The 72,089-nt window shown below is 37.7% G+C and overlaps 6 pseudogenes; 5 read left to right on the top strand and 1 right to left on the bottom strand.

Annotated features, from left to right (window-relative positions):
- Window positions 1-3,911: 3,911 nt before the first annotated feature.
- LOC148776729 (olfactory receptor 4K3-like) lies at window positions 3,912-4,934 on the bottom strand (annotated as a pseudogene).
- A 12,496-nt stretch (window positions 4,935-17,430) lies between these two features.
- LOC148776728 (olfactory receptor 4K2-like) lies at window positions 17,431-18,383 on the top strand (annotated as a pseudogene).
- Window positions 18,384-31,552: 13,169 nt separating this feature from the next.
- LOC148776727 (olfactory receptor 4K15-like) lies at window positions 31,553-32,546 on the top strand (annotated as a pseudogene).
- Window positions 32,547-43,164: 10,618 nt separating this feature from the next.
- On the top strand, window positions 43,165-44,129 carry LOC148776726 (olfactory receptor 4K5-like; annotated as a pseudogene).
- Window positions 44,130-53,031: 8,902 nt separating this feature from the next.
- Window positions 53,032-53,964, top strand: LOC148776725 (olfactory receptor 4K1-like; annotated as a pseudogene).
- Window positions 53,965-60,875: 6,911 nt separating this feature from the next.
- On the top strand, window positions 60,876-61,800 carry LOC148776724 (olfactory receptor 4K1-like; annotated as a pseudogene).
- The last annotated feature ends 10,289 nt before the right edge of the window (window positions 61,801-72,089 follow it).

Genomic DNA, 72,089 nt, shown 5'->3' with positions numbered 1-72,089 from the left:
CTTGTCTCTTTCCAATCTCTCCTGTATCTTTGAATCTTCTTATTTGACATGTATACTGAACTTTATGTTGTGTGGTAAGTTGACTTGCTAATGACTAGTAAGTTGGCCCAGCAATTTCTGGAAAGAAGGTTCCTTTTTCCTTCTTATTCTCTTCTTTTCTCATCACCTTGCACCTTGAAGCTATTTCCCAGAATCTCTTTAGCTCCCATACCCTGAAAAGACCTGCCTCTCTGAATGGCAAGTTGGTGCATATTCATTGAGGGGATGACACAGAAGTTGGTGAAATCTTTACATTAAGGTCTGATAATACCTGGAGGGGAGCAAGAAGGATTACAGAAGAAACCTGGACATCCCTGGTGAGGCATATACCACTTAGCTCTTATCTCCCCAGTGGTGATGTTGATTTTGACATTGTTATTCCACTGTTTATGAAGATTAAATATATGAATTTATTCTCAAATATTTATTCCCCAAAGCTTATAATATAACAGGCTTCATTAAATGGGTTACAGAAGAAAAACCAATATGGTTGGGGAATATACAACAATTACAGCGTATAGTAGGATATGAATCATCTGGATCCTGATTATGTCTTCAGTTCCATTTTGCATTCCTGTCCATCTTGAACACTAACTTTTCTTTTTCTCCAGTGTGCCAGACTCTATTCTGTTGGATTGTTTTCACATGCTATTTTATCTGCTTAAATTCTGACAGTAATACTAGAAAGTGTGGCTTTTGAATAGGAGCAGTGTCTTTTCTGCTGGGAGAAAAACACATCTAAAGGGATTTTGAGACCAAGAAACTAGTTTGGTGCCGATGGCTCATTGCTCGACACTCATCCAATCTAACACAAATCTCAATTTTATTTTATGTACACGTTTAACTTTTCTGAAAAATATTAAGTATTTTGACATTTCAAAATACATTTACTTCTGATTTTATTTATTAGACTATAATTGGAATGAACATGTGAAGTAGTTTAAACTCAATAGATGTAAATAGACTCCAATTAAAATAGAGAAACAATTAAATAAGAGAAACAAAAAGTGACATTCCATGACTCTGTAGAACAGCACCATAGACAGTTTTTATCAGCCTAATGACTCTTGGAGGTGAAGATGGAATCATACGTTAGGTTCAATATTTCTGGAAATCATTTGCTAGGTTGATCTTTTACAGTGAACTATTGGGACTAAGTGTTAGGTTTCTTCTCTATGGTCATGAGACTGAAAGATTGAAGAGCACCTCAGAAAGCTATTTGGTGATAGAAAATATGAGACAAGGAGGGAGAAGCCACCATCAGTGGAGAGCTTAGAATGGGAACCGTGATCATTCTTTACTCTTACTTCTTAGGTTGGTGCTTATGCCAACTATCTAGATTTTGTCTTTGGGGCTAATATTCCATGTAGCATTCCTAATGCTTGGGATCTTATTCTAGAGCACATGCAAAGTTTCATGTGATGGAACCTATGACATTTATTTGGCTATAATTCTAGCAGTGTGCATGTTAGGATGTTAAAGTGGAAAACAAAATTCATAGCCTGGGCATAGAAAACAACTAATGGAGCATTCCTTACTGTGGTTAGCCAACCATATGTTATTGATCAGAATTAAATATGAATATTCATCCAACTTGTAGATTTGGTATAACAGAGTTGAGAAGGTGGGAAGACAGATTTATAATGTTCATAGAGAATATTTACAGGGTTTTAAAAATATTTTTTCACTAACATCATTCATTAGTCCATCTCCCCAGTGACATTAAGCCTTTTCATAAATTGTTTCTACTTCATCATAAGAAACATATCTAAGAATATATCTTTTGAATTCTATTAGGTCCAATAACTTTTCAAATAAATTAAAAAAAAATAACACAATTGCAATTTATAGTTGTATACATTCAACATACAGACACAGAAACTTGAGTCAATATATTAAGCTGTATATTCATTTCTTCATTATTGTAAGTATCCATCTATATCTTGCTATACATCTACCCACCCAAACACACATATCCATCTATTTGCCCATCCATTCACCTAATAATTTATTTATCTTTATATTCGACTCTTTACAATCTATTTATCTATCAATATATACATCTGTCCTTATCTAAACCCAAGCTATATAATATTACATACAATATTAGGCAAATTTTCACAATGCCAGCCAACTGGATAATTGGAAAACAAACTATAAATGGTTGCAAGTATTTACTTTTAAGCATTAACATTTTTCCTATGTATAACTCTCAGAATGACAATAGTCAAATTGCTCTTAAAGGCAATTTAGCTGTTGTCCAATTGATAGAGGAGAAGAAAGACAGAAAGAGAAGAGGCACTTTCTTAGTAGGACTATATCATCTTGCTGCTGCTGCTGCTGAGTCACTTCAGTCGTGTCCGACTCTGTGCGACCCCATAGACGGTAGCCCACCAGGCTCCGCCGTCTCTGGGATTCTCCAGGCAAGAACACTGGAGTGGGCTGCCATTTCCTTCTCCAATGCATGAAAGTGAAAAGTGAAAGTGAAGTTGCTCAGTCGTATCTGACTCTTTGCGACCCCATGCACTATCATCTTAAAGGTATACAAACTTGGGAAAGTTACCTTATTTCCTGATTCTTAGTTTCATCATCAGTAAAATGAATAGATATTACTAGGTTTTTTCTATGTTCTGAAGTCTCTAGTTATTAGGTATATCAACTAAGTTGAAGGAGCATGGTTTCATAGATTTCTTAAGTCAAATACTATTTTGTTTTTTTTTTTTACTTTACAATATTGTATTGGTTTTGCCGTACATTGACATTAATCCCCCCCTGGGTGTATATGTGTTCCCCCAATACTGTGTTTAAGCATAAGGATCTTTTAGGAACTTAATGTTTACAATATGGCATTTGATTACAAAATGATACGGTAAATATCATGGTACCAAAATAGCGTACTGGTTAGAAAACGAACAGTTTGTAGGTGAATGATCTAAAGAAAGAAAGTGAAAGTGTTAGTGGCTCAGTCGTGTCAGACTTTTCGTGACACTATGGACTGTAGCCTGCCAGGTTCCTCTGTCCATGGGTTTTCCCCAGCAAGAATACTGGAATGAGTTGTCATTTCCTTCTCCAGGGGATCTTCCTGACCCAGTGATCGAACCCAGGTCTCTTGCAGTTCAGGCAGATTGTTCACCTTCTGAACCACCAGAGAAACCTGAGTGATCTAATTCTGCCTTAAAAAACATGACCTTGAAAAGTTACCATGTCCTTGGATCTTAGTTTCGTCTTCTGGAGATCAAGAATGTGGATGGGATTTGGTACATATTACTCCAGAGTCTTTCTATATGAATATGACTATAAGAATTTTCTTAGTGTTTACTGTACAGTTTTAAAATTGTTTCATCCACACAAGAGGGCATAGGGACTGAAATAAAGAACATTATTATTCTTATTGATGATAGGTTACAAAATATTAAATAGTAAACATCCTCACTTACCAAGAAACTGCAGTATTTTTTCTGACCTTTGAACTAAAATGTTATTCATCAACAATAAAAAATTCCACTATTATTTCAGTGTACAAGTGTTGGTACTTTCACATTTGCTCCTTTTCTTAATCATAAGAGCCTGTAAGGAAATCCACTCTTTCCTGAAACATGTGAATGTCTTAATATTCAAATAAATACCTATATCTGACAATGGTTGAATATTCTAAAAAGTGAGTCCTTGTGAGGTAAAATTTTGGATATTGGTTTGATAATGTTCCATCGTAAATATTATGCTGTGTGAGGAACTCTTAATATGACCAAAACTCAGTAACTGATAAGACTGATGATGAAAACAGTTCTGCCATGAAATATATGATTTCTTGCACTAGCATGACAATGTTGACCAACAAAGTAAATGCTCATTTTTGTACGCACAAAAGCAAATCAAGGGCTATGATCAGTCTGGCTAGACTTCAAGACACAGTTGCTAAGTTTTCTCATGGAATCCTTGACATCCTTATTTCTAAGGGTGTAGATGACTGGATTTAAGAGGGGAGTGAAAATGGTATAAAATACTGAGAGAACTTTGTCTATTGGGAAATTTGTGAAAGGCCACACGTAAATGAAAATGCATGGGCCAAAGAAAAGAGTCACCACAGTGAAGTGGGCACTGCAGGTGGAGAGAGCTTTGGAGGACCCACCAGAAGAACGTTGCCTAATAGTGACCAAGATGACAGAGTAGGAAATCACCAAGAGAACGAAGCACACTAGGGCAATCAGGCCGCTGGTTGAGATCATGAGCACTCCTAGAATGTATGTGTCTACGCAGGCAAGTTTAATCACTAAGGGAAGATCACAGAAGAAACTGTCCACTAATTGGGCCCACAGAAGGGCAGATTCACAGTAAATGCGAGCTGACTCATAGCGTGGAATATGCCGACAATCCAGGAAAGTGTCACAAGCCCAAGGCACGTTCTCCGGTTCATGATGGTTAAATAGCGTAAAGGCTTACAAATAGCTACATACCTATCAAAAGACATGGATATCAGCAGCACAATCTCAACACCCCCTAAGAGATGCAGGAAGAATATCTGGGTGATGCAGCCTTCAAAAGAGATGACTTTGGGTTCCCTGAAGAACTCTGCAATCATTTTGGGAGTGGCAAATGAGGCCAGAGACATGTCAACGAAGGAGAGGTTGCCCAGCAGAAAGTACATGGGGGAGTGCAGGCGTGGCTCTGACACAATGGTGAACACAATGAGGAGGTTCCCCAGCACAGTGGCTGCATAGACTACAGAGAAAAACAGGAAATAGACGATCTGGCGTTCCCAAGAACTGGAAAGACCCTGTAGTATGAATTCAGTTATGACCGACTGATTATTCCAGGCCATTCAGTTTGATTTCAGGAAGGACTCTGGCTTCCTGATGGAGGAGAATGAGGAAAAATACAGTGATTAAATACAAAGTGAGATTTTTCTGCATGAAATAATATAGGGGTTTCCCTCCAGCAGATAATAGTTTTCTGTTGTATCATTCTTCTGTTCACATTGCTCAAATATTTCCTCCGTGACCTTTCCAGATATTTTAACTAACTAATTAAAATATCAGTTCAGGTTAATTCTTATGATTTTGCAATTTGCTTAAAGTATGATGCCAGTCTTTATAAAATAAATAAAAATTCAGTTATTTGAATATTACTCCTTAGTTTGTGAAACACTTAAAAAAATCTCATAGGTAGCTGCCAAGTTTTGAATGGGAAAGGAATGGCAACATTTTTCAAAACATCATGATGCCAGAGAAAGACTGGAGTGAACAATGTTTGAGAATCATGATTGATTATTAGTGGGAACACAATGATGCAAAGGAGGGTAGGCACTGGGTTGTTTTGCAATGAGTGGGGTAAGGGAATACAACCTGAAAAAAATGGATACAGAGAAACAGTCTGTTTCAATTTTCTATTAGCCATGGTTCAGAATAAAATTGAAATAGCCTCTTATTCTTAGTTCTCCATTTTAGTTATGCAGGCATGTATGATCCTGTTCTATGCCACCAATGCCATACACCTCAAAGGCTCATGAACATGATATGGTTAAAGCCTGAAGCCTTCATATAGTTCCAAGTATATGGTAAATACAAAATCTCTGTTTAACACTTGGCTGCCTGAAGTCAGCTATTTTTTAACTGCTGGATTTTATAGATTTTCACCAAAGCAGTTTGCAGCAGGAAACTTCCTATTTCTAGAGTTCACTTAGGAAAAAAAGGAAACAGATTCATGTAGAGACAGAGAAAGATAATGGAGAACCTAGAAAAAGTTACGTAAAGCAATATGCTGTAAACATTAAAACTAGACTGCTTAGGGAAATCCTCACTGAGATCTAAGAAGACTTTACAAAATACACTGAAAGTCAACTGAAATGATGTATACCTAGAATTCACATCAAAGTCCTTTCATCTTGTCATCAAACCAAGTTTTTCTCGTCTCATTTCTTTCTCAAAACTCTGCTGTAAGTATGTATTCTAAATAAATTGTTCCAATACTAAGCAAATCTACACTTAGTATTGGAACAATTACTCATACTCTTGACTTTCTATTTTGATGTTTGGTGCCCTTTCTCTAACTCCTCACTCTTCTGACTTTACCCATTTCAGAAACTAGGTTTGCTTCTGCACTCACATACCTGATATTGAAGAGGATGCCTCCAGTACAGCTTACACTTAAACTGGTGTAGCAGAAAGAGCAGTGACTTGGGATTGAGACAGTGTGGATTCAAATCTTGTCCTAGATATGCAAGATTAGATAATCCACTGCATGAACGGGTACCTCTGATTCTTCATATGATAATGATGAAGTGGGTTGATCTAGATGGTTTTAGGATCCTTTCCACAGACATATTAACCTTCCGATACTCAACTAGTCCCTGAAAGCAGTGGCAACCACTCCAGAGTGACCTCAGATCAATCTGCTGCCTAATTACTGGATAAAAGAGACTCAAATCTTTGAGACCTTTGTATTTATAACATCTGTACTGATATGAGTGGATTCAATAAATTTCATGGCATGAAAAGAACCAGTTACTCCCTGGAGGAACTAACACATGTTCAAGTTCCAATGGGAATTATTAGAACATTCAACACGTTTTGTCCAGAGTTAAAGATAGATCATAAAGTGTCATTATTCTTAAATGCTCTCTGTACATGGAGTGAATATGATGGGAAAGATATAAGGGAGAATCCTTATCTTGGGCCACAGCAAAGATAAGACAAATAGGATCTATTATTTGGCTTGGGGGATACAAATGTAATCTCTCAGTTCATTGAAAAATAAATGAGAATGTGTTTCCCTGTTTGAGACCAGAAAAATTCATACTCTTAAAAGAAGTGTTCAGAACCTACGTGAGGAAAAGTTTAAAGCCCTCCTACAAGACTAAAATATAGACTTGAACAAATGGAAACATAAACCATGACCTTGAATTAGAATGTACATCATAAAGATGTCAGTTCGCCTTAAATGAATTTATAGAGTTAATGCAATTTAAATATAAATTACATCAGGCCTCTTTGATCTAGATAAACTAACTACAAAATTCATTTGGAAAAATAAAATGCAAACATGCAAGAGGAGCCAGGGAAACATTTTAAAAAATAGAGCAATGGGAAAGGATGAGTTCTAGGGTGCACGAAACCATGCTATAAAATGCCATAAATAAAACAAATGATATTGATGAATTAATACAAAAACAATTAAAAAAACAAAATTAAAAACCAAGGAATAGGCTAATTGCACATGGAAATAAAGTATATAAAAAGTGAAGTTTCTAAAATGAGTAGGGGGCAATTTGTGCTTTTTCACAAGGGATTTTGAGATAGTTGGATAGCCACCTGGAAAAGAACTGCATTAATTCATCATAACTTACCTGCCACTATTCAAAATTGGACACGTATTTATTTGTAAAACCTGATTTTCTTTTTATATCTAGGGGAGGAAATCATTCCCAACTGTAACTCAAAATTCATTAATAATAAGGGAAAATTGAATATTTTGATTACAAACGTTTTCATGGCAGAGACGCAAAAGCATAGCTGACACAAATGAATACTTAGAAAAAATCTAACCTTTAAGGACGAGTCAATGATACATAAAGAGCTAGTGAGCGAGTAAAAAGACCACCAACCACGCAGAGAAACGGAGAAAGATGTGCAAACGTGTTGTTGTTGTTCTGTCGCTAAGTTGTGTCCGACTCTTTGCAACCCTTTGGACTGCAGTGTGCCAGGCTTCCCTGTGCTTCCCTATCGCCCAGAGTTTGTTCAGAGTCATGTCCATTGAGTCAGTAATGCCATCTGACCATCTCATCCTCTGTTGCCCCCTTCTCCTCCTGCCTTCAATCTTTCCCAGCATCAGGGTTTTTCCAATGAGTTGGCTCTTTGAATCAGGTGGCTTAAGTATTGGAGCTTCAGCATCAGTACTTCCAATGAATATTCAGGGTTGATTTTCTTTAGGATTGACTGTTTGATCTCCTTGCTGTCTAAGGGACTTTCAAGAGTCTTCTCCAACACTACAGTCGAAAAGCATCAGTTCTTCGGCTCTCAGCCTTCTTTATGGTCCAACACTCACATCCATACATTACTGCTGGAAAAACCATAACTTTGACTATATGGACCTTTGTCAGCCAAGTGATGTCTTTGTTTTTTAAAACACTGCTTAGGTTTGTCATAGCTTTTCTTCCAAGGAGCAAGCATTTTTTAATTTCATGGCTGCAGTCACCGTCTGCACTAATTTTAGAGCCAAAGAAAATAAAGTCTGTCACTATTTTCAATGTTTCCCCAACTATTTGCCATTAAGTGATAGGACTGGATGCCATGATCTTAGTTTTTTGATGTTGAGTTTTAAGCCAGCTTTTTACTCTCCTCTTTCACCTTCATCAAGAGGTTCTCTAGTTCCTCTTCACTTTCTGTCATAAGGGTGGTGTCATCTGCATATCTGAGGTTACTATATTTCTCCTGGACATCTTGATTCCAGCTTGGCATTTTGCATGATGCAAATAAGTACAAGCTATATAAAAGATGTTCAAACTTTAATAAGAAAATGTATTAGGGAATTCCGTGGTGGGTCAGTGGTTAGGACTTGTGCTTTCACTGTAGTGGGCCCAGAATTTGATCCCTGGTTGGGGAACTAAGATCACATAAGCTACATGGTGCAGCCAAAAAAAAAAAAAAAAGGCTGTTAAATTGCACTGAGACACTGTTTATCAACTATCATATCATATGCAAAATAATTTATATCAGATAAAAATCTAACAGCTTGGAAACCTACTATAGTTTGAACTTCTTTACACAGGAACTGTATCCCAGTACAGTGGAATGAAAACTGGAACGCTGCTAACTCACACAGGTCTCTGGAGCTCACACAACTCTGTAACCAAATTTTATTGCTCAAAGCAATTTTCAAGGACAGCCAAGATCCATGGGGTTGGGAAAATGTCCAGTTTTTATTTGAAGAAGATGTAATATATTCTGGTTGTGATTTCCAATCTATCTCTATTCACTCTCTGGATACAATTAGTTACAGTCTTCTGTATGAAAAATATGCCCAGTAAATTTCAAGACTCCCAAATTCTCAACCATTTGGCTAGAAGTCCAGGGTCTTTTCTTCTGCACCAGCTCCACATATATGTGTATGTGTGTGTAGGTGGTTCCTTGGGTGCAGATCTTCTTCATATGAATCAAAAGACATCTCTGTTCTACTCTCCACACACCCAACCTACAATGATGAGACTCTGATCAGTTAATTGTGACAGACACACCAATTAAAAAAGAAGAGAAACAAAAGCACATAGTGGGACTTGGCCCATGGCTATTCTAAAATACTTCTGGGGCAGTTTCCCTGGGGCTGGGAATGCGCTTTGACTATGGTTAGGCTCATTATTGTTTCAGATGTTTCTTCTGTTACTTTCTCTCTTTCTTCTCTTGAAATTCTCACCACATGTATGTTATACCTTTTGTAGCAGTCCCACAGACTTTGGATATTCTCTCTCTTTTCTTTTTACAGACTTTGTTCTCTTTACTTTTCAAGGTTTCTATTAATATTTGAGGCATCCTCAAGCTAGCATATTTCCTCAGCCACATCCAGGGTACCAACAAGCCCATCAGAGGCATTCTTCATTTCTGTTTCAGTGTTTTGGATCTATTGCATTACTCTTTTGGTGCTTTCTTAGGATTTCCATCTCTTTGCTTACATTGTCCATCTGTTCTTGCATATTGTCTATCTTATCCATTAGCATGTCCATAACATTTGTTTTAAATTCCCAGTCTGGTAATTCCAATATTCCCAATGTATCTGGTTCTGATGCTTATTCTACCTCTTCAAACTATGGGTTTTTCTTAAAGTTGTTGTTTTCATTTTGGAATGCCTTGTAATTTTTTTTTTTGGGGGGGATGGTCAAACCTGGGTAAAAGGAGCTACCATAAACAGGCCTTAAATAATGTGGTAGTGAAATGCAGGGGTGAGAGGAAGTTTTCTATAGACCCATCATTAGGTCTCAGAGTTTCAGTAAGCCTGTACTTCTGGGTGAACTTCATAAGTGTTTCTCTCTTTTTTTTTTCCTACCAACTTGGGTGGGATAGAAAGTCTAGAGTGAGCTAGAGTTGGGATTTTCCTTTCTCCCATATGGAAGGCCAAAGCTGGCTAGAGATGGGGTATTCCTCATCCTCTAGGTCAGCTGGGCTCTGATAATATCCTATCAGGTTAGGCTCTGGCTAAATGGTTTCTCCTGGGGCAGACATTGTTAACATGTGTATGTGTGCTCTGACATATTTCAAAATGGTTCTTTTCCCTCTCCCCCTCTGCTGGAAGCTGGAGGGGATTTTTCTCTGATATTCTGTGAGAATCTAGTCTAACTCTTGGAAATAAATAATATAAAATTTTGCTGCTATGATCAGGTCCTCTAGTTTTTAACACTCAAAGTTGTCCATACTGAGCCTCCACAATTAGTCAATTACAGATCAAAGTTTCCCACCCTGTCCTGGTTACCTGGCCATTTCTATCTAAGAGTCTTTGCCCTTATAACTGGTGACTCCTGTATTGCCTGCATTTCTCTCCAATATTGGAGGCAGAGATTTGCCTGCGTCCCATCTCTCTTAATATCCTAGAAGAGTTGTTTTTTGTCTGTTCACCTCCAATATACATTTCTTTATACACACACACTCACATAGTTACATAGTTGAGCCTTGAACAACACAGGTTTGAACTGTCAAAGTCCATTTTTATGTGAATGTTTTTCAGTAGTAAATATGAGAACACTACACGATTCGAGGTTGGTTGAATCCATGGATGTTGAATGGTGGACACAGAGGGCTTACTATCAAGTTACACACAAATTTTTGACTTCTTACTCCTAACCCCCATGTTGTTCAAGGGTCAACTGTAGTTTCAAGAGTAAGACATGTGACTTCTTGCAATGTTTTCAAGGTTCATTCAGTTTGTAGCATGTATCACTATTTTATACCTCATTCCATTTCATGGCCAAATAATATTCCATTGTATGGCTATCCAACATATAGGTTATTCATTTATCAGTTTATAGATGTTTCCATATTTTGGCTGTTGTGAATAGTGCTACTACAAACATTTATGTACAAGTTTTTGACACAAAAGGCTGCATATTATATTATTCCATTTGTATGAAATGTCAGGAATAGACAAATGCATTCAGAAAACAGATTACTGATGGTAAGGGCTTGGGGAAAGGAGGTTTGGGAGTGTTTGCTCAATAAATACAGGCTTTCCTTTTGGATAAAATGTTCTGGAACATGCAAGGGGGTAGTGCCAGTCATTGACAAAAAATGTTCTGGAACTAGATGGTGGTGATAATTGCACAGTACTCAGAATATACTAAATATCACTAAAGATAAATTTTATATTATGTGTATTTTACTGCAAACAAAATTAGTAAGAAGTGAAAAATACCCAAACACATATAAAGATGGAAACGCATCAACTTCTTTGTTCTCAGTCCCTGACGTGGCCAGTGTCAGTCTGCTCTGTACAGTCTGATTTTCACAAAATTAAGATCCTATCATGCACGTGACCAACCAGTGTGCTTTTCACTTGATGGTTTATTGTAGACAATGCAGTGTATTCAAATTCAAGTATTTCTTTTCATGACAGCTGTATTTTTTAATGTAAGGGTATTCTGGAACTTAAATAATTCCTCTACTAATAGGTAATCAGATTTTTTTCCCTTATTTTTCCCACTGCTTACTATGTTAAAATAAATATTTTGTCATAGTTTAAAGGGTCACTGCTTTTATTTCCATGAATTGATTCTCAAAAGAAAGACTTATGAGTCAAATGACGTTGAAGAAATGTATATTTTAATTTTAGAAGTTATTGCCAGGATATTGGGTTTGTTTGCTTTTAACACTGCAGTTTATACATTCATCAATGATATACGTGTGTGCTAAGTCGCTTCAGTCATATCTGACTCTGTGATACTGCGGACTATAGCCTGCCAGGATCCTCTGTCCATGGGGATTCTCCAGGCAAGAATACTGAAGTGGGTTGCCAGGCTCTCCTTCAGGGAATCTTCCCCATCCAGAGATCAAACCCCCTCTCTTATGTCTTCTGCATTGGCAGGTAGGTTCTTTACTACTAGTACCACCTGGGAAGCTCTGTCCATGATACAAAATATCCTTAAATATTCTTCTAAATTTTGATCAATTTGATGAGAAAAAATGGCATTGATTTTTATTTTAATATGCAGTTCCCTGGCCATTAATGAGGTTAAATATTTTTCATAGGTTTGTTTGTTATTAGGTATAATTTATTCTAGGAATTACTTATTTAGTTTTTTTTGGGGGGGTTTTGGCCAATTTTTTTCCCTATTGAATTTTTTTCTTATTAATTTACTGGAGATATTTCAAAATACTTTTTGCATAAAGTTACAGACAAGGATTGAAGTTATTTATTCATTTTTCATATAGATGTGTATGCGTGCTTAGTTTCTCCAGTCGTGTCTGACTCTTTGCAACCCTGTAGCCCACCAGGCTCCTCTGTCCATGGGATTATCTAGGCAACAATGCTGGAGTGGGTTGCCATGCCCTCATCCAGGGGATTTTCCTGACCCAGGGATCCAACCCGCATCTCCTGTGTCTCTTGCATTGCAGGCAGGTCCTTTACCACTGAGCCACTGGGGAAGCCCCTTTCCATACAGATATCCAATAACAAAAAACAATTGTTATACAGTCCTTTGCTAAAAGGGCTCTTCTTTCCTATTGAATTATTTTGGTACCTTTTTTGAAAATCAGTTATCACATATGTGAAATTCTTCTGGACTTTCCTTTCTGTTCCATGCATCTATTTTTTAGGCAAACACAATAATGATTACTATGGCTTTATAATAAGTGCTGAAAACAGATTTTGTGAGCCTAGCAAATTTGTTCTGTTCACATTGTTTCTGTGATCTTAAGTTCTTTGAAATTTCATATTAGTTTTATAATAAATTAAGCCTGCTGGTATAATGATTAGCATGATGCTAAATGTATACAACAATTAGGAGATAATGAACTTGTTTACAGTATTGTGTCTTTTTATCTATGAGCACAGTCTGGTCCCCATCATCTTTTCATCCTTGGACCCAGGAAGATGGATAAAGAGCAAGAGGGGAATTATGCATTGAATCTTAAAGCTTCTGCTCAAATGTGGCACATCTGGCACAAAACTTCTGCCCATATTATTTTGAATAAATAAGTCATGTTTCCAAGGCTTTAGTTAAAAAAAAAAGTGGGAATTATACTCCTTTTACAGCAATGGAGGGTCTCTGAAGAGATGAACTAAGTAGAATAAGATAGCCTATTGTTCAATTAATAAATAACATAATGATAGTTACTTGGAATTCTTATTTTTTAAGGATTTATACAGATGATTTGAGAAGAGAGAATTTGAAGGCAGGAAATTATTGAATTAAATAGGTATAGAGAGATCCCTTTGATTAAAGTAGTAGCAACGTGTATGTTATTGGGATAAATAAAATAAGAATTCCAAGTAACTATCACCATAACTCTGCCTATAGTCTTACAATGAGCCTTTGTTGTCTTTAACATCAAGTTCTATTTTAGAGTGGCATTCTTATTCTTCTAAACTGCTAACTGAATATCTTGTTCCTGCAAATAACTTCCACTATTTTATTTCCCACATACTTTTTTCCCTTACCAAACAAAATTTAAGTTTTCATTATAGGTCAACTTCATGATATTTCTTTTGTAAGAACATTTTCTTGATTGATTAAGCACACACACCACAATTTTTCCCTTATCTAAAATCCAGTTTACTCTTTATCTCTAAGAATAGGTTGAAAACTTGATATATTTGACTACGTTGTTTCACAAATTGTTTTATTTATGAGTGTTCAGTAACTCCAAAAAATTATGCATTACTTAAAGCAGAAGCAAATGTTCCTGGATTTTATTCTCCCATGACCTCTAGAACAAGGTTAGATAATCAAGAGTGCTAATTAAAATTTGTTGACATCTCCTTCTACCTTCTAAATGTTGGCTTTCCCAACTTCCATCCCCTGAATCTCTCAGGTGCAGGTAAAAACAATCATTGTAAATTCCCATGAGAAAATTAATATATCTTCCTGTTGTGAACTAAATCATACCACTTTTGTTGTTCAAAATATCCCATTGAAATATGATTTCTTGGTCAATTCCCAAGTCCCTACAACTTCCATTTTATCTACAGCTGCTACACAGCTAATGATTCTCCTCGGTCATTTATTTATATTTAAAACTAACTCCTCCACATTCAATCGCTCAGTCACTTGACACTGTGTATACTATAAAGCCCTGATTCCGCTATAGATCTGGTAAGCAAAGATGCTCTTTTCTTTTTTTTTCCCTGTGTCTTTCCTACTTCCACCTTCTAACTCTGGAGGGTTAGATCATTAAAACAGTTTGCATATGTTGGCATATACGAAGGGAGAATTCAAATACAAGTGGGACTAAGCCTTAAGAGACGTATCCTTTAGAAGACAAGGTAAAATTTTAAGTCATTTAATCATGTGATTACAAATATTTGTAGGAGGAACATACTCCTATTTAAGGAAAAAAAGAAATAAAGAAGCAGTTGAATGCCTTTCTTTGGGATAATGGCTATGCTGCAATATACTTGATACTCAGTCTTCTTCAGCTCAGTTCAGTTCAGTCGCTCTTTGTGACACCATAGACTGTTCATCACCACCCTGAAGCTTGCTCAAACTCATGTACATCGAGTTGGTGATGCCATCCAACCATCTTATCCTCTGTTGTCCCTTTCTCCTCCTGCCTTCAATCTTTCTCAGCATCAGAGTCTTTTCAAATGAGTCAGTTCATCACATAAGGTGGCCAAAGTTTTCAGCTAAATCAGTCCTTCCAATGAATATTCAGGCCTGATTTCCTTTAGGATGGACTGGTTGGATTTCCTTGCAGTCCAAGGGACTCTCAAGAGTCTTCTCTAACACCACAGTTCAAAAGCACTAGTTCTTTGGTGCTCAGCTTTCTTTATAGATCAGCTCTCACATTCACACATGACTACTGGAAAAACCATAGCTTTGACTAGACGGACCTTTGTTGGCAAAGTAATGTCTCTGCTTTTTAATATGCTATCTAGGTTGGTCATAACTTTCTTTCCAAGGAGTAAGCATCTTTTAATTTCATGAATGCAGTCACCGTCTGCAGTGATTTTGGAGCCCAGAAAAATGAAGTCTGTCACTGTTTCCACTGTTTCCCCATCTATTTGCCATGAAGTGATGGGACCAGATGCCATGATCTTAGTTTTCTGAATGTTGAGTTTTAAGCCAACTTTTCACTCTCTTCTTTCACCTTCATCAAGAGGCTCTTTAGTTCTTTTCCCCTCTCTGCCATAAGGGTGGTGTCATCTGCATATCTGAGGTTATTGATGTTTCTTCCAGCAATCTTGATTCCAGCTTGTGCTTAATCCAGTCCAGCATTTCTCATGATGTACTCTGCCTATAAGTTAAATTAGTAGGGTGACAATGCACAGCCTTGATGTACTTCTTTCCCTATTTGGAACCAGTCTGTTGTTCCATGTCCAGTTCTAACTGATGCTTCCTGACCTGCATACAGGTTTCTCAAGAGGCAGGTCAGGTGGTCTAGTATTCCCGTCTCATTAAGAATTTTCCACAGTTTGTTGTGATCCACACAGTCGAAGACTTTGGCATAGTCAATAAAACAGAAGCAAATGTTTTTCTGGAACTCTCTTGCTTTTTTGATGATCCAGTGGACTTCTGCTTCCTCTGCCTTTTGTAAATCCAGCTTGAACGTCTGGAAGTTCACGGTTCATGTGCTATTGAATCCTGGCTTGGAGAATTTTGATCATTACTCTGCTAGCATGAAAGATTAGTGCAATTGTGCAGTAGTTTGAGCATTCTTTGGCATTGCTTTTCTTTGTGGTTGGAATGAAAACTGACCTTCCAGTCCTGTGGCCACTGCTGAGTTTTCCAAATTTCCTGGCATATTGAGTGCAGCACTTTCACAGCATCATCTTTCAGGATTTGAAATAGCCCAACTGGAATTCCATCGCCTCTGCTAGCTTTGTTCATAGAATGCTTCCTAAGGAAAACTTGACTTTGCATTCCAGGATGTCTGGCTCTAGGTGAGTGATCATACCATCATGATTATCTGTGTCATGAAGATCTTTTTTTTGTAATGTTCATCTGTGTATTCTTGCCACGTCTTCTTAATAACTTCTGCTTCTCTTAGGTCCATACAATTTCTGTTCTTTACTGTGCCCGTCTTTGCATGGAATGTTCCCTCAGTATCTCTAATTTTCTTGAAGAGATCTCTAGCCTTTCCCATTCTATTGTTTTCCTCTATTTCTTTGCATTGATCTTTGAGGAAGGTTTTCTTATCTCTCTTTGCTATTCTTTGGAACTCTGCATTCAAATGGGTATATCCTTCCTTTTCTCCTCTGCCTTTTGCTTCTCTGCTTTTCGTAGCTATTTGTAATGCCTCCTCAGACAACCATTTTGCCTTTTGCATTTCTTTTTCTTGGGGTTGGTTTTGATCACTGCCTCCTGTACAATGTCATGAACCTCCATCCATAGTTCTTCAGGCACTCTGTTTATCAGATCTTACCCCTTGAATCTATTTCTCACTTCTACCTATAATCATAAGGGATTTGATTTAGGTCATACCTGAGTGGTCTAGTGGTTTTCCCTACTTTCTTCAATTTAAGTCTGAATTTGGCAATAAGGAGTTCATGATCTGAGTGACAGTCAGCTCCCAGTCTTGTTTTTGCTGACTTATAAGGCTTCTTAGTTTGGGTAAATATCAACAAAACTAACTTTCTTAGTGTTTCTGGTAGGTCTCAATCAGATGAATTTTACCCATAAATATGTTAATGATTGTTTATAAATTTATAAGAGTTTTGCAACTGTCAACTTAAGTCTGTCCATAATGTTGCTTAAGAGCCCATGTCACTTATATGTGATATAATTTTTAATGTTGTTTCACTATGGATAATTTTATTTATGGAAATCCATACTTTCAGTATGGATAAGTTTCTAAATGACTAAACCTGTGTGTGTGTGTGTGTGTGTGTGTGTGTGTGTGTGCATGCATTTAACACACAATCAGCCCAGAGTAAGTGCTTCCTTAATGTGAGTTCTTATCTTTAAAATTACACAGGCTAATCTCATTTGGATTGTCCATTAGCACTAGGAAGGAAAGTGCTGTTTTCAACATCTATGACTTAAGTGGTATTTCACCATGATCCCTAATATCCTACCTTTCAAATCAATATAGCCAATGAAGGTGGAAAGAATACTAAAGATAAGTTTTCCTAGAGGAAACAAAGTCTATGAAAATGAATCTGGGAAATAGAGCCTTTGCTTCAATAGAATCATATTTTATCTTGAATTTGTTTTTCTTTTCCTTTGATGCAGATTTCCAACTATCAGTCAGGACGATGGATGTGGCTAACGAGTCTACAGTTTCTGATTTTGTTTTGCTAGGACTCTCTAAATCCTGGAAGCTACAGACATTTTTCTTCGTGGTGTTTTCGCTGTTTTATGTGGCGACAATGGTGGGTAATAGCCTCATAGTCATCACAGTGATAGCCGACTCTCATCTGCCCTCCCCCATGTACTTCCTGCTCACCAACCTTTCCTTCATTGATATGTCTCTTGCTTCCTTTGCAACCCCTAAGATGATTACAGACTACCTCAGTGGACACAAAACCATCTCCTTTGATGGCTGCATCACCCAGATATTTTTTCTACACCTTTTTACGGCACTGAGATTATTTTACTAATGGCTATGTCTTTTGATAGGTATATTGCAATATGCAAGCCTCTCCACTATGCTTCAATCATAAGTCCCCAGATGAGTGTGGCCCTTGTGGTGGCTTCCTGGGTTGTAGGAGTCATGCATTCACTGAGCCAGGCCATATTCGCTCTCACATTGCCACTCTGTGGTCCCAATCAGGTAGATAGCTTTTTCTGTGACCTTCCTGTGGTGATCCAACTAGCATGTGTAAATACTTATGTCCTGGGCCTCTTTATGATCTCAACAAGTGGCATCATTGCCTTGTCCTGCTTTATTCTTCTATTCAGTTCTTATGTTATTGTCTTGGTTACTATCAGAAATCATTCTTCAAAAGGAACGTCTAAAGTTCTTTCTACCTGCACAGCTCATTTCATTGTTGTCTTCATGTTCTTTGGGCCCTGCGTCTTCATCTATATGTGGCCACTAAGCAGTTTTCTGATAGACAAGATTCTATCTGTGTTTTATACCATCTTTACTCCCATTCTGAACCCAGTAATCTATACTTTGAGAAATCAGGAAGTGAAAACAGCCATGAGGAAACTGAAGAATAAGCTTCTAAATTCTAACAAGGCAACTCCATTGCAATATTTTTAGTTTTAACATCTAGTTTTATTCCTGGGTATTAATTGCCACATTTTTTTGTGCACACAGTACACGTTAGGCTTTTATTTCTCAAGTTATTATCAACTTGAAACTGCCAAAATTTGTGAAATCACAAGTTCACGTTAAAACTATCCTCATACATGTATTTATATTAAATACATTTTAAATTTCAGAAAAGCAAGCTGGCAGAAGCAAATTTTTCCAGATGCAAAGAATATCTATAAAAATGTCAAGAGTGATTGCTTCAGTTAGGAAATTCAATATTAGCATTCTATTCATTGGAAAAGAGGAATAGAAAATGAGAAGAGGAAGTATTGATCAAAAGATAACTAGAAGATAATGACATTTACATACAACTAACAACTGAGTTACTCAGAGAACTCTAAAGTATGACAATTAGTAAGTTTCTGTACGCCTTACAGATTCAGTACTGCTGTAGGAGTCGCCTCTGATCAATCAACAGTGATTATCTGTGCACATTCCTGACATGACTCCTTAACATTTAAACAGATTTGTGAGTTCTATCAGAGAAAGTCTGAGTGTATTTCATCATAAATGTTGATGAAGTCCAAAGTGAGTGCTGTAAGCAGACACTCACTTTTAGCTAATAAGAAACACATTCATGATAACTCCTTCTCATAATACAGACTGAAAAAAGAGGCCAGAAAATTCTGCCAGTAGAAGATATTATGAAATGAGTTTCAAAAGAGTACACTTTGCTTCATACAGACCCTAATGTCAGTTTAATGCCTGGAAAGTCGAACCTGGAATGAAATGAAAGATACAGTATATGATAGGGAATTAATGGAAAGCTTATGCTTTTCTTTAAAGTATTATAGTGTTTTACACTTTTGTCAAATTGCTTCTTCCTCTTAATATTTGGATGCAAAAATAAGAAATCTGTGATTTAGTAATACATTGTCAATATAATAAATATATTTCTGTCAGGAAAGTTTTTTGTTTTGTTTTTTCTAATACTCTTAAGTAAGTGCTAGGTTCTAAGAGTCGGACACGACTGAGCGACTTCACTTTTACTTTTCACTTTCATGCATTGGAGAAGGAAATGGCAGCCCACTCCAGTTTTCTTGCCTGGGGAATCCCAGGGACGGCGGAGCCTGCTGGGCTGCCGTCTGTGGGGTCGCACAGAGTCGGACACGACTGAAGCGACTTAGCAGCAGCAGCAGCAGGTTCAAAATTAGACTGACAGTACACAAGGTATCATTACCACCTGCTGGCAGATACTGGAAATGCATGCATTGAAAGTCATGGTATCTCCTGGATGCTTTACTTTGCAAATCATTGGCTTAGTTGATGGCAAATCTTAAAGAATTAACTGTTATTTGGAATTTACTGAGTTATACATATAAAATATGGTGTTCAATATATTATCCAATTTGTATTTACAAGAGGAAAGATCAGTTACCACCATAGTGTTTGATAAATATCAAGTTGTTATTCTTTCCTGCCATTATTGAACAAACAGAGAAAACCAAGAATTATATATGCATTAAATACCACTAACAAGACAGAATTTAAGAAAATGAAATTCTTAACTTTTCATTTTAAGCCAAATGATGAGAAATATGTTTTTCTTCCTTAGTGTGTGTTTTTAATTTTATTAATTAAAGTATTAAACTAAGGGATGCTTACAGTTTAAAAGTGTGATATTGTGTTTAAACTAGGCATTTTTGAAATTGTTGAATAAAATCATCTGCATTATTAACACAAGAATAAAGTGTGTCTATAGCTGCAAAGTCATAGCTTAATTCTATTTGAAATAAGGATACAGATGGACAAATTTTGGTTGTATGCATAAATTTTCTCTGTTTCAGTTACATGTGCAAATATGTTCAGGATTAAAGAACTCATTTATATAGAATTTTTCTATCTGTTGTTTTAGAAATGCTCCAAGTAATGCTTTCAAATAATATCTTTATTTGAACAGGAATTATGTTTTTAAATGAACTGCTTTTTGCAAGATAAAACTATGGAGTCTTTTTAAAGGGATGCCATCAATCTTCAGTGCTTATGTGGATAATTCTAAAACCCAAGGACATTTGCCAAACTCTCAACAGTATAACTCATCAGCAGGTAACTCTGTAAGGCAAGTCAATAATGAGATTGAGTACTTGGATTGATAGTAAGTTTTTCTAGCTGAGAATGAAAACGACCATAGATAGCCTCTGGACAACTTCCATATATAAAGAGAACTACCACTTTCTCTGATTGCTCAGCATGAGGAGTCATCATACAGGATACTTCTACACATTACATAAACACTAAAAACTTAACTAGGAGCCACTGGTGGATTATTTTATTGCCGTGTCTCCTCAACATGCTGCTGACACTCTTGAACCAAGGGTAAATACAGTCTAATGGCCACAGGCTCCTAAAACAGGTAAGATGGTGCCATTTGCCACTAGGGTATCTAAAGGCAGAAATAATGTTTTATAAAGCAGGCTAGATGAAGAGAAACCAGTATAAACATAACAGGTTGAGGATAGCTTTAAATGATCTGAATTTCCAATAACACATTTAAGGGAACATAGGGACATGGAGAATTTACAAGAAGAGTATGTTGACAAACAACTTCATATTCCCTTAGGTGTTTGGGAAGCTTGGCAATACCAAACCTATGAGTTCTTAAAAACTGTAAAAGCTGTTTAGTACAATTAAGCAATATTATCAAATGCAGGTGAAAAAAAAAAAACTGTAAAAGTCATGTCTAGATGAAATGACAAAATGTAAATTGTAAAACACTAAGGAATTGGACATAAAGGAAAGTTATGACCAACCTAGATAGCATATTAAAAAAGCAGAGACATTACTTTGCCAACCAAGGTCCATCTAGTCAAGGCTATGGTTTTTCCTGTGGTCATGTATGGATGTGAGAGTTGGACTGTGAAGAAAGCTGATCGCCGAAGAATTGATGCTTTTAAACTGTGGTGCTGGAGAAGACTCTTGAGAGTCCCTTGGACTGCAAGGAGATCCAACCAGTCCATTCTAAAGGAGATCAACCCTGGGTATTCATTGGAAGGACTGATGCTAATGCTGAAACTCCAATACTTTGGCCACCTCATGCGACGAGTTGACTCACTGGAAAAGACTGATGCTGGGAGGCATTGGGGGCAGGAGGAGGTGGGGACAACAGAGAATGAGATGGCTGGATGGCATCACCGACTCGATGGATATGTGTTTGAGTGAACTCCGGGAGTTGGTGATGGACAGGGAGGCCTGGCGTGCTGTGATTCATGGGGTCGCAAAGAGTTGGACACAACTGAGATACTGAACTGAACTGAACTAATGACAATAAAATCCAAAAATCATATACACTTTATATACTTCTAAAAATATTTGAGGAACATTTCAAAATATTATACAGTGTGATGATGGTGGATTTGCATTGAAGGTTAAGGTTTAGACCCCTCCTCTGCATGCCTTTCTTCAAAAGCTCTGGAATGGATCCCAGCAACAACTTGTTCACTAATTTTGACTCTTTTTTTCTTATAGAAGTCACCTTATATTACCTAAACTTTAGGCTCTGCAGAACCTGGATCTACCCTGGGTGTAGAGGTTCGACTTCTACAAAAATGTTAGACTCGGGCATGTTTCTACCAGGGTTAAATGCCTGTTTTACAGTTTGTTGGTGCTGTAAACTTGGGCAAGATACATAACGTACCTTTGCCTCAGTTTCTGCATCTGTAAAATGGTAATGGTACCTACATCACAGCGTTTTTTAAGGAATAAAGGAAGTTATTCATATAAAGCAAATAATATGCATTCAATAAATGTTATTAAAATATAATTCTAAACAACTCTGGGTATTTTTAAGGAACTTGGTACTTTCCTAAGCTAACAATTGACATGTTTAATTTGACAGGTAAATTTTTATTTTATAAATTTAAAATATTTGTGTCTGTATTGTTATTGTTGTTGTCCAGTTGCTAAGTTGTATCTGACTCTTTGCGACCCCATGGACTATGGCCTGCCAAGCTCCTCTGTCCATGGGATTTCCCAGGCAAGAATACTGGGTTGCCATTTCCTCCTCCAGTGAATCTTCCCGACCCAAGGATTGAACCCACATATCCTGTATTGGCAAGCGGATTCTTTACCACTGAGCTACCAGGGAAGCTCCTTATGTCTGTATATATGTACATAAAATTAATGTGTGTTAATTAACTAGGAAAATTAAAAGTATCTTCCACTAGAAAACTACACTGGTTCAAATATTAATTCAAACCTCTAGAAACTTGTTTTTCTCACTGGTAATAATTTTTGTGAATCAAGAGAACTTCTAAATTGTTGTTTTACTACTATGTGATTGCTTCTATACAATGTATAATTATTAAATAATTGATCTTAGACTGGATTTGCACCACAATTATGGCCGGAATAAGAAAGGTGATGTTTGATCCTCTGTATTATTAATGTGAAGACATAGATAAATGCACAGATTACTGAATACTAACTTAGATAAGTATAACTTGTATATGAACTTGTGTTTATGTGAAGAATTTTTCTGCATTGATAAAGGCATGGGATAATGCGATTACTGGACTCTGGTGCCAAGTGGAAGAAGTTCTTGGTAGATGCTATCATTTCAACATGTTTATACTCTTTGTAGATGTGTTTCCAAACTTAAACAATGACCAACAACAATGAAAAGCAAAATAACCTTGCTTTTCAAATGAACTTTTAAACAAAACACTTAAAGCAAAATTGACAAGAAAGTTGAAATAACCCTATTCTCTTCCCATGTTTTCCTTATTATTTTACTTGGTTATTTTTGGATGCATGCATCCAGATCGGAGAAGGCAATGGCAAGCCACTCTGGTACTCTTGCCTAGAAAATCCCATGGATGGAGGAGCCTGGTAGGCTGCAGTCCGTGGGGTCGCTACTAGTCAGACACGACTGAGTGACTTCACTTTCACTTTTCACTTTCACACATTGGAGAAGGAAATGGCAACCCACTCCAGTGTTCTTGCCTGGAGAATCCCAGGGACGGGGGACCCTGGTGGGCTTCTGTCTATGGGGTCACACAGAGTCGGACACGACTGAAGTGACGCAGCAGCAGCAGCAGCATCCAGATGGGAAACAAGGAGGAAAAAGCAGTCATGTAAATATAATTCATGTGAACGTCTTGCATTTTTATATTTTACTCTCAGATGCCAATAAAATCCACTGAGCAATTTGACAGTCTTTCTTATTTGCTCCAGTAGTGATGATTAATTTATAAAGATCAGTGTACTTCTTATTGTGAATTATGTTCAATGCTATTAGTTATACCATGAGGTAAATATGCACAACTTATGATGGATTCAGAAGAACCGACATCCAAATAAGTTTGAAACTATGACATGGATCATGGGTTGATGCAATCTGTATGGTTGTTGGTATAATTTAGTTGACATTTTATCTGCTTCTTTCTGATTTTTGTTAAATACAAACATGTATACATATACACATTCACGAATCCCAACATCTATTAATAGCATGTACTAAAGTATCATGTTTGTGTTTTATATTTTACTCTGGTAAGTTACATTACCAGTGTATGGAGATTTACATTTACTATCTCTTTAAAATTTGCTTTGTTATTAAAGAAAATATTTAGGCCTAGAGGGTCCAGGTTTTTTCTTATCTCTCGTAGCCTTTTTATGGCTACTAATCTCTAGCCTATCAGCAATTTGCCTGACCCTGGTTTTTGCCTTGTAATTGTGCTAAGACTCTGAAGCCATCAATAAAAGTTCAGTTTTCCTCTTTTCATCATCCACCACCCACCAAAGGAAACTGAAAGGAGAAAGTGTATCTTAGGCTGAAAATGCTAGTGCTTGAAAGCACACTTACAAATTTGTTTTAATCCAATTAAATATGTATCTACTAACTTTTTCATCTTGTCTGGTATAATTATATTACTTAGCCTTCAGTGAAGAAAACAGAAACCACTGTTCCCATTGCTTCCTATAGCTTGCATTACCACCTGAACTACCCCCCGGCTCCCCAAACAGGTCTGTGGAAAAACTGTCTTCCATGAAATCAGTCCCTGGTGCCCAAAATGTTGCGGATCACTGCATTCAGTTCAGTTCAGTCGCTCAGTTGTGTCCGACTCTTTGCGACCCTATGAATCACAGCACACCAGGCCTCCCTGTCCATCACCAACTCCTGGAGTTCACTCAAACTCATGTCCATTGAGTCGGTGATGCCATCCAACCATCTCATCCTTTGTTGTCCCCTTCTCCTCCTGCCTTCAATCTTTCCCAGCATCAGGGTCTTTTCAAATGAGTCAGCTCTTTGCATCAGGTGGCCAAAGTATTGGAGTTTCAGCTTCAGCATCAGTCCTTCCAATGAATATTCAGGACTGATTTCCTTTAGGATGGGACTGGTTGGATCTCTCTCCTTGCAGTCCAAGGGACTCTCAAGAGTCTTCTCCAACACCACAGTTCAAAAGCATCAATTCTTCGGTGTTCAGCTTTCTTTATAGTTCATCTCTCACATGCATACATGACTCCTGGAAAAACCATAGCTTTGATTAGATGGACTTTTGTTGGTAAAGTAATGTCTCTGTTTTTTAATATGCTGTCTAGTTTGGTCATAGCTTTTCTTCCAAGAAGCAAGTGTCTTTTAATTTCATGATAATAGTCATCATCTGCAGTGATTTTGGAGCTCCCCCAAATAAAGTCTCTCACTGTTTCCATTTTTCTGCATCTATTTGCCATGAAGTGATGGGACTGGGTGCCATAATCTTAGTTTTTTGAATGTTGAATTTTAAGCCAACTTTTTCACTCTCCTCTTTCACTTTCATCAAGAGGCTCTTCAGTCCCTCTTTGTTTTCTGCCGTAAAAGAGGTGTCATCTGCATATCTGAGGTTATTGCTATTTCCCTCAGCAGTCTTGATTCCAGCTTGTGCTTCATCCAGCTGGCATATCACCGCATTAGATATTTACCAAACCACTGGAACAAACAGAGAAGTAGGACTTGGGGGTTATACTAGTGTTGTTGGGTTCCAGAATAGACCCCAGTAGTGAGATTTGAAGATCAAAAGCTTCGATCCTTATGCTGCTGCCGCTGCCTCACTGTCCTCAACACCCATGCAGCTAGTGCAAAGTCACTAGAATACAGGCCAGGCTGCCACAATTACTTCTCTCTTGCATCTCATCATCTTGCTCACCAGCAGTGATTACATTGGTGCTACCATCTGCCTCAAGCCAGCCTTCTTAAGCTCATGTGGGTGCATCTAATTGGTGGAACCTAATTTGCACAGAAAACCTTCACTAAAAACAGTAGTTTATAGATTTCAAGTTTTTTATGCAACAGAAAACATCCTGGAGGAGGATGGATTGGAGGCTGAGTCAATCAATAATGTCTGTCATACTAATATTCATATTTTATCACCATAACCTTTCTATTGTACAGTAAAACCAAGGTTAAAAAATACAACAAATGGATACCCTAGTGAAATATAAGGTACTCACGATTATAACTACTTCTCAGATCAAAAACAGAACTTCAACCCAGAAGCCCTTGAGAACTTATCCTCATCAGTAGAGATCCTATTTGGATCCTGGAGTCATTTTGTATCTGCTGTCCCTACCTCTCATTTCACACAGCCTTTCACAAATGGAGAAAATTAAGTCTGCACTGAAGCAATTAAAATAATTTTTCTGCAAAGAGACTACATGGCTCTTCTTTGCTCTAAAATAAAAAAAAGGAAATAGGTGAATATATTGTGAACTAGCTCAAGCAAGGCAGAGATTGACCTTTCTCTGTGCCTGTTTTACCTAAATCTCAATCGTAAAGCACACACACCCTAAAAGAAAGGGGAGAAAAACATTTATACAGACTGAGGGCTTTCTCTGAACCAGACCACTACTCCTTTATCTGTGGTCTAGGGCAGGTGTCTTCAAACTCGGGATAATGCCTGATGATCTGAGGTGGAGCTGATGTAATTACGACAGAAACAAGAGAGTGAGTGAAAGTCGCTCAGTCGTGTCTGACTCTTTGTGACCCCATGGACTGTAGCCAGCCAGGCTCCTCTGTCAATGGAATTTTCCAGGCAAGAATACTGGGGTGGGTTGCTGTTCCCTTCTCCAGGGTACATTCCCAACCCAGGGATTGAACCCAGGTCTCCCACATTGCAGGCAAATTCTTCACCGTCTGATGCACTAGGGAAGACCAAGAACACTGGAGTGGGTTTCCTTTCCCTTCTCCAGGACAATAAAAATAAAGTGCACAATAAATGTAATGCATTTGAATCATCCTGAAACCATCCCCAACCCCTGTTTGTGGACAAACTGTCTTCCATAAAATCAGTTCCTGGTGCCAAAATCATTGGAGACCATTGGCCTAGGGGATAGCTGTTCCTGGCTAATTATATAAGGTAATCTGTCCACAGTACAGTTTTGGCCTCTTGGACTAATGGTTCATTTCCTTGTTCATTTGTTGTAAAAATGTTTCATAATGAAATAAACTTTCAAACATTGATCCACATTAATGTTCTAACCTGACTGCACTCTAAAAATGTCTGCTTTAAGAGGAAAAAGGTTACCTTCTGCACTGAATGTACTAGTCAGCACTTCCAATTCACGTAGCAATGCCTCCATCTTCTTTATAAATCACCTGCCAACAACAGCAAAACAAGAATGGTAATATAAGCGTTAATAAATGCCAACTTTTCAGCTTTTTCTTAATTTCCAAAGACTATGCAAATTCTCTTAATCCAAGATGCTGTTTAAAAATACTTTCTCAATAACTTACAAATCAAATGGTTTTTCCAACAATTGTGGAAAAAATCTGCAGAGATTCATCTCAGTTCAGTTCAGTTCAGTCGCTCAGTCGTGTCCGACTCTCCGTGACCCCATGAATCACAGCACGCCAGGCCTCCCTGTCCATCACCAACTCCCAGAGTTCATTCAAACTCATGTCCACAGAGTCAGTGATGCCATCCAGCCATCTCATTCTCGGTTGTCCCCTTCTCCTCCCACCCCCAAACTTTCCCAGCATCAGAGTCTTTTCCAGTGAGTCAACTCATCTCTTGAGGTGGCCAAAGTATTGCAGTTTCAGCTTTAGCATCAGTCCTTCCAATGAACACCCAGGATCAATCTCCCTTAGAATGGACTGGTTGGATCTCCTTGCGGTACAAGGGACTCTCAAGAGTCTTCTCCAACACCACAGTTCAAAAGCATCGATTCTTCGGCGATCAGCTTTCTTCACAGTCCAACTCTCACATCCATACATGACCACGGGAAAAAGCATAGCCTTGACTAGACGGACCTTTGTTGGCAAAGTAATGTCTCTGCTTTTTAATATACTATCAAGGTTGGTCATAACTTTCCTTCCAAGGAGTAAGCGTCTTTTAATTTCATGGCTGCAGTCACCGTCTGCAGTGATTTTGGAGCCCCAAAAAATAAAGTCTGACACTGTTTCCACTGTTTTTCCATCTATTTCCCATGCAGTGATGGGACCAGATGCCATGATCTTTGTTTTCTGAATGTTGAGCTTCAAGCCAACATTTTCACTCTCCTCTTTCACTTTCATCAAGAGGCCTTTGAGTTCCTCTTCACTTTCTGCCATAAGGGTAGTGTCATCTGCATATCTGAGATTATTGATATTTCTCCCAGCAATCTTGATTCCAGCTTGTGCTTCTTCCAGCCCAGCGTTCCTCATGATGTACGCTGCCTATAAGTTAAATAAGCAAGGTGACAATATACAACCTTGACGCACTCCTTTTCCTATTTGGAACCAGTCTGTTGTTCCATGTACAGTTCTGACTGTGGCTTCCTGATCTGCATACAGGTTTCTCAAGAGGCAGGTCAGGTGGTCTGGTATTCCCATCTCTTTCAGAATTTTCCACAGTTTATTGTGATCCACACAGTCAAAGGCTTTGGCATAGTTAATGAAGCATCTACAGAACACTAACTCCTGAAAACTAAAGAATGTGTGCTCTTTCCAGGAATTCACGTACCATTTACAAAAATGTAATTAACATGTGGGCTTTAGAGTCTCAATAAATACAAGAAATTCTATTATTATACAATGCATTATCTAATTACAATTCAATAAAATATGAAATGATAATAGTCTTCCCTTCCCCAACCCCCTTCCCCTTAAAAAAAAAAATAGAACCCTGTGCCTTTGGAAATAAGAAAAAGAATTTTGTAGGTAACTCATGAGTTTAAAAAAAAACATAATGGCAATGAAAAAAAACATTTAGAGCTTGGTAATACAAATAAGGTACTATGCTTAGTCACTCAGTCATGTCCTACTCTTTGCCACCCCATAGACTGTAGCCCGCCAGGCTCCTCTACCCATGGGATTCTCCAGGCAACAATACTGGAGTGGGTTGTCATTCCCTTCTCCAGGGGATCTTCCCAACCCAGGGACTGAACCCAAGTCTCCCACATTGCAGGTGGATTGTATACCATCTAAGTTACCAGGGAAGCCCAAGAATACTCAAGTGGGTATCTTATCTCTTCTCCAGGGGAACTTTCTGACCCAAGAATTGAACTGGGGTCTCCTTCATTGCAGGCAGATTCTTTACCAGCTACCAAAGTTCCAGGGAACATTTTTAGTTATAAATACCATGTTAAAATATAGATAAAATTGTAAGCTTAGTGTTCTATATAAGAAATTAGCATTGGGGGTTGGGGGGCTTCCCTGGTGGCTCAGTGGTAGAGAATTCACCTGTCAATGTAGGAGACACAGGTTCTATCCCTGATCTGGGAAGATCCCACAAGCCATGGAGCAACTAAGCCCATGGGCCACAACTATTGAACCTGTACTCTATAGCCCCGGAACCCACAGCTACTGAGCGCACACATTGCGGCTACTGAAACCCAAGTACCCTGAAGCCCGAGCTCCACATTAGGAGAAGCCACTGCAAGAGAAACCTGCATATTGCAGCTAGAGAGTAGCCCCTGCTGGCAGCAACTAGAGAAAAGCCCAAGCAGCAATGAAGACCCAGGACAGACAAAAATAAATAAATCAAATTATTTAAAAAAAAAAAAGGAATTAGGGAGAAAAGAACTAATGAAGAATGAAAGAGTAAAAGGATAAAAATTATAAAGAAGTAATGATAAAATTTATAAAGAGCAGAAAATAATGAAATTTCCTGTGGCTCCTTCTGTGAATCTAGCAACAACAACAACAAAAAACTTCAGCAAACATAAAAATGTATAAGGAATAAATTTATTGCATTCTTTCACTCAGAGATAACCACCGTTAACATTTTAGGGTAGACCTTTATAAGCTTTTCCGTGAGTATAACATTTTCAAGAGTTTTGTATACAGGTGATTTTAGTACATGGGTCTCAGACTGCTCTAGAAAGTTTCCTTAATTTCAGATAAAGAAACAGAGGTTTGGACAGTGAAGAACACTACTTTATCTGCCTGCAGGTTTTACCAGGTATCTGTGGAAAGGAGTGTGATGACCTTGAATTCTTAAGTTGGAGCAGTCAAAAGGGGAAAGGTCCACTGAGTTGATGGCCAAAGGAAAGTAGAGACAGAAGAACTAAGTGAAGTGCAGTGATAGTCTCTCAGTTTTGTCTGACTCTTTGTGACTACAGAGCCTGTAGCCCACCAGGCTCCTTTGTCTGTGGAATTCTCCAAAGATAGACTTTATTTACTATTTTGATTATTTTGCCTAAGGTGGAAAATGGTCTTTGTGTAAAGAGGTGCCACTAAAGTGCATGGAATAACCATTCTCTTAAGTGGGATGATATCAAATATCACACTTTGATATTTACGTACTACATTAATTAACACATGCAAATATTTTATCATAGATGAAACAAAGGCATTGTACCTAACAACTGTTGAATAGCTTTTATGGGCCAAGTATTGTTATAAGTTTAACAGAGGTGGACTTTATGAGGCCTTCCCCAACAGGCCTTCCCCTACAGCCTCTGCTTTAGCTGCTCTCTGAAGTACCTAGATAATAATATTTGATGCACATTTCCTGAGTTGTTTTATCCAATGGAAGATGCTAAGTACTTGATGACCAGGAGCACATAGCCCCAGGCCTCCTGGAGCCTAAGGACTGGTATTGTTAACCCCTATGGCACTGCCCTGTTGCCTTGCCATCAGCCAATCAGAGGATTGTGCATGAGATGGATGATCACAAACCGTGTGACCCTTCTCCCTCATCTGGCTTTTAAAAGTGCCTATTATTTTGGGCTTGAGTCACCCATCTCCTTTCATGGCCCTTCTGTAAAGCTTTATCTGCTACAAACTCTGATATTTTGGTTTGTTTGAACTCTCTGTGTGTCAGGTGCATGAACTTGGGCTAACATTAAGTGTTTTATCTATTAATATTATATAGATATTCCCTACAATCCAAAAATAGGGCATATCAGCGAAACATTTGCAAGCAAAAATGCATAAAGTGAAGCAGTAATTACCTTAGGACATAACTTGCTAATGGATGCACAAATGACCTGAGATAAAACACAGACACTCCCAGATACAGTTCACAGGTATGCTGGCCAGATGCTAAGAACCTAAGTGTCGTCCTGGGAAGAAGCTTGGCAGTGCCACTTCTTGCTATTCATGGATCTTGACACCTCTATAACAACTCACTGTAAAATAAACGCCAAACACTATTTTTGCCTTTATCCTTTTTTTTATAAAAGCAAAAGTCTTCTTTGAATTTAAGTTAGCAACACAGGCGCTAATACAAGTCTTTTTCTGTAAAGCAAACTTTCAATAAGCAAGGGACACTTGTAATTCTTTTAATCGTTACAAAAATCCTATGAGTCATACATTATTATTTTCTCCAGTTTACAGTTGCAAAAAGTGAACCCCAGAGAGTTTAATTAATATACCCAAGGTCATATTGCTAGAAATGACAAGACATAGTATTTGAAAGCTGTCAGTATGAGTCTAGAGTTTCTTTCTTGTTTCAGGAATTGTGATGATTGGTAAACTTCTATTTTTAGAATAAAACTATCATGCTCCAATGCAGAGATGAACGCCAAGTTATCCAGTCATTAAAAAATAAATGATTGCATACAACATGTATTTAATGTGCTAATAAGGAATGTAAGTATGTTGAGAGGGATTTGACACCAAGCTTGGCCTTGCTCATTTTCTCTCCCAATCCTATGATATATTTCTATTTTACTTTACAGGAACATTTCCGACCCAGTTTCAGAAATTTGAAACCATGGACCAAGAAAATAATTCAGGAGTGACTGAGTTTGTATTGCACAGTCTTTCAGGTTCTCGAGAGCTACAACTTTTCTATTTTGCATTTTTTACACTTTTCTATTTATCTGTTGTGCTGGGGAACCTGCTCATAGTGCTCACAATCTTCTCTGAACCCTCCCTACACACAGCCATGTACTTTCTACTCAGTAACCTCTCCTTCACTGACGTGTCTGTCCACCTTTGCTTCCCCCAAAATGATTGCTGACTTCCTCGTGGAGCACAAGACCATCTCCTTTGAAGGCTGCATGGCCCAGATATTCTTCCTGCATGTCTTTGCCGGTGGTGAGATGATGCTCCTTGTGGCCATGGCATACGATAGATACGTGGCCATATGTCGCCCCTGCATTATGTCACCATCATGAATGTGCGCAAGCGCATCAGCTTCGTGGTGGCTCCTGGCTCACTGGGGTTCTGCACTCAGTCGGTCAGTTGGTCTTCACAGTAAACCTCCCATTCTGTGGCCCCAACAGAGTAGACAGTGTTCTCTGTGACCTGCCCCTGGTTATCACACTTGCCTGCACAGACACCTTCACTCTGGAGGTCCTGATGCTGTCAGACAGCGCTCTAATGGCCGTGTGCTCCTTTGGGCTCTTGCTGGTCTCCTGCACGGTCATCCTGGGCACTGTGCGGCGGCGTTCCTCAGCGGGCATGGCCAAGGCAAGGGCCACCCCGACTGCCCACATCGCCGTAGCAACCCTCCTCTTCGGGCCCTGCATCTCCATTTACGCCTGGCCTTTAGCAGTCCCCCAGTGGATAAGCTCCTCTCAATATTTTATACAGTTTTCACTCCTCTTTTAAACCCCTTGATCTACACCTTGAGAAATAAGGAGGTGATATCAGCAGTGCAGAAACTGGGGCACCGACAGGCGCGTTCCCAGCGGTCTTCCAGTTCTCCTTTGCGGCGAACACAGCCCGTGATGATAGCCAGGTCGGTGTGCCCTCTTCTGTGAATTACTGCTGTGTCTCAGATACCATCGGACACATTTTCTTCCTTTTCCTATCTTTTGCTTATAGAACATCAAACTAGCTATCTTAGATAATAGAAGAATAGGACACCCTGTCTTTTGCTTGTGACATTACATTACATTTCATGGCAAAATTATTTATAATGTTGGGAAGGGGTGGGGTGTATTTTTCCTATTACCCCTTGTGAGGTCTTGTGGATAAACTAGTAAAAAAAACTGACACAAAGATTAACAGGGGAAAAAGAAACACATTTTAATTCATCCACATGAAGCTCTCACAGAGATGAAACCTAATAAGAGGCCAAAGTAGGCAGCTTTTATACATTATAGACAAAAAACAAACAAACAAAAAACAAATTTGTGAGGAATTGACAGGACAAAGAAACTTAGGATTTGGGTGCCCAGTTAGTGAAGAATCTAAGCAGAGTTTGCACTTGGGACAGTAAAGTAAAGAAGTAACAAGGTTTGCTTCTGTAGGCTTCTTGGTCCAATTCCCCGTCTTTGGTGATACGTGTGTCTTTCTACCTCCAGATATAGAGGGTGCAACCCCTCATATAACAGAGTTCATACTTTCAGCAGACAGAAATGTGGGTCAGAGTGTCCTTCTTGCAATGGTCATTTCTTAAGTAACTTTAAGAATCAAAATAGTAACTTTAATAATCAGTATGCCACTGAGGCACATTTTGAGGCAACCTACTATGGAGAAGGTAAAGGCAACCTACTCCAGTACTCTTGCCTAGAAAATCCCATGGACAGAGGAGCCTGGTAGGCTACAGTCCATGGGGTCTCACAGAGTCGGACACGACTGAAGTGACTTAGCAGCAGCAGCAGCAGCAGCACTATGGACACCAACCATAATATTGAAAGTCTTCTTTTTCTAAGGGGACCCTTGTAGATTATTGATGAAAATGTAAATTGGTGCAGTAAAAAACAGTATTAAAAAAAAAACTAAAAATAGAACTTCCATATGATTTAGCAATTCCACTGTACACACACACACACACATCTGGAAAAAATGAAAGGACTAATTCAAAAAGATATACACACCTTGATATTCATAGTAACCCTGTTTACAATAGCCATTATTAGAAGTAACCCAAGTGTCCATCAATAGATAAATGAATAAAAAAGATGTTTTATATATATATATAAAGCAATGGAATATTACTCAGCCATATAAAAGAATGAAATTCTGTCTTTTGCAGCAATGTGGATGGACCTAGAGAATATTACATTTAGTAAAATAACTTTAACTTAGACACAGAAAAACAAATACACTATGATATCATTTATGTGCAGTATTTAAAAAGTAAACAAATGAAGGCATACAGTAAAACAGAAACACACTCACAGATATAGAAAGCAAACTAGTGATTACGAGTGGGGAGAAGAAATGGGAAAGGGTCCTGTTAGGGGTCTGGAATTAAGAGATACAAATGACTGTGTGAAAGTGAAGTCGTTCAGTCGCGTCCAACTCTTTGCAACTCCATGGACTGTAGCCTACCAGGCTTCTCCATCCATGGAATTTTCCAGACAAGAGTATTGGAGTGGGTTGCCATTTCCTTCTCCAGGGTATCTTCCCAACCCAGGGATCCAACCCAGGTCTCCAGCATTGCAGGGTGTCTGAGCCACCAGGGAAGCCAAAAATACACAAATGACTGTGTATAAAAGAGATATACAACAAGGATGCACTGTATAGTACAGAGTATTATAGCCATTATCCTGTAATAACTTCTAATGGGATATAAACTGTAAAAATACTGAATCAGTATGCTGTACTCCTGAAGCTAATATAATATTATGAATCAACTATACGTCAATAAAAGTCTTCTTTTCCTAAAAAAAAAGTGATCAAATTCAAGCTTCTTCCAATCTACTTGGTAAATATGGAGATGTACAAAATACCAATATGTATAATATGTAAATGGTATTTTCAAGTTTTAGGATAGTAATTAATTTACAGTTATTTTCTAGTCATCATTTTATCTGGTATCATTATTGTCATAAATTTTACTTGAGGAAAATGAGGAAAACTTGGCACAGTTCTCACCATTTTAGTTGACAGAATAAGTCCTTCTGATTGTAGACCTCATTCCCTGTCTCTTCTTTCTTCATATATGTATACAAACACAAACAACTGTATTCCTTGCTATTCTAGCTATATTTATCTGAACTAAGGAACTAATTACACTGAGATAAATTTTTTGGCAGATTATTTCTTGCAATCTAAAGTCTCATTGCAAACGAATCAAACTTAGAGGTCAAAGAGCACATAGGTTATGTTGCAGAACTCATCTGAACTCAGAAACCAAATAGATTTGCATATTTACTTTAACGATGTTACAAATACTAAAATGTGACTCCACAAGTAATGTTTACATATTTCAGTGTATTAAATCAAAGTTCAGAATTGACACTTTAAGTTGGGGATTCAAAGAGTACATACAAAAACAGACATCTCTCCATATATAAAGAGTGGACTTTTTTCTGATAGTGTTAAATGTGTGACTTTGCTCGATGTATTCTCCTCCCTGTCTCCATGTCATGCCCTCTTAATTTACGTTGACCAATAAAACATAATTGAGAATACATATTTTAAGGCTCTCTAAAAGTATAAAATCATTATTTTGAATTTTCAAAAGAAGGTTACATTTTCGAACTTAAATTTAATATTCAATTTTTACTCATAATGTAACCTTCTTTCACCAGTTAGAAAACTGAGAGTGAGTGTCATACAAATTAATTTAGTTGAACACACTCATAATTGGCAAGAAGAAGAAATGATTCAAGTAAATTTAACTTCTTTTTTTTTTCTTGAAGTTAATACACCTTTGCTTGACCTCATCAGGTAAAATAAGGTAGAGTGAGGCAATCAGCTGTTCAATTCAGTCACAGGTATGAGTGTGGAAACAACCCCATGTGTAATCAGAAGTCACAAGACAGGGCAACTGCAGGTTCTGAAAGGAGACCTGATTGGGTCCATGCCAGAAACTAGGCAGCCTAGTTTCTGGGGTGGGATATGCTCATCAATTCCATGCTGTCTGTTCTTAGGATTTCTGCTATCAGTGCCTGATTCACGAGAATCTCACCTGGTGGGACCAACCAACAAATTACCTCCAGTCTCTGGCCCAAGGTAATTTGCAAGAGCACCTTTTCATCCTCATGTAGGCCTGTGGAACTCATGCTGATAAAGACTCATGATTCATGGTAGCTACTGACAAGAATTTTATGAAAAATAAATTCACCCAGTTTTGTGACTTGAGTTTTAGTATTACATGACTTGAAAGTTATAATACTGAATTTAACTTCTGACTTCTGGTCTTTAAAAGAAAGTCCATGACCAAAGGCAAATTATGCTCTTGATATACCATATATAGAAGAAATAATTGTATGGAATAGGATTTAATGCCAATTATATTTTAAGCAGTTTTAGACTCATTTTTCCTCCATAAATTTACCATTCTGTAAGGTTTTGTTGATTCTTCTGTGAAACACAGACTTAAAAGATAATAACCTAATTAGGTGTGTGTAATACAACAATGGGAATGATAAAGCAAAACATATATTCAATGATCACATAAAGTTTATAAATTGTACTTTTATATATCATCTCATTCCATCCTTACAAAATATCTATGAATTAGAAAACCAAGCTTACACCTCTATTGGCAACACTGTTGAAACTTAAATAATAAAAATACTTTTGAGTTTTTGGTATTATTTAACAGAAATGAAGGACATCATAGTATCTGAAATAGTGGAAGTTTTGGGAGGGGGATGTTGATGGAAAGTGAGTGTAGGTCATGAAAATGATGGGCAGTGCTTGGCTATCAGGGGTAAATTTTGTTTGTGCAGGACTGTTTGGGTCTGGGAACTTCAGTGAAAGTATGGACTAGCAGAGAAAACTAAGTAGCACAAGGAAAAGACCAAAATATCTGTTTTCACTCTGAACTTATGGATATAAAAAGGCTTCCTCTTGGAAATTACAATAGTAGGATTACCTACATATAAGTTTAGAGTTTGAATTTATATGCTATGTATATTTTGAACACAATTACCTGATAAAATCACATATGATATTGAGAACTCAGGGGCTTCCCTGGTGGGCAATGGTGAAGAATCTGCCTGCCAGTGCAGGACATGAAGGAGACATGAGTTCTATCTCTGGGTCAGGAGGATCCCCTGGAGGAGGAAGTGGCAACCTCCACCAGTATTCTTCCTGAAGAATCCCATGGACAGAGGAGCCTGGCAGGCTACTGTTCATGGGGTGGCAAAGAGTCGGACACAACTGAGCACAGCACAGTACTCAGTATTGAGAACTCAAAGAGACAATGAAGTTTGGGTGGCTTTTGGAAAAGCAAAAACAAAATTGTTTCTGAAGGATCATATGGATTTAGACACATGAAGTCCTGCTTCGGAACGCAGAAGAATTGATGCTTTTGAACTGTGATGTTAGAGAAGACTCTTGAGAGTCCTTTGGACTGCAAGGAGATCCAACGAGTTCATTATCCTAAAGGAGATCAGTCCTGGGTGTTCATTGGAAGGACTGATGTTGAAGCTGAAAGTCCAATACTTTGCCCACCTGATGCGAAGAGCTGACTCACTGGAACAGACCCTGATGCTGGGAAAGGTTGAGGGCAGGAGGAGAAGGGGACAACAGAGGATGAGATGGTTGGATGGCATAACCGACTCAATGGACATGAGTTTGAGCAAGCTTCAGGAGTTGGTGATGGACAGGGACGCCTGGCGTGCTGCGGTTCATGGGGTCGCAAAGAGTCAAACATGACTGAGCGACTGGACTGAACTGAAGTCCTGCTGAGTTTGAGTTCACAGTCAAACTCACAAAACACGAGGAACATATCCCCAGTAAACAAGAGTCAGCAGACAAAATAGATTAACCTCCCCCTCAAATCAGTAGTAAATCTATTAGATATATAAGAAATATGTTCCAAATGACTAAATATATATAGCAAATAAAAAGGAGAAAATATTACCATCATAAAGTAAAAGCAGGTGACTTCTGCTTAGGGTAAAAAGAGTAGACATAATTTTCCATAGTCCTCCTGCTAAATACAATTATAATAGTGGACATAATCTACAAAATGAACATTATAAGAAGGGAGACTGGATAGGGGCCCAAGGAATGACATTATATAACTTAAAAAGCCAACAACTCAGGAACTCTAATGAGAAAAGAAAAAAACAGATCCTAACAAAATCTTGTTCATTCAAGCTGAAGAACCAAGAAGGCAGCTGGCAAGACAGAAAACTTCCAAAATAATTTCTCTACTCCAGCCAAACACCATACCAAAAAATCTTTCATCCCACTTCACACTAGCAAAGGCCAATGGATAGCTTAGACTCCTATCCCTGGCCAAACTGTAAAAATGAACCCAAATCCCCCCACCTCCTGAGATGGTGTCAGAAGAGCCAGAGCTCTCATCTGTGTCAGACTATAATCAGTTCCTCCTCCCTTGGTGTAAGTGGGTAGCAGCATCAGCCTCCAATCCCTCCCAGCCAGGTAGTATTGAAGGAGACCTCAGGAGGAGCCAGAACTCTCTCCCACCCAGCAATGACTAGAAGCTCCTCAGTTATTCTTGGGTATTGAGAAACCAGACTTCTATCCCCACTGGACCTGAGGAGGTGTTGTTCCCCCATCTTCATTTTTTCTTTCCTGTCAAAAAAAAATGTGGGTTGAGTCTCTCTTATCATTAAAGATGTCATGCTCATCACATGATTTTTATTGTGCTTTTATTTTAGTAACCTTAGAAGAAATGGGTACTAGCTTTTAGGTAGAGAATGAGGCCCAGTGATTCACCATCATTCCCACATACAAATGGAGAAACTGAGATTCAGGAATTGTGTTTTACCCAAAAGAATATGGCTGGTGAGCCCCTAAGTACAAATATTTCTCCAGGCATGTAGGCAGGTAGTGAGGTTGGGTTCTCTGAAGAGTTAGAAGCCAAGTACAGTGAGGGTGCAAAATAAAGAGAAGACTGGTTTCCCTTTAAGCTGAGGAGAAACAGAGGCTAAATTTGTGGAAAATATGTGGAAACTCATCCAACAAGGAATATACGTATTTATGATTCCAATCCCTTCAAGTCTTTGCTCAAATAGAATGTATAACAGGTACCCGTCAGAGCAATTTATAAACAAGCGAGCTAAACAGACTGCTTTAAATAAGGTTAGTGAGGTTTGTTATGTAGATTCCTTGGTGTCATCTCAGGGGGTAAGGATCTAGAGTTGTCTCTGATTAACTTCTGACCTTCCTGGTAGAAAGAAGAAGGGAACACCCACACAAATGTATGTCCTGGATTTAGGCAGATAGGGAGGACAGAGAACTTTGCTTATATCTGTTTCTTCTCAAGTGTCCTGAGATTAAAATGATTCTTAAGCCAAAGTGGCATATTTCAGGGTGGTATATTTTGCTACCTTTCACAGTGTTTTATTACTAATAAAGATGAAGGAAATATAGCAAAACATTAAAATATGGCAAAGTTGAACACTATACAAAGACATTTAACAGTTCTCTTTGAGTATACTTGAAATGTTAAAATAGTTTTACAGAAGGGTAAACTGAGGCTCAGAGTTAAATGTTTTACCTAATAACTTATTCTTAGTTATTAATAGAGTTGGGAACAAGAATCTACATCCTTTAAGTTCTTATTCTTTGTCCTCTTCTCTGTATACTGCCCAAAGGCTGAAAGACCCTCCCTTTTTCTCCTGTGATTCTATGGCCCTCATTGTAATCCTCAACAGTGTGGGATGCTATTTACTTTGTTCCAAAGGGAATATGTAGTGGAAAGTATTAATAATACCCATTGGAAGATGAACCTTTGCTATCTATTGCTACATCTCCAAAGCCTCAGTTGGTCACTTAGATAAAACCATCCACTATTCCAATCTGACAGGAGAAAAAGGCATCTATAACCAGGTGGAAAAAGTTAATCCCACAATAGAAAATTGAAGAGTTCAATTTACATCTCTGATATGTCTTATATCAGGTAGTTATGTCTAACAAAAATGTACATTTTAAAAAATAGATTGTGTCCAGGTATGTATTGCATTATTACATTGTGCCTCAAAGAGAATCCACAGATGGGAGGAAAATGTATTAGAAGTAATAGAAAATGAGTCAAGATGAGAATGTTCGTGTGTTTTAGCAGGTTTGGAGGAATTTCTGAGAAATTATGTAAGAAGGTGAAGTATTCTTGGGCAGATTATGACAAACTCCAATTGTACCTTAAAAAATCCATTATGCCACGCTTACCTAGCACCTGAATAAATAAACATGAAAATCAAGGCTATATATTTCTTTGTGGATACAGGCCTATGAAGGAAAACTATTAAAAAAATCGTGGAAATGTTAATACCAAATTCAGCTTATAGTTTTGTGGTTGTATATCTTTGCATCAATGATTTACTTTACACTCTGTAAAACTGGGTTTTACAAGATTTATTTAAACCTATAGAAATACTGTGCAAATTTCTTGTTAAGATTCTCATTATTTTTTATCACTTTTTAAAAGCTTGGTAAACAGACTGCTGTTTATTTCCAATACAAAAAATAAATAATTTTCTCTATGCTGCAATCCAAAGGGATTATTTTATTCCCTTTGAATTTGTTGGTTTGATTATGGGCACTGGTTTTAACAACTCAAGTATGAGCGTGTATCATTAATGAGATGAAGTGTTTTTGTTCCGTGTGGAGATGAAGTTTATGTAGGCAGTTTATGCTTTGTAGACAGTTTACTGGGAAGGCCTCTGAGCACAGGGAGATTAGAAGATAGAAATACTAAGCAAATGATAGATATGAAGTGGAATATATTTCAGTCAGCACTAAGTGCGTTTATGGAAAGTCTATTCCATGCAGAATATCTGCACTATATCCTGTGAGCTGTACATACGATGCACAAGTATTCAAGCATCGCTCCATGTGGTGGGAAATGTTAGCTACCCACAAACTCTTACCTTAAAAGAGCAATGATATACATGTAAGTAAAGCACCTCAACAAAATTAGGAGGTGAGAAATTTCAGCTTAAGCTCTGTGAAGACTTTTTGAGGAGATGACATTTGCATTGGAATAGACCATCTATTTGTGAAAGATAGGAAAAAATGAATAGGTAGTGTTTACCAGCTTAATAAATGATTGAGTGTGTCTTTGCTAGAGAGCAGTGTAGATAAAACCAGACGAAACCATGTATACTTGGTTGTCAAGGTAAAGAATTTAAAATTTATTTTTTCACTTTAACGAGTAATGAGATGTTACAAGTGGAAGAGAGAGGAAAAAGTAAGGTTTACAGCCTGGAAGAATAACAGTGACAGTTCCGTTCCGTTCAGTCGCTCAGTCGTGTCCGACTGTTTGCGACCCCGTGGACTGTACCCTACCAGGCTTCTCCGTCCATGGGATTCTCCAGGCAAGAATACTGGAGTGGGTTCCTTCTCCAGGGGATCTTCCAGGTTTACAGCCTGGAAGAATAACAGTGACAGTTACATAATAAAAAATCCTGGAAGGGGAAACAGTTGAATTGAGGAGAAAAGTTGTGAGTCAGAAATGCACCTTATTCTCATAATTGATACACACTGTGCTGTGTGCTCAGTTGCCAGTCAAGTCCAGCTCTTTGTGACCCTATGGATCACAGGCCGCCAGGCTCCTCTGTCCATGGGATTTCCCAGGCAAGAATATTGGACTGGGTTGTGATTTCCTTCTCCAGGGTATCTTCCCAACCCAGGGATTGAGCCTCCATCTCCTGCATTGGCAGGCGGGTTCTTTACCAGTAGCCACCAGGAAGCCCATATAATGGAATATTACTAATTCCTCCAGGGGATCTTCTTGACTCAGGGATCAAACCCGTGTCTTGTGTCTCATGCATTGGCAGGCAGGTTCTTTAGCACTAGCAGCACCTGGGAACCCCTTTATACACATTGTATTCATACAATAAACATTTTCACTAGGTAGAGTTCATCATTTTATGTATAAGTTCATAAACTTGAGCAAGAACAACTTTAGAGATGGGGAAACAGAAAGAAAGTGAGTCCACATGGAAAAGGTAATAAAATAATGTATGGTATATTTCAGAATACTGTCAATTACATACTGTTATAAACACTGTTGTCACTAACACATTCATTTAATTTTTAATTTTTTAAGATGGATTCTCTTAATAGTTCGACTCCAGAAGTCCACAATAATGTATATACAAAACGTGGATAAGTTGAAATGTTTCTCGGAACATTCTTCCAATAAAAATATAGGAAATGATTTTCTACTTGAGGGCTTCCCTGCGTGGATTGTGATTGCATCTGGATCTAAATGAGCATTGATCAAAAAGTATAGAGTTTCAGATATGTAGGATGAATAAATTCTGGAGATCTAACATACAGCATGGTGACTATAGTTAGTAGTAATGCATTATAAATTTAAAATTTGCTGCGAGCCTGGATTTTAATTGTTTTACAAATGAAAATATAACTACGTGGGATAATTGATGTTAATATTAGCTTGATTGTGGTAATAATTTCACAGTGTATACAAGTACCAAAATATCACACTGTATACCTTAACTATGTTTTACTCATCAGTTATTTTCAATAAAGCTAGAGAGGGTGGGATTGAGAGTCTAGGACGATATCCCAGAGACAGAGTGAGACTTTAACTTCTTATATGAAATAGGCAGTTGAACACATATATGCTCTTACATGGGGGTAAGATCACTTCTCACTCTAAGGTTCATTACTATAAATGTGATCAATGGTTAATTGTGAGAACAAATACAGCTATAAATAGAGCTTCCTGAAAAGTTTTTTTTTTTTCAGTTCAATGGAATTGGATTTATATAGCAGGGCTATATTATTACAGGGAAGAAATGAAATGCAAGTTTGAAATAACTCTCAGGATTATTCTGATTCCAAATAAAATATATTTAAAGGAGCATGGGACATTTATAATTCAATTATTTTTTATTTCTCTATGCTGAAACAACTAGTCTTTAATTATGAAGTTGTCTTAATAATCTCATGGAGGACCCTAGGCAAGGGGATCATAAATTATTCTAAGTCTAATCTTTATAGGCAAACATAATGGAAAATTTAGGTTTTGTTTTTAAATTATTAAGCAAAGATGAGTTTTAGATAATTAAGATAAAGTTATAATATGTATTTTAAGAAATTATGCAAAAGAGTAATTGACAGTCTAGGTTGCAACTATAGACTTGGAAAATATATATTCAACAGTATCTCCTTAGTAGGAACTGTTTAAATTGTTATTATTCCTGCAATAGTAGTAAAGTTTTGTTTACATTGTGATCATGATAAGTTAGGTCATGAATGAGCTTCTTTACTACTGTGTGAAAGATTATTAAGACTATCCCAAAACTCAAGGGATTCTAATGAGACTGGTAAAATTATTTGGACATTCTCATAAGCTCCTTCTGATTCTTCAGATATATTATCATGGTCTCTTCAAAATTTTTCATTCAGCAAATATGCATTATATCTGGTATCTCAGAATCCTTTACATTAAAAGTGTTATAGTTTGTAATTCTGATTCCCCCAATTTCCCTTCTTCAGGATTGTTTCAGAGCAAGTCTGCAGCCTGGATCCATGGATAAGGTCAATTCATCGGTGGTGTCTGAGTTTGTGTTACTGGGACTCTCTAGTTCTCAGGAGATCCAGATTTTCTTTTTTGTTTTCTTCTCTGTGTTATATGTGGTCATTGTGCTGGGAAACCTTCTCATTATCCTCACAGTGACTTCTGACAACAGCCTGCACTCTCCCATGTACTTTCTCTTGGGAAACCTTTCCTTTGTGGACATCTGTCAGGCTTCCTTTGCTACTCCTAAGATGATTGCTGATTTTCTGAGTGAACACAAGACCATCTCCTTCAGTGGCTGCATAGCTCAGATTTTCTTCACTCACCTCTTCACTGGAGGGGAGATGACGCTACTTGTCTCCATGGCCTACGACAGATACGTAGCCACATGCAAACCCCTGCGCTGTGTCGTCACCATGAGCCGAAGGACGTGCGCTGCTCCGGTAATGATCTCCTGGGCTGTGGGCTTGGTGCACACACTAAGCCAGTTGTCATTTACTGTGAATCTGCCTTTTTGTGGGCCCAATGTAGTAGGCAGCTTTTTTTGTGACCTCCCTCGAGTGACCAAACTTGCCTGCCTGGACTCTTACATCATTGAAATCCTGATTGTAGTCAATAGTGGAATCCTTTCCTTAAGCACTTTCTCACTCTTGGTCAGCTCTTACATCATTATTCTCATCACTGTCTGGTTTAAGTCTGCTGCTGCAATGGCCAAAGCATTTTCTACTCTGGCTGCCCATATTACTGTAGTAATAGTATTCTTTGGACCTTGCATATTCATCTATGTGTGGCCCTTTACCACCTACCCTGTGGATAAAGTTCTTGCCATATTTTATACCATTTTCACTCCCATTCTAAACCCTATTATTTAAGGAACAAAGATATGAAGACTGCCTTGAGGAAAATTATGACCCATTATTTGAGGCCCAAGAAAATTTCTGAAATGCCAGTAATAGTGAAGAATTCCCTTTATTAAGACCAAATTCATTCAAATTCCACAAATCAATAGTCTGTTTATAAATATTTTCAACATGCTTGCGTGGTATATCTTAACTGTGGTGAAAGTAATGAAGAAGATGATTTAGAGATATTTAGTGGATATTAAGTTTTTTCCCTCATATCATTTTAGCAAAAGTTACATATCCAAGAATATGAAAAAAAAAATCATGACTACTGGTTCTGGAGATAAGTTATGGGATGGTTGTATATAGATAGCATAGATGCTTTAGTTATAGGTAAATATCAATAGGATGGGAAAAAAGAATGAGTAGCTGATTCTTTGGTGGGGATAACTTTAGACATTTTAAAAATCTTATGAGTTTCCTAATTTACATGCCTAAGAATCAATATAGGCAAATAGTGTTCAAGAATCTGAAACTGAATTTTCCCATCCAGAGGACAGCAGCTTCACTGATTTAAGATAAGTGCATAAAATTAAGTGAAGATTCTTCAGTTAAGAGATTTCTCCTCCAATATCAATTATACCTATCCCATATTATTTTCCAATAATTAACAGTGCTTTAAAGTATGGAACTAAATATAACTGGAAGTTTACTTTTCAAATATTTAGTGGGCTTTCTCTGATCAGTTAAGGAAATGCCAGTTTCCTCTGAAATTACTAGTTGTAGAAGACAGGAGAATCTTTAAAGCCGACCAATTCAACACTGACTTTTCAGTCTGTTCTATAAGGAGCTGTGCAGCACTCTTTGTATGTGGGCCAAATACAAAGTTCTTTGTTATAATGATCAATGTTAAACATACATCCTGGTTAGCAATCAGGACCCCACAAATGGATCTCTACCCTGGACTCTGGAGACAGTTAGGAAAATTATTACTGTTGATTAGACCTTCTAATTTTACTTTCCCAAATCTCTCAATTCATACAAGGCAAATAGATTATGGAAATATTAGTCTCTATTTTATGCTAAGAATGAAAACTCTAATTTTGCACTTTATTGTTTGCTTTTTTTATTTATTGTGGCACTTTATTGTTCAGTTATACATTGTAATGTGAAGGCATTGGTTTTTAGTTTGGGTAAATTGATTTGGTAGGTAATTTTTGACATTGAAATCTCTATGCCATATATAACATTGAATTAATCTTAAATTTGTATCTTAATGAACTTCTTGAAATAAAATGCTAAATATTAAGAAATGGAGTCTGAATTCCCAGAGTTAATTTCACAGAGGAAGAAATGTTCCTGTCAGAGGACTCCAAATTTTGAATTTTTCCATATGGCCTCACTTACATTGTATGTAAATGAACAAAGTATCTTTGCAAGGTCTCACTCAAGGAGATATAAAGTGCTATCTATATCTCAACTAAGTTTTTTTAAAGAATGTCTGGAAAGCCAGCAATTTTTCTTGTAGTAGAGAAAAACACATTTTGTTCTTAATTCTTTATGTAATCTCTTTACGAGCTGCAAATTCAAAGTCCTACCTTTAAATGTTGATGAAGTTCACAACTTTCTTAGCAGTGGATACGATTTCAGATAAGTTAGAAGAATTTCCAGCCAATGTGTGCCAAGAAAAAGAGCAATGGTAACAATTATGTCTGGTGATTCCTTTCATCAGAAAAGGTAATAAGAAAGGTTAGAAGAAAATTACAAGTATTCCTTTAATAAAAAGTATATTTTTCCTTTCTGAAGGAGGGCATGGCAACCCACTCCAATATTCTTGCCTGGAGAATCCCATGGAGAGAGGAGCTTGGTGAGCTACAGGTCATAGGGTTGCAAAGAGTTGGACACTACTGGAACGACTTAGCACACACATATTTTTTCCTTAGCTCATTTCCTTTTTTAAAAAAATATGTGTATTTTTGATGTGAACCATTTTTAAAGTTTTTAAAAATGTCGGGAAGTCCTTTCTTTGTCTATTTCTTGACAAAGAAGCTATATCAGTTAACAGTTTAGCAGGAGAAAATCAAACAAAATTTAGTAACATACATACATGTGAGAGACCTGGAAACCTGGGTAACTCACCAAAATGGCTAAAACCTTCACCTAAATACTGCCTGCAGCTAAAGAGAAAAGAGGATGTTGGGGATAGAGGTATGGTGAGAGGAAGGCAATTTACATGGAAATACAAAAGCAAATGTTTGGTAAACGAATATTTGCTGAGCTGTGCAGAGACAATGGGACACTGAGAAGAATCTTAACAAACAGACTTTGCTGTGTTCCTCCCGGCTATACACCTAGTTCATATTATAGCTATCAAGGTGACAGTGTGTTGCGATAAGTCACTTCAGTCGTGTCTGACTTTGCAACCCTATGGGCTCTAGCCCACCAGGCTCCTCTGTCCATGAGATTTTCCAGGCAAGAATACTGGAGTGGGTTGCTGTGCCCTTCTCCCGGGGATCTTTCCAACCCAGGAATGGAACCCATCCTTCCCAACCCAACAATGGAAACCTGTCTCTGCATTGGCAGGCGGATTATTTACCACCAGCTGGGAAGCCCATCAAGCTCCCTTCCTAAAACAGATCCTGTCTACATTCTTGAGGCAGTTAAAGGGAATATCAAAGTTTCTTCCTGAGTCTTTGCATCTTACTTGTCTTCATCTCAAAATAATTCTCATGCCAAAGGAATATTTTGGGGTAGCAAATTGTGCTTCCCTACAGCTATTTTAACGATAATCATTTTTTCTTTTCCTGCAAGCGAAAGAAACTAATTCTGACCATTCAAAGCGCAAAGTTACTATTATAAGAACCTAGTATAAAGAAAAAAATTGTTGCCTTTTGTATCAGCTCTGAAAGGATCAAACCTTCACCACTGCAGTCACCTACTGCCAGCGCGCCTGAGAGGCTCGGAATGGAGAAGCACTGGCAGCACGCGATGCTGTGGATGCTACCTCTAGATGGCCAAGATGCCCTTTGAAGGACAGTTTTCCATGACCTCAGCTTCTTGTATTTTTCCACACATAGAAAAGCACTAAAAGCATTAATTTGATATGTCTGTTCCTTTGTAATTAGCAGTAATCTGCTATTTTGTTTGACCACATGTTTTTCTCAGCAAAAGAAATTTGTACTCTGGCTCCTCCCTCACTTCTTCAGACAATTCCTCAGAGCTCTTTGAGACACTGTCTCCTGGGCTGTTCTCCATGCTTTTCTGGTGGCTCCGATGGTAAAGAATCCGCCTGCAATGCCGGAGCTTGTGGTTCGATTCCTGGGTTGGTGAGATTCCCTGGAGGAGTGCATAGCAACCCACTCCAGTATTCTTCCCTGGAAAATCCCCATGGACAGAGGTGCCTGGTGGGCTACAGTCCATGAAGTTGCAAAGAGTTGGACTCGGCTGAGCAACTAAGCAAAGCGCTCCTGGGCTATAGTCTTCAGTAAGGTCCCTGAATAAAATGTAACTCACAACTTTCATGTTGTGCATTTTAATATTAGTCAATGTGTGTCCATATATGGTGTGTCCATATGTTTGGTTTGTAGAAATGTGTGCTTGATAATTTTACCAATCTTATATTTCCCTTGTCAGGTTCTTAATCTTACACATATTCATCTATAAAAATAGTGTAATAATTTAATCACAGAATGTATTCCACCACACTAAAACATTATACATCTTTACTCTCAAATTCATGGATACTTGGGTTGTTTCCAGTACCGATCTCTTTCAATCAATGCTGCAGTACATGCCATTGTTCTTGTGTCCTTAGGCATGTGCACATTTTACTCGTGTTTGAGTACACACACACACTTAGCATATACACATGCAAAGTGATAGGAGAAATCTATTTCAATCTCGTTCTTTAAAGATGACCATTTAAAACCTACATCTACATCACAACCTTTGGAAATCTAGACAATGTATTATATAAAATACAGTTGAAAAGACTTGTCCACTAAAAAATATAGTCACAAACTCAAAGTAGAGAATTATTTTATTTGGTGGGAATGTTTAGGACTCCAAGCCTGGGAGACAGCATCTCAGTAGCTCTGAGATAACTTCTCCAAAGAGGCAGGAGAAGGAATCAGGCTATATACAAGTTTGCGGCAAAGTGGGTAAGCAGTCTGAACATCAAAGACTATTGTTAAGTAGTAAGGAAAACCAGATATCATGGGAAGATGCAAGGCTCAGGCTCACTGAATTCATTGCTTTCATATGCATCTCAGCTATCTAGGGACAAATTCTGTTTCTAGGTTGTTTACATCTTTAATTCCTTGTTCACCATATGGAGTGGCAGGTGTGGCAAATGGCTATTTCTGGCATCCCCCCAGCTCTTCAGTGATTGTCATACGGGGTAGGATGGTGGCATCTGCTGGATCACAGGCATTCTGCTCTGTTTTGGGGGCCCTCATCCACATTTGGAGCCCAGAAATCGCTGATGACTCAACATTTCTTATTTATTGATATGACAGGAGATATTTTCATTTCACAGACAGTTGAAATATTTTGGGAGAGAAATAGATTTTTCATGTAGAAGATATGCTACTGCTAAGTCACTTCAGTCGTGTCCGACTCTGTGCGACCCCATAGACGGAAGCCCACCAGGCTCCCCCGTCCCTGGGATTCTCCAGGCAAGAACACTGGAGTGGGTTGCCATTTCCTTCTCCAATGTGTGAAAGTGAAAAGTGAAAGTGAAGTCGCTCAGTCGTGTCCGACCCTTAGCGACCCCACGGACTACAGCCAACCAGGCTCCTCCATCCATGGGATTTTCTAGGCAAGAGTACTGGAGTGGCTTGCCATTGCCTTCTCCGGTAGAAGATATGAGGGTGCCTTAAAATATTTGAAGAGATATTATGTTTAAGTGGGAGTAGGTTTTCTTTATTAAACTACAGATGGTAGAACCAGTTAAGCACTCTAACAATAGACTAAGTGTCCTGTGAAATAGTGGGCTCCTTGTGATTGGAGGAAACCACTCTGAGGCTGGGTGATCATTTGTAAGACAGTATGATTGTTTTCTTGGGCTTCAAAATTAGTGCAGATGGTGACTGCAGCCATGAAATTAAAAGATGCTTGCTCCTTGGAAGAAAAGCTATGACCAACCTAGACAACATATTAAAAAGCAGACATTACTTTGCCAACAAAGGTCCATATAGCCAAAGCTATGGTTTTCCCAGTAGTCTTGTATAGATGTGATAGGTGCACCATAAAGAAAGCTGAGTGCCGAAGAATTGATGCTTTTGAACTGTGATGTTGGAGAATACTCTTTAGAGTTTCTTGGAGAGCAAAGAGATCAGACCAGTCAATGCTAAAGGAAATCAGTCCTGAATATTCATTGGAAGAACGGATGTTGAAGATGAAACTCCAAAACTTTGGCCACCTGATGTGAAGAACTGACTCACTGGAAAAAGATCCTGATCCCTGATGCTGAGAAAGACTGAAGGCAGGAAGAGAAGGGGATGACAGAGGATGAGATGGTTGGATGGCATCACCGACTTGATGAACCTGAGTTTGAACAGGCTCCAGGAGTTTGTGATGGACAGGGAAGCCAGGCGTGCTGCAGTCCATGGGGTCACAAAGAGTCAGACATGACTGCAACTGAACTGAACTGGACTGATGATTGTGTTACTGACAGAAAGTTCAGTTCAGTTCAGTTCAGTCGCTCGACAGAAACTTAGGAATTGAAAAATTACTTTGCTGACTAGGAATCAGAGATAAATTATCTTTTGCTTTCATACACACCAACTCGTTGGTAATAAACTTTTTTCCTTTCTTTTCCACTCCTGGAAAAATTATTTTGTAAAACATGATTACTCCCACTGTTGGATGACATCAGATCTCTAAAGGGTGATTTCTCACTTCCCCAAAGAAATCAGTTTCCTGGATTGAGGATGGAAAGCTTTATATTGCATTACCTTAGATATTGTAATTGTATAGTCTAGGACAAGAGGAGCAGAGCCTTCACTACTTCAGGACAAGAACTGAGGGGTATGCTTTTGCACAGCTCAGTTCAGGGACAAGTTTAAATGCATCAAGTCAAGAGTATATTGAAAATATTTTTAATATGAAGGGCAGCCAAGTTGATAATAATAGGATTAATATTTGATAAACAAAAGGAAGTATGATATAACCATTATCTGTCCCTTATATGCCATTTTTATGCTTTCTATTCAGAAGATAATTGGCCATTTGTTAAAACGATTATTTGCTATCACAATTTGCCTAGAATGAAGAAGGTGTAACTATATAATGGCCAGTAAGGGTATTCTTTACTGCTTTTGCTCTGCTGTTAGGCAAACAGGTAATTAGCTATTGTAAGACAAAATAATGAAAACAAATTTATGCATGTTATGGTTTTGGAGATCTATTAACATAATTTAGAAATGGCTATGGATGTAACATCAACTTCTGTGTCTCAAACTTGGTTTTACACCAAGAATGAGGAAATTCTCCTATAGCGTACTTTGCATTTCGAAAGCATTTCTTCTGAAGTACATTGACAATGAAAAGGTGTATGATTCATTAATAACTTTCTGGTGCTCTGTGCCTAGCCCAAGGAATTGTGAGTGACTTTTATAAACTCCACATATTTCCATAACATAACCGCCTCTGAACTTAGAATTTTAGAGATGAAAATAGCCTTGGAAATAATCTAGTTCTACCTTCCATAGGCAGTCACGTAGCTGAAAAGTGACAAAAGTTAGTTGTTCTTTTTTTTTTTTTTTTTACTAATGGGTACTACCTTAAAAATTAAGAAGAAAATGAGATATAGCATTGACCCTAGTCTATTCTACTTGGATTAAGAAATCATAGGAAACTAGGGTGGAAAAGATTTTGTAGTTGTTTCCTGTATTTTGAAAAGTGAAATGACAAATCTTATCATCTATTAGATACTTTGTAGAAAATTTGGATATTTCAGAAATACTTTTTTAAAAGATGAGACGATCTTTAAATATTGAATAAATACCACTGACTACAGGTTATTAACCACTATGCTTTCCCTTCCTCCTCTTCCTTCTACTCTCCTCCTTCTCCTCTTCTGCCCCCCTTTTCTCCTCTTCCTCCTCCTTATTTTCTTCTTATCTTCATCTCTCTCTCTCCCTTTCTCCCTCTCTCTCTCTTTAATGTTATTTCACTAAATTATCATGATATTTGTCAGGCTTTATCTAGGAGACTGAAAGTTATATGAAGTCCATCATGGCCTCAAATTTTATATGTTTAAAATTAATAACTGTAGCTTTGTAGGATCATTTTTAGTTTTAGAAATGGAATTTCTTTCCTTTCCAATGTTTGTTTGTCTCCTTCTCTGCATCACTCATGTAAATACATGTTCAGAAAAGCCAACACTGGCCCAAATCTTCCACATGGAGAAGAGAATCACATAATGGAAGTTTGTAATGAGGTCAGTTCTTGCCTTTTTAATCTGTTTCTATTCTTGAGTAACTTAAGTTTCTGATTCCCCTTAAAACTAGAGATTGTAAATCAAATGCACTGAGTATTCTTTGAAAGGGTAGAATTTAGTGCCTCAGCAATCAGGTTATAATCACATAAATTAAAGCTTCTAACAGTTTAAATATTTTTAATTGGTTAATTTATTGGTTCAGTTTTGCTTTTAAGCTTTTAAATATCTGTTGTATCAGTTATATCTTTCACTGAAGTATACAGGGTGTAGAACTTCAATCGGTATAGTGACAAATTAATACCTCTTGTGTTGTGTTGGATACACAGGGCTAAAGCCAAAAATGTCTTCTGATCCACAAGAGGTTGTGCAGGGTTTTCTTCTGGGATCAATTGCCCACATGGTGCCCAATGTAATAAAGCAAAATGTCAAAAATCAATTTAGAGGCTATTAACACATTACTTAAATTTTCTCTTTTAAAAATCTATTATGTGTTCAAAATGCACCACATATAGTCATATAAAATATTTCCAAAAGAACAAACAGATTTTGATAAATCCAGGTGTGTCAGGCATGTTTGGGAAGAGACAAAAGGCAGAGTTGGAAGAGATTGAAGACACATAGGTGACTCATTCACTGCTGGTATTTATGCAACAGAAGGTGAACTCTGATTAACTATTGTTCAAAGGATGAAAGGAACGTTCTCGTTCTTGATTTTCACAGAAACTTTCAGAGTATTACCATTGCCTCTTCTTTCGACATGGTCACAAATTGCTTCTATTAAGCTTTCTAAAGCAGTGTCACTTTATGATTCTCAGTTTGGAGAACATTCATGTAACCCACTAGAATTACATTTAAGGCTAATTGAATCCATGATTTACTCCTAACCTACCATTCCCAACTTCATTTTTACTGTTCCTTAGCATACCCTCCTCCAGCCAAGCCACTGAGCTCATGGCTCTCTGAGTATGCCTTTCATGTTTTCACACTTGTAGCTTTAGTTCTGCTATTCCCCATGCTTAAAATAGCCTTTTCCTTCAGTTTTGCCTAGCAAATTACAAGCTTTTAAATAGTTTTAGCTAAAATGATACATACCCCATGATATGTTACCTTACCACTTTGGCATAGTTAATTTCATTTTGCTAATATCTATGGTATTATTTTGGAGAAGGAAATGGCAACCCACTCCAGTGTTCTTGCCTGGAGAATCCCAGGGATGGCAGAGCCTGGTGGGCTGCCGTCTATGGGGTCGCACAGAGTCGGACACGACTGTAGCGACTTAGCAGCAGCAGCAGCAGCATGGTATTATTTCATCAGGTATTGTTTGCATGTTTCTGATTTTATATTTTTAATTTTAATATGAATATCTTATCTCTCTATGATAGGATCCATATCTAATTATCTTTGTTTCTCACTTCTGCTTTCCACAGCAGTCATAGATGTTAAATACTAGTTTATTGACTATTTACATAGTCTCATTAAGTTAACTTTTAATTGAAAACTTATCATATTTCTTTGGTATATATACTAGATAAGTGTCAATCATTGTGACATTTTCCTGACTTTTTTTACTTAGGTAACAGTAGATTGGAAACATGGCTCACACAGATGAATCAATGGTGTCTGAGTTTGTGCTTCTGGGACTCTCTAATTCTTGGGAACTTCAGCTTTTCTTCTTTGCCATCTTCTCAATAGTGTATGTGGCATCAGTTCTGGGCAACACCATGATTATTGTTGTTGTTTCCTCTGACGCCCATTTGAGCTCTCCTATGTACTTCCTGCTCAGTAATCTATCTTTCATTGATATCTGCCAATCTAACTTTGCCACCCCCAAGATGCTTGTGGACTTTTTTGTGGAGCACAAAACTATTTCCTTTGAGGGTTGCATGGCCCAAATATTCCTTCTTCACAGTTTTGTTGGGAGTGAGATGATGTTGCTTGTAGCTATGGCATGTGACAGATTTATAGCCATTTGTAAGCCTCTACACTATAGCACAATTATGAATCGAAGACTATGTTTAATTTTTGTGTTTATTTCCTGGGCTGTGGGTATTCTTCATTCTGTGAGCCACTTGGCTTTTACAGTGGATCTGCCATTCTGTGGCCCCAATGAGGTAGACAGCTTCTGTGACCTTCCCCTGGTAGTAGAGTTGGCTTGCATGGATACTTAAGAAATGGAAATTATGACCCTAACTAACAGTGGCCTGATGTCACTGAGCTGTTTTCTGGCTTTAATTATTTCCTACACTGTCATTTTGATCACTGTCCGTCACCGTTCCTCCAGAGGATCATCCAAGGCACTTTCTACATTAACTTCCCATATCACGGTGGTCATTCTTTTCTTTGGGCCTTGCATTTATTTTTATATATGGCCTTTTAGCAGACTTTCGCTGGATAAGTTCCTTTCTGTGTTTTACACTGTTTGCACACCCCTGTTGAATCCCATCATCTACTCTCTGAGAAATGAAGATGTTAAATCAGCCATGAGAAAATTGAGAAACCGTCATATGAGCTTCTGGAAAAACTAGGACACACCATGAAGGAACATAAATATGCAATGGAAATGAAAAGCCCCTACTGGATCACAGCATCAAGCCAATTATTTTTGCTAATGACTGGGGTTATTCAATTACAGAATTAGATTTTTTCCCAACTGCAAAGGAATTGCATAAAACCAGTTCTTGGTTTGCTATTTAATTTTGACCACTTTTTCATACTTCATAATTCTAAAGTACAAATTCTCTTGAAAATATTTAGCAACCTTTCAAAATATTTTATAAATAATTTAGAGATTCTAATCTACAAAAAAAGCTATTCATGTTACTAAGTTTGTGATTCTCTTCAATTGAACTTGTGTAATTTTTATGCCTTGTAATCAAAACATGCAAGTAAATTATGTTTCTGTTAGGCTCTATCAACTTATTCATAATATTTTTTTCTATAAATTGACATGGTGGAAAAACATTGTTTTAAAACATAGATTTCACCTCACTTGTATACATTTCTTGCATGATTTTTAGCTTATCTTTTCCTCATGTATTGAAAATTTTTGGTTATTTATAGTTTTTCCTATCTGCTGCTATGTCCCAATAAATTTTTCCTGTTTTTTCTAGATTATTTGATATACATATCTATTCATTACAAAACTTTTTCTAGATATTTGTTGCTATCAGCAGCATACTTATCTATTTCCCTAGTCTACTTATTTTTAAGTAGAAAAAGTTAGTTATAATGAGTTCTACATTAGTCATAAAAATTGCAAATATCTTTGAAATTGTCTGCAAATACATCAGATATAGAATATTTAAATTCACAGAAAAAGTCAATTTCTTATGTACCTAAAACATACAAATGCACAAAAATGACAAAATTTTTTTGAAACTCGGATCTATTCTTTCTTATTTCTTGGAACACAGAAGAGAGAATGTAAAATTCTTGTACTTGTAATAATGCTTTGCAAGCATGCTAAGTCGCTTCAGTCATGTCCGGCTCTTTGCGACACTATGGACTGTGGCTTGCCAGGCTGCTCTGTCCATGGGATTCTTCAGGCAAGGATATTGGAGTAGATTGCCACGCCCTTCTCCAGGGAATCTTCCTGACCCAGGGATTGAACCCAGATCTCTTATTATTTCCTGCATTGGCAATCAGGTTCTTTACCACTAGCACCACCTGGTAATAAGGTTTTAAAATCTGTGCTGGAGAAGACTCTTGAGAGTCCTTGGACAGCACGGAGATCAAACCAGTCAATCCTAAAGGAAATCAGCCCTGAATATTCATTGGAAGGACTGATGCTGAAGCTGAAGCTCCAATACTTTGGCCACCTGATGTGAAGCAACACATCATCTGAAAAAGACCCTGCTGCTGGGAAAGATTGAGGGCAAGAGGAGAAGAGGACAACAGAGGATGAGATGGTTGGACGGCATCACTGACTCAATGGACATGAGTTTGAGCTAACTATGGGAGATAATGAAGTACAGGGGAGCTTGGCATGCTGCAGTCCATGTGGTCACAAGGAGTCAGAAGAGACTTAGTGACTGAACAACAAATTATTGTTTCATTCGCTGGCCAAAGGTTTCTTATGTACTTCTCCCTTTGCCTTATGAAAAAGGCCTTATAACAAAAAGACTAAATGTATTCTACAAAGAAAAAAGTTGCTTAACAGAAAATAGAAAGCCTGCAATTGTCATCACATTGGGTTCAGTATTTTAATTATATTTTAAAACATAACTTAGTGACTGTGTGTTTAGATATTAACTCTGCATGATAAATCAGAGCCAGCTGACTCTTAGATATAGACAGTCTTTTAGAACCATGATACTAATTATTAACTAAGAATTCTTGGAACTTTAGAGTTCAGGTCAAATTCATTTGTACAATATCAAACATGGTAATGTTCCTTTAACATGACTTTTTTTTTTTAAACGAATTTTATATAGTGCCAAAACATTTTAAATATGTAATAAACATTAATGCATTCATGATATTGTTCGTAGTATTTTTTTCCCTTTTAACTCTGACTTGCAGGTGAAAATGGAGAGTTGCCAATAGTACCCTTGAAAAACTGTCATTTAGCTGCTCTGATCCTCAATAGTCAAATACTGAGGTAGAGGAGGGGTAGGTGACACAAGGAAAAATGGAGGTGAGGGAGAACAGTAGGAGAAAGAGGGAAATTAGAATTTGTGAGTGGTCATTTGATTTGGCCAGTTCCTTGTACTACCAGAGACACGTTCTTCCACTTTCTAATCATTGTTGGGTCTACTTGGGATTTTAGTGATTGGGCACAACCTGTCACATTGAGTTTGATAAAAAAATTCAGAAGTCAAAAAGTTAAAAAAATAGTTGGCAAATATGACTGCGTTAATTCCCACAAAAGTTTTAGTTTCTTTTTTTTTAAAATTCTATCACAAATAAAGTCAAAAGAAAAATTAGGTGACAAGCAGTATTATCCACAGGGGTAATATCTTTAATTTGTAAAGAGGTTTTATAAGTCAGTAAGCAAATACCCATGGCATCCAGTCCCGTCACTTCATGGCAAATAGATGGGGAAACAATGGAAACAGTGAGAGACTCTATATTTTTGGACTCCAAAGTCACTGCAGATGGTGACTACAGCCATAAAATTAAAGGACACTTACTCCTTGGAAGAAAAGTTATGACCAACCTAGATAGCATTTTAAAAAGCAGAGATGTTCCTTTACCAACAAAGGTCCATCTAGTCAAACGTATGGTTTTTCCAGTAGTCATGTATGGATGTGAGAGTTGGACTATAAAGAAAACTGAGTGCCGAAAAATTTATGCTTTTGAACTGTGGTGTTGGAGAACACTCTTGTGTCCCATAGACCGCAAGGAGATCCAACCAGTCTATCCTAAAGGTTATCAGTCCTGAATATTCATTAGAAGGACTGACGCTGAAGCTGAAACTACAATACTTTGGCCACTTGATGTGAAGAACTGACTCATTTGAAAAGACCCTGATGCTGGGAAAGATTGAAGGCAGGAGAAAAAGGGGACAATGGAGGATGAGATGCTTGGGTGGCATCACCAACGTGATGGACATGAGTTTGTGTAGGCTCCAGGAGTTGGTGATGGACAGGGAAGCCTGGGGTGCTACAGTCCATCAGGTCACAAAGAGTCGGACACGACTGGGTGACTGAGCTGAACTGAAGCAAACACCCTTAAGGTAACTGCCTGCTTTATTTTAAAGGTTGGCATGACTTATGGTTTTACTTTATTTTTAAAGATCAAACTGGAGGAATCGATTTGAAAAAGTCAATGGTAAAAGTTCAGATGATCAGAAGATCTTGAAACATTTGAGGAGAAAAATGATGACGGTTTAGACAGGGGAGTTAAAATGAATATAATGAATATAATTTAATAAATGGAATATTTTGGAAGAATACAAAGTAGTATATAGAAAAAGACTGAGGAAAAAGAAGGTACTAAGTTTCTGGCTGAAAATGCTGAGGCAAAAGAAATGCCATTAGCTGGGGATGGGGAATAGGTTTGGAAACAGAAGAATTGAAATATCTGTGAAATATTAAAGAGAAAGATATCAAGAAGGAAGCTGGTCTATCAATAGAGAATTCAGAGAAACCTGGGCTTCTTTATTGGCTCACCAAGTTTCCCTTTCTTGCTGTCACCTGCTCTTCTCTGTAGACCTCGGTCCTTTCACTGCTCTGAGACCTCTTTCCACAATATCCAAAAGCAAACTACTTGTGTATCTAAGCAGTTTTACCCACTGTATGCCCAAATGACTTTCTGTTTGATTCTGATGTTCGGTTAAGTAATGAGCAAAGACAATGAAAATATTGGATTTTGAGGGGTAGCTTATTATAAGATATGGAGTTCCAAAAACTTTATCACAGATATTTCCATAAAAAGATAAAAGCAAAGGATTAAAGAAAAGATTCTGATTATCTTAGGCCCATTGGAGACTGATACTTCTTATGATACATATTCCTGCTCTGGGCATTTAGGCTGGTGTTTATTGTCTTTGCCACTTTAGACAAAGGCACATGGAGGGAGACAGCTTGTTAAACAAGAGTAACTGCTGTTGCAGACTCCTAGGTCACTACATTTCCCTCTTGTGATATGTACTTTGCTTTCAATTATAGACAAATAAACGCTTTTATCATCTTGTTTTTGAGAAAAACAACTTGAAGTATGTTAATAATTCCCACAGCAAGATGACCTCACTAAAGGAAGTTTTTTTTAATGGGCAATTGCAGTCCATGGGATTGGTTATCTGAGATTTGGGGGCATGTAGTATGGTATTCAAACATTGTCTTATGGGCTCTTGTGACTCAATCTTTTTTTTTTTTTTTTTAAAGCCAGTAGGTTTTGGAGGTTTCTTTTCTTCAACCTATTATTGCTCCCCTGTGATTTCGCTCAAAACTGGTATGTGGAATTTAATCACATGAAGCAAAAAATTAAATATAGATATTAGCATTCAGAGTTAAAGGGATTCTGGGCTAAAGTTTTTATAGACTTGAGATGACAAGATTCTGTAATAGCCTATATGGGACAAGAATCTGAAAAAGAATGGATATATGTATATGTAGAATTGAATCACTTTGCTATACACCTGAAACTAACACAATATTGTAAGTCAGCTATACTCCAATATAAAAGAATTAAATTAAAAAAAAGAGCTTGGAGTTTGTATATGAGATTCTAAAATCTGAAATAAAACATTAGACTTATTTGATTATTGTCACTGCTAACACGTCGATGCTTACCAGGTGAAGGTAAGCATATAGCTAAATTATTTTGAAAAAATAGATATGGTGATAGAGAATAGAATCGGGCAAAAAATTGTCATTTTAATAACTCAATAGATTTTGCATTTATCACTTCGAAAACTCTTGTCAAGCCTTGTATATACATTGATACACTATAGGAAGATGTTTTAAAAGGCATAAGATTCTATGAATAACACAAAAAAGTAATTAGTAATTTTTATATTTTAAAATGCGGATGTGGATGTCTTACCTTTACTAAATAATACAATATATCTCATGCAGCTATCATTGAATGTGACTACAGACACAGAAAAATTTTCTCAGTTTCTGAGATCTGGCCATAAGCTTCATTTCTAGGGTTCTTACAAGAAATCACAGATCATTTCAATTTTATTTTGAATGACACAATTATCACCACACATTTAAATAAAAATATAAATTGCTTTTCAAATTCTGTATACAGAAGTATATGTATAGAATTTGGAATGCAATTTTATATCTGTATTTCTTTTTAGAAAACAAGAAAGACTAGGTTTTTAGAGTGTGTCCATATTTTAAGACTGAATTCCGTTCCGTTCCGTTCAGTCGCTCAGTCGTGTCTGACTCTTTGCGACCCCGTGGACTATAGCCTACCAGACTTCTCCGTCCATGGGATTCTCCAGGCAAGAATACTGGAGTGGGTTACCATTTCCTTCTCCAGGGGATCTTCCCGACCCAGGGATCGAACCAGGATCTCCCGCATTGGAGGCAGATGCTTTAACCTCTGAACCACCAGTGAAGCCCAATTAACAGACTGAATTAACAGCTTTCTAAAATTGTTTAAGCCTATGAGGCAGATTATTGTTCAAAAAAGTCGATTATGCCAATTTCATAGTATGGTTAAAAGCTAAGTTTCCATTATTTAGTTTCTAATAAACCAGCCAAAATTATACTGATGTTTTTCAAGAGAATGCTTATTTCACATAAACAATTTATTGCACGTTTGCTATTCCTTTTGTCTGAAGTAGATTTCCTCAAGGCTTGCTCTTCATTTTCTTTAGTTGCTGCTGAAATGTAACCTACCCAGAGAGGCTTTTATGATCACTTGGTTAGTCCATATTCCTTTGCCCTGCTTTATTTTCTCTGAAGCACTTCTCACTAAATGACATAATATATATTTTGTCTCCATTGCCTCTGCCAGTCCCACCATTTCTTTAGGATATAACCAAATGAAGGTGGGGCACATTTCCCCTCCTTTTTTTCGCATTGCTTTGGCTCCAGAGTCCATAAGGTTGCATGGTACAGAGCAGGCAATTTGTATTATTTGTTAATATATAAATTATATTTTCAGTTGACTTTGCAAAAACACTTTTGTTATTGTGAAAAACTCATCAGAGAAAGAAGAGATTAAAAAATGACCAGCAAACATAAGTGGTACAAATATGTTTAAAGAACAAACATATCATAGTAATTAAATTACATTCAGTTCCATCTTTGAAGTGCTTTGAAGGTCTGATTAAATAATATTATATTCAATTGCTGTGAAAAGGAGATCATATGGAGAGAAATAAAGAGTGATTGAAAAGAACATATGCTTCTGAGGTTCTCGGAAAACATTTTAACTACTAAATCATATAAAACTCAAATTGTTTTAATATAGAAAAGTGAAAGTAATTTGTCACTCATAGTAGCTTAACTTGTTACAAATTAATTTCTCTCTCTTATTATCACTGCAGATTTTCTCAAATGCATGGACACATCTCACTTATTTCTCCAATGTCATTGCTAAAGTAACTGGTCTGATTTTCATCTCTTTGCACTTGGCCTAAATTTCTTGTCCCTCCAAGATTCTGTAAAAGGCATCGGATTCATCTTTTGAACTTGTAATCTGAATGTGTAAGTATGGTACATGGGACTTTCAAAGTGCTATTGAGATCTTGCACACTTCTATAAAAAGTGTATTGGTATATAATATCAAATCAAATTTTCCCTTCCTTCCATATTGACAACTATTAATTGGGTAAATCTTTATCCATCTTTTATCTAGCCAATCCATAAATGCAAAAGTAAATGACAATTTGTATAGTTATGTAACACAAGGAAAATATAAATTCCTAGAAATAATAATAATACCCTTATCTGTTATTTTTTTAAATAATTTTTTTTTTCCTTTAGATAACTTGAGCAGCCCAGATTCAGTTAATGGATGGATCAATAAGTCAGTGGTTACAGAATTCATTTTGTTGGGCCTGTCTAGCTCTCGGGAACTCCAGCTCTTCCTTTTCTTTGTCTTCTCTGTGTTTTATGGTGCTGCAGTGTTGGGAAACATTCTTATCATTCTCACAGTGATTACAGACTCTCGATTGCATTCTCCGATGTACTTTTTTCTTAGCAATCTCTCCTTCATTGATGTCTGTCAGGCTACATTTGCCACTCCCAAGGTGATTGCAGATTTCCTCAGTGAACACAAGACCATCACTTTCAAGGGATGCATGTCACAGATTTTTTTCTTGCGTGTTTTTGGGGGCAGTGAGATGGTACGTCTTGTTGCCATGGCCTATGATAGATATATCGCTATATGCAAACCTCTACATTACATGACCATCCTGAGCCGAAGACTGTGCACTGTCCTGGTGGGGGTCTCCTGGGCCATTGGCATCTTGCTTGCACTCAGCCAGTCACCTGGTATTCACAATAGATCTTCCTTTCTGTGGACCCAACAAGGTAGACAATTTCTTTTGTGATCTCCCCCTCGTGATTAAACTTGCCTGCTTGGACACCTATGTTTTAGAGATCCTGGTGCTCACAAGTAGTGGCCTGTTGTCACTTATCTGTTTTCTCCTTTTGCTCATTTCTTACACTATCATCCTTGCTACTGTCCATCGCCAAGCCTCTGGTGGGACATCCAGGGCACTTTCCACTCTGCCTGCCCACATTACTGTTCTAGTTCTGTTCTTTGGCCCATTAATCTTTATCTACTTTTGGCCCTTTGAAAGCTTCACAGTTGATAAATTTATCTCTGTGTATTTTACTGTATTCACTCCTCTTCTTAACCCTATGATTTACACCCTAAGGAATAAAGATGTAAAGGAAGCCATGAAGAAACTAAGGAACCAACATGTGGGTTCCAAGGAAGCCTTTTAGACAACTGTGATGAAGCAACACAAGTCCTTTCTTCTTGTTCTTTGTAATGCCCATGTGTAGTTGTTATCACTGTGTTTCTATCATAATTAGTCTTTCTGGTTATAGGACCTGATTTGTCACTCTAAAGTTGGCAAATGCAATGCAGAACTGCATATTATGTTACCAGTTTTGATATTCTGTGGCTCACTTCATCTTCCCTGAAATGGTAACTGTGCTGTGCTGTGCTTAGTTGCTCAGTCGTATCTGACTCTGGGACCCCATGGTAACTGCCAGGCTCCTCTGATTCTCCAGGCCAAAATACTGGAGTGGGTTGTTATGCCCTCCTTCAGGGGATCTTCCCAGCCCAGGTATTGAACCCAGGTCTCCCACATTGCAGGCAGATTCTTTACTGTCTGAGACACAAGGGAAGCCCCCAAACAGTAGCTACATATATTAAATTTATAATGTCCTTTATATAAGTCTTGTTAAAAAATCTTGCAACCTTTTAAAGATATCTCCATATTAAATCAGATTAGCAAACACATCTAACTTGACTGGAGTAGCATAGAAAGCAATTTAGTGCTAAAAATAGAAACTGCTTTGACATTATAAGCTAAATGAAAATTGCTTTCATAAGTTATAGTTCATAATTATTTCAGCTAATAACTTGATTCCTATAAGTAGTTGCAAATATTCCACATTCATAAATAAGGCAATACTGTTCATAAATTTTAAATTATATTTATTATTTATGTTAAATTTTAAATACCCCAAATACTATAGTATTAATGATAGGACTGAGTTTTGATGCTCTGAATTTGAAGCAAATAACATATCAATAGCATCACCACGGAGAAGGCGATGGCACCCCACTCCAGTACTCTTGCCTGGAAAATCCCATGGACCGAGGACCTGGTAGGCGGCAGTCCATGGGGTCGCGAAGAGTGGGACATGGCTGAGTGACTTCACTTTCACTTTTCACTTTCATGCATTGGAGAAGGAAATGACAACCACTCTAGTGTTCTTGCCTGGAGAAACCCAGGGAGGGCAGAGCCTGGTGGACTGCCGTCTATGGGGTCGCACAGAGTCGGACACGACTAAAGCGACTTAGCAGCAGCAGCATCACCAAGGCCATAATTCAAATTATAAGAGTAGTCTTATGCTTTCTGGGACAACTGTCATAGCACTTTACAGATTTTATTTATATCATTGATAATAAACCTACCAGCTAAAAATAATTATAGGATATCTAAACAGGCTGATTGCAGCCGTGAAATTAAAAGACGCTTACTCCTTGGAAGGAAAGTTATGACCAGCCTAGACAGCATATTAAAAAGCAGAGACATTACTTTGCCAACCAAGGTCCGTTTAGTCAAGGCTATGGTTTTTTCCGTGGTCATGTATGGATGTGAGAGTTGGACTGTGAAGAAAGCTGATCGCTGAAGAATTGATGCTTTTGAACTGTGGTGCTGGAGAAGACTCTTGAGAGTCCCTTGGACTGCAAGGAGATCCAACCAGTCCATTCTAAAGGAGGTCAGTCCTGGGTGTTCATTGGAAGGACTGATGCTAAAGCTGAAACTCCAATACTTTGGCCACCTCATGCAACGAGTTGACTCATTGGAAAAGACTCTGATGCTGGGAGCGATTGGGGGTAGGAAGAGACGGGGACGACAGAGAATGAGGTGGCTGGATGGCATCACCGACTCGATGGACATGAGTTTGAGTGAACTCCGGGAGTTGGTGATGGACAGGGAGGCCTGGCGTGCTGTGGTTCATGGGGTCGCTAAGAGTTGGACACGACTGAGCGACTGAGCTGAACTGACTGAAATAGACAGTGATTTGTTTAATTCATGTGCGAGTTTAAATTTCAAAGTAATCACAGAAAGTGCACATATTAATAATTATGAAATATATCCCATACTTTAAAAAAAAATTAAGTGAAATTTCAGAAACATCTCACCAAATCAGGGAATGACTGTGATAAAGAAGGTGAGCATAATTGATTCAGCCCCTTATTAGTCACAGATCTATCACTGTTATCACCACATCACTGATTCATGCCAGGGGGTGTTTATTCTATTTGTGTTAGCTTTGAATCCAAATGCCATTTTTTAACTGAAGATGTAATTGTGTTTTTTCTTTTTATTACTTTGATTGTAAGACAATTACTGTTCTATTACCATATTTATCAATATACCAAAAGTTTAACATGCAAGCACATGCAGTAAGTGCCATAGAAAGGATAAAATTTTCAAAACACTGATTTTCAGGTAAGTTATAATGTTGTTTGATACACATGAGACATTTGGAGTGATGAAATAGGAAACTAGTGGAAAACTAGATTGTCCTTACCTCAGTCACATCTTTGAGACCTTGTACCCTGCAGCAATCTGATCTCCTTATCACATTTGTTGTCCACACGTGAGGGTGTGAGGTTACTTCATTGGATATCACTTTAATAAACTTAAATTTATTAAAAACAGGCTATCATCTCACACGCTAGTAAAGTTATGCTCAAAATTCTCCAAGCCAGGCTTCAGCAGTATGTAAACCGTGAACTCCCAGATGTTCAAGCAGGTTTTAGAAAAGGCAGAGGCACCAGAGATCAAATTGCCAACATCCACTGGATCATGGAGAAAGCAAGAGAGTTCCAGAAAAACATCTATTTCTGCTTCATTGACTATGCCAAAGCCTTTGACTGTGTGGATCACAATAAACTGTGGAACATTCTGAAAGAGATGGGAATCCCAGGCCACCTGACCTGCCTCTTGAGAAACCTGTATGCAGGTCAGGAAGCAACAGTTAGAACTGGACATGGAACAACAGACTGGTTCCAAATAGGAAAAGGTGTACGTCAAGGTTGTATATTGTCACCTTGCTTATTTAACTTATATGCAGAGTACATCATGAGGAACGCTGGGCTGGAAGAAGTACAAGCTGGAATCAAGATTGCTGGGAGAAATATCAATAACCTCAGATATGCAGATGACACTACCCTTATGGCAGAAAGTGAAGAGGAACTCAAAAGCCTCTTGATGACAGTGAAAGAGGAGAGTGAAAAGGTTGGCTTGAAGCTCAACATTCAGAAAACAAAGATCATGGCATGTGGTCCCATCACTTCATGGGAAATAGATGGAAAGACAGTGGAAACAGTGTCAGACTTTATATTTTTGGGCTCCAAAATCACTGCGGATGCTGATTGCAGCCATGAAATTAAAAGACGCTTGCTCCTTGGAAGGACAATTATGACCAACCTTGATAGTATATTAAAAAGCAGAGACATTACTTTGCCAACCAAGGTCCGTCTAGTCAAGGCAATGGTTTTTCCCGTGGTCACGTATGGATGTGAGAGTTGGACTGTGAAGAAAGCTGACCGCCGAAGAATCGATGCTTTTGAACTGTGGTGTTGGAGAAGACTCTTGAGAGTTCCTTATACTGCAAGGAGATCCAACCAGTCCATTCTAAAGGAGGTCAGTCCTGGATGTTCATTGGAGGGACTGATGCTAAAGCTGAAATTGCAATACTTTGGCCACCTCATGCGACTCACTGGAAAAGACTCTGATGCTGGGAAAGGTTGGGGGCGGGAGGAGAAGGGGAAGACAGAGAATGAGATGGCTGGATGGCATCACCGACACTGTGGACATGAGTTTGAGTGTACTCCGGGAGTTGGTGATGGACAGGGAGGCCTGGCGTGCTGTGATTCATGGGGTCGCGGAGAGTCGGACACGACTGAGCGACTGAACTGAACTGAACTGATATGAATATTATTCAAATGAGAAATGACAGGTTTTACAAAAGAGGCAAAGCCATAGTTCCATGTTCAGTAAAAGATTTCAACTGAAGTCAAGATATCTATTAAAAAGTTCATTACCAGATAATAAAAGCAAGTAAAGGATATAATAGACATCATAAACATATGTTTATAATGGTATGTTATAAACATATGAAGTGTTAATAATCTCAGTGTGGTAATGTTCAGCTTTGTTCAATTCAATGTAGCTCAATACTTTTCAGCAACTTTTTACTTAATTTATGCCGATGTTGTCTTCAGAGGAGACTAAGAAAGAACTCTGGCTTCATGTAAATGACTGAACATTAAGGAAACAAAGACTCACAGAACTTACTCTGTATTCGAATTGCAGAAGGGTATGACCAGCAGAGCACATTTTGCTGGCCAACCACCAGAAAACCTCATCAGTTCAGTTCAGTTCAGTCGCTCAGTCGTGTCCGACTCTCCGCGACCCCATGAATCACAGCACGCCAGGCCTCCCTGTCCATCACCAACTCCCGGAGTACACTCAAACTCATGTCCACAGAGTCGGTGATGCCATCCAGCCATCTCATTCTCTGTCGTCCCCTTCTCCTCCCGCCCCCAACCTTTCCCAGCATCAGACCTCATAATTGATACCAATTTAATGAATTGCCCTAGTGCAAGTTTTGGCCCACAGACTTACAGACCCAGAAATGCCAACTTGTTGATAATTGCAAGAAACTTGGGGGAATTTGTCAAGTTCCACTGAAATTGTAATTATAAAACAAATCAAATAGTCACAGCATTGTAATTAGAAAAGATATCGAATTATTAGTTAGTGCTTTTGGTGAAGCTATGTTGGTTACTTGATTGACACAAGATCATCCTACTCTGATAACCTGACAGGGAAACACCACCTGAACAACGTTGGGGTGGGCACTGTTATGATTTGCCTTGGTGATTCCCTCTCTTATTTCCCTGTATATTCAGGACTAAATATAGTCTTTTTCAGAGTGTGCTAATACCTCTCACCAGATTAAAATAAAAATTTACTGGCCTAAGAGTCACTGTAATTGAACTGAAGAGAATTGACATATGTTCTATACATTATGTATGTTATAAAACCTAATTCTCAAATGACAACCATATTTTACTATTTCTAAACACTTATGAGTCATATATCATAGGCAGCAAATTTCATGAAAAGCTATGCAAATGATAAACACAAACAGAAAAAAAGTCAATCTATTAGGTAGTAAAAATATAATTTAAAACAAGAGAGAAGTGTTATGTTCTCTGTTATACTGATAAGGAATAAAATAAGACTGAAAATGTGGAAATATGGAAGTTCTCTTTAGTCAAAAATTGCTGATAAATTTTTAGAAAGCAATCTGGTATATTTATCAAAATATGTCTGTATTTATAACTTAATAAATTTATCTAGGCATCTTCTATCTTTACAAATAAATTCCCAATTCTCAAGCACAAAATTAAATATTTATAAATATTATACATTATGGACTCTAGAAAATAGAGTGCCCATTAAGAATTGGATAAAGCTAGTCATAAATAAAAAAAAAAATTGTGACTCCTTTCATGTAAGAATGCCATTGAAGACAGAGATTGATATTTCTTCCCCTTTCTGGAAGAGCATTCCTCCATCCAATGAAACCAGAATAAACTTCATTCTAAAATTTGACAGGCATCATTATAAGGGAATTTTTTAAGCCAATTTCACTTAAAAAGAAGTATAAAAAATTCCTTTAAAAACAGCAATACAAATTCAAGAATATGTAAAAACAGGAAGCAAAAGTGATGATCTAGTTTAAGATACCCAGAAATATAATATTGGTTTGAAATTTGACTATCATTCAATATAATTCACTTTACTAACAAAAATACAAGAAAATAAACATATGATTATCTCAATACATGGGAAAAGTCTTTAAAAACAGTCATTGTTGAAAAACAAAACTTTCATTAACTCAGAACAGAAAAGAATATCTACGGCTGAAAACTTCAATATGAGGCACAAAGCATTTAATAGTACCTATAAATAGCATTGTTATCTACTAAACTGAAGTGCTAGTTCAGAAAACAAAACACTGTCAACAAAATTAAAAAAAAATTTATAAACAGGAAGTAGAAGGAGGTGGGATTCACAGCAAATTGAATTCAGATAAACTTTAAAGATTAACTAAGTGAGTAGTTAAAAAAAAATTCACCCTAAAACTTTTAAATACTGCAACCTGGAGAACTTTATACTAAGTGCAATAAACCAGACACAGAAGAATAAATATTACATGGTATCACTTATACAAGAAATCTAAAATAGTCAAAAATCATAGAAAATCTCATAGAAGCAGAGAGTAGCAGTTGCCTGAGGGGGAGGAAAACAGGGAGATACTAGTTTAGACAAAGGAGTTTCTATTAAAAGATGAAAAGCTCTGGAGTTCTAATACATCATGGTGACTATAGTAAACAATATTTCATTTTACACTTGAAATTTGTTTAGAGAGTATGTCTTATGCTGAATGTTATTACAAAAGAGGCAATACCTATAAAGAAGAAACTTTTAGAGGTAACGGATATGTTTTTGACACACATTGTGGTGACAATCTCACAGGTGTATAATTATCTTCAGACTCAGCAAACTGTATCAATTAAAAATGTACAGTCTTTGTATATCAGTCATACATCAATAAAATGTTTCTTTAAAGATTAAAGCTCCACATCTAACAAAAAAATAAAACATGACAAAGTAAATGATATAACATGAAGTGAATATTTTAAATTAAAACATTATATAAAAAAGAAGTATACTTATATGATAAGATGTTACAATATCATTTAATAAAGTGGAAGATAAAAGTTATAGATCAGTTTAAAGGTAAAATAACACCAACAGAAAAAATAGAAAACTAAAAAAAGAAATCCAATAGAGGACAGAATGAGTAGGAAAAATGAGCAGATATAGATAAAATAAAGAGCTTCCCATGTGGCTCAGCTGGTAAAGTATCCACCTGCAATGCGGGAGACCTGGGTTTCATCCCTGGGTTGGGAAGATCCCTTGAAGAAGGGAAAGATTACCCACTCCAGTATTCTGGCCTGGAGAATTCTTGGGGTCCCAAAGATTAAATAAATAGAAAAAAATAGCAAGATAGTAGGTATACAGTCATTAAAGTCATTACATGTGAAAGGTCTAAGGACTTCACTAAGAGACAGATACTGTCAAGATGAACCACAAGCAAGAACCAGCTATTTGCTGTGTATAAGGAATCAACTTTAAATATAAAGACATAGACTGCTCAAAATAAAAGGATGGAGAAAAGACATACAATGCAAACAGTAATTATAAGGGAACCAAAGAAATCAAATCAATATCTGACTCTGAAGACTTCAGAACAAGAAATATTACTGAGAATAAAGAGAGACATGCTGTGATAGTAAAAAGCTTAATCCATCAAGAAGGCATAATGATCCTAATCTGCTCGCACCTGATTGATGAGCTTTCAATACATTGAGCCAAACATTTCTTCTAAATTTATTTATTTGTTTGTTTTTGTGTAGCAGAGTTTTATTAATGTAAGATAAAGAACAGAAAGCTTCTGACATAGATATCAGAAGGGGAGCAGAGAAAACCCACTTGCTAGTGCTAGCACGGGGGTTATATACTTTTAAAATTAGCTATTACAATAAGTCAAAAGAATGTCTCAAGGTTGCAAAGATCTTCCTAGACCTACTCCCATAGTTTACATTTTAAGATAACAGAATTAGCCAGAAGGTTTTCAGTTCAGTTCAGTTCAGTTCAGTGGCTCAGTTGTGTCTGACTCTCTGTGACCCCACGGACTGCAGCACGCCAGGCCTCCCTGTCCATCACCAACTCCCAAAGCTGACTAAACTCATGTCCATTGAATCGGTGATGCCAACCATCTCATCCTCTGTCGTTCCCTTCTCCTCCTGCTTCAATCATTCCCAGCATCAGAGCTTTTCCAAATGAGCCAGTTCTTCACATCAGGTGGCCAAAGTGGTGAGGTTTCAACTTTAGCATCAGTCATTCCAATGAATATTCAGGACTGATTTCCTTTAGGATAGACTCATTGGATCTCCTTGAGTCCAAAGGACTCTCAAGAGTCTTCTCCAACACCACAGTTCAAAAGCATCAATTCTTCAGCGCTCAGCTTTATTTATAGTCCAACTCTCACATCCATACATGAATACTGGAAAAACCATAGCCTTGACTAGATAGACCTCTGTTGACAAAGTAATGCTTTTTAATTTGCTGTCTATGTTGGTCATAGCTTTTCTTCCAAGGAGCAAACGTCTTCTAATTTCATGGCTGCAGTCACCATCTGCAGTGATTTTGGAGCCCAGAAAAATAAAGTCAGCCAATGTTTCCACTGTTTCCCCATCTATTTCCCGTGAAGTGATGGGACCAGATGCCATGATCTTAGTTTTCTGAATGTTGAGCTTTAAGCCAACTTTTTCACTCTCCTCTTTCACACACATAAAGAGGACCTTTAGTTCCTCTTCACTTTCTACCATAAGGGTGGTGTCATCTGCATATCTGAGGTTATTGCTAGTTCTCCTTGAAATCTTGATTCTAGCTTGTGCTTCATCCATTCCAGCATTTCTCATGATGTACTTGGCATATAAATTAAATAAGGTGGATGACAATATACAGTCTTGACATACTCCTTTCCCAATTTGGAACCAGTCTGTTGTTCCATGTCCAGTTCTAACTGATGCTTCCTGACCTGCATACAGATTTCTCAGGAGGTAGGTCAGATGGTATTCCCATCTGGTATTCCCATCTCTTTCAGAATTTTCCACAGTTTATTGTGATCCACACAGTCAAAGGCTTTGGCATAATCAATAAAGCAGAAGTAGATATTTTTCTGGAACTCTCTTGCTTTTTCATGATCCAGTGGATGTTGGCAATTTGATCTCTGGTTCCTCTGCCTTTTCTAAATCCAGCTTGAACATATGGAAGTTCACGGTTCACATACTATAGAACCCAGGCTTGGAGAATTTTGATCAATACTTTGCTAGCGTGTGAGATGAGTGCAATTGTGCGGTTGTTTGAACATTTTTTGGCATTGCTTTTCTTTGGTATTGGGATGAAGACTGACCTTTTCCAGTCCTGTGGCCACTGCTGAGTTTTCCAAATTTGCTGGCATATTGAGTTCAGCAATATCACAGCATCATCTTTTATGACTTGAAATAGCTCAGCTGGAATTCCATCACCTCCACTAGCTTTGTTCATAGTGATACTTCCTAAGGTCCACTTGAGTTTGCATTCCAGGATGTCTGGCTCTGGGTGAGTGATCACACCATCATGATTATAAAGGTCGTAACGATCTTTTTTTGTATAATTCTTCTGTGTATTCTTGCCACCTCTTCTTAATATCTTCTGTTTCTGTTAGGTCCATACCATTTCTGTCCTTTATTGAGCCCATCTTTGCATGAAATGTTCCCTTGGTATCTCTAATTTTCTTGAAGAGATTAGGCTGTGTTCCCTCCCTGTTATTTGACCTGAGGCCATGCCAAAGCCTTTGACTGTGTGGATCACAATAAATTGTGGAAAATTCTGAAAGAGATGGGAATACCAGACCACCTGACCTGCCTCTTCAGAATACTATATGCAGGTCAGGAAGAAACAGTTAGAACTGGACATGGAACAACAGACTGGTTCCAAATAGGAAAAGGAGTATGTCAAGGCTGTATATTGTCACCCTGCTTATTTAACTTATATGCAGAGTACATCATGAGAAACACTGGGCTGGAAGAAGCACAAGCTGGAATCAAGATTGCTGGGAGAAATATCAATAACCTCAGATATGCAGATGACACCACCATTATGGCAGAAGTGAAGAGGAACTAAAAAGCCTCTTGATGAAAGTGAAAGAGGAGAGTGAAAAAGTTGGCTTGAAGCTCAACATTCAGAAAACTAAGATCATGGCAACTGGTCCCATCACTTCATTGGAAATAGATGGGGTAACAGTGGCTGATTTTATTTTGGGGAGCTCCAAAATCACTTCAGATGGTGATTGCAGACATGAAATTAAAATACGCTTACTCCTTGGAAAGAAAGTTATGATCACCCTAGACAGCATATTAAAAAGCAGAGACATTACTTTGCAAACAAAGGTCCGCCTAGTCAAGGCTATGGTTTTTCCAGTGGTCATGTATGGATGTGACAGTTGGACTGTGAAAAAAGCTGATCACTGAGGAATTGATGCTTTTGAACTGTGGTGCTGGAAAAGACTCTTGAGAGTCCCTTGGACTGCAAGGAGATCCAACCAGTTCATCCTAAAGGAGATCAGTCCTAGGTGTTCACTGGAAGGACTGATGCTAAAGCTGAAATCCCAATACTTTGGCCACCTCATGCGAAGTGCTGACTCATTGGAAAAGATCCTGATGCTGGCAGGGATTGGGGGCAGGAGGAGAAGGGGACGACAGAGGATGAGATGGCTGGATGGCATCACCGACTCGATGGACATGAGTTTGGGTAAACTCTGGGAGTTGGTGATGGACAGAGAGGCCTGGCGTGCTGCGA

Source organism: Moschus berezovskii, chromosome 9 (genome assembly GCF_049115385.1).
Source record: "Moschus berezovskii isolate FMDL1 chromosome 9, NW_MosBer_1.0, whole genome shotgun sequence".
NCBI classification, from domain to species: domain Eukaryota; kingdom Metazoa; phylum Chordata; class Mammalia; order Artiodactyla; family Moschidae; genus Moschus; species Moschus berezovskii.
Note: the sequence above shows the minus strand (reverse complement) of the source record. Positions and strands in the feature narration are given on the sequence as shown.